The sequence below is a fragment of the Juglans microcarpa x Juglans regia genome, chromosome 3D, assembly GCF_004785595.1.
Source record: "Juglans microcarpa x Juglans regia isolate MS1-56 chromosome 3D, Jm3101_v1.0, whole genome shotgun sequence".
Classification (NCBI taxonomy): domain Eukaryota; kingdom Viridiplantae; phylum Streptophyta; class Magnoliopsida; order Fagales; family Juglandaceae; genus Juglans; species Juglans microcarpa x Juglans regia.
This window is the reverse complement of record NC_054598.1, coordinates 33571677-33642095: the sequence shown is the minus strand read 5'-3', so window position 1 is coordinate 33642095 and position 70419 is coordinate 33571677. Positions and strand designations below refer to the sequence as shown.

At 35.3% G+C, this 70419-nt stretch overlaps 7 protein-coding genes and 1 pseudogene across 17 annotated transcripts; 3 read left to right on the top strand and 5 right to left on the bottom strand.

Moving 5' to 3' along the window:
- The first annotated feature begins 11157 nt into the window (after positions 1–11157).
- LOC121255685 (peptidyl-tRNA hydrolase 2, mitochondrial-like) lies at positions 11158–18159 on the top strand. 5 transcript variants are annotated; one of them, XM_041156163.1, is made up of 9 exons: positions 11158–11312; positions 11683–11761; positions 12034–12303; positions 12422–12480; positions 13811–13870; positions 13946–14015; positions 15559–15628; positions 16833–16859; positions 17846–18159. In XM_041156163.1, exons 3-9 carry the CDS (start codon positions 12094–12096, stop codon positions 17893–17895), a joined length of 546 nt encoding a protein of 181 aa, XP_041012097.1. In that variant the 5' UTR covers positions 11158–11312; positions 11683–11761; positions 12034–12093; the 3' UTR covers positions 17896–18159. The 5 variants fall into 5 exon arrangements, 4 of the variants coding, with proteins under 4 accessions (XP_041012097.1, XP_041012096.1, XP_041012099.1 ...); XM_041156162.1 differs by having other exon boundaries at positions 11995–12303; XM_041156165.1 differs by lacking the exon at positions 11683–11761 and having other exon boundaries at positions 11162–11312.
- A 560-nt stretch (positions 18160–18719) lies between these two features.
- LOC121255684 (bark storage protein A-like) lies at positions 18720–21927 on the top strand. 4 transcript variants are annotated; one of them, XM_041156158.1, is made up of 6 exons: positions 18720–19382; positions 20601–20676; positions 20800–20945; positions 21124–21315; positions 21391–21570; positions 21654–21927. In XM_041156158.1, the coding sequence occupies exons 1-6, from the start codon at positions 19128–19130 to the stop codon at positions 21828–21830; spliced, it is 1026 nt and encodes a 341-aa protein (XP_041012092.1). In that variant the 5' UTR covers positions 18720–19127; the 3' UTR covers positions 21831–21927. The 4 variants fall into 4 exon arrangements, with proteins under 4 accessions (XP_041012092.1, XP_041012091.1, XP_041012093.1 ...); XM_041156157.1 differs by having other exon boundaries at positions 18721–19382; positions 20605–20676; positions 20790–20945; XM_041156159.1 differs by having other exon boundaries at positions 18729–19382; positions 20790–20945.
- Positions 21928–27298: 5371 nt separating this feature from the next.
- On the top strand, positions 27299–30092 carry LOC121254066 (probable inositol oxygenase). Of its 2 annotated transcripts, none has more exons than XM_041154030.1 (12): positions 27299–27523; positions 27708–27811; positions 27947–28064; positions 28213–28291; positions 28394–28598; positions 28769–28828; positions 28931–28983; positions 29089–29211; positions 29303–29372; positions 29475–29553; positions 29725–29788; positions 29888–30092. In XM_041154030.1, the coding sequence occupies exons 2-12, from the start codon at positions 27781–27783 to the stop codon at positions 29912–29914; spliced, it is 909 nt and encodes a 302-aa protein (XP_041009964.1). In that variant the 5' UTR covers positions 27299–27523; positions 27708–27780; the 3' UTR covers positions 29915–30092. The 2 variants fall into 2 exon arrangements, with proteins under 2 accessions (XP_041009964.1, XP_041009962.1); XM_041154028.1 differs by having other exon boundaries at positions 29707–29788.
- A 2078-nt stretch (positions 30093–32170) lies between these two features.
- LOC121255249 lies at positions 32171–33644 on the bottom strand (annotated as a pseudogene).
- Positions 33645–44780: 11136 nt separating this feature from the next.
- On the bottom strand, positions 44781–45410 carry LOC121255248 (pectinesterase inhibitor 4-like). The gene has a single exon (XM_041155523.1). It carries the CDS (start codon positions 45408–45410, stop codon positions 44781–44783), a length of 630 nt encoding a protein of 209 aa, XP_041011457.1.
- Positions 45411–48648: 3238 nt separating this feature from the next.
- Positions 48649–49292, bottom strand: LOC121253833 (pectinesterase inhibitor 4-like). Its single transcript, XM_041153752.1, has one exon. The coding sequence runs from the start codon at positions 49264–49266 to the stop codon at positions 48649–48651; it is 618 nt and encodes a 205-aa protein (XP_041009686.1). The 5' UTR covers positions 49267–49292.
- A 3145-nt stretch (positions 49293–52437) lies between these two features.
- On the bottom strand, positions 52438–57073 carry LOC121256608. 3 transcript variants are annotated; one of them, XM_041157449.1, is made up of 7 exons: positions 57015–57073; positions 56156–56294; positions 55985–56040; positions 55062–55182; positions 54861–54967; positions 52890–52959; positions 52438–52793 (listed from the first exon to the last, which is right to left on the bottom strand). In XM_041157449.1, the coding sequence occupies exons 2-7, from the start codon at positions 56235–56237 to the stop codon at positions 52714–52716; spliced, it is 516 nt and encodes a 171-aa protein (XP_041013383.1). In that variant the 5' UTR covers positions 56238–56294; positions 57015–57073; the 3' UTR covers positions 52438–52713. The 3 variants fall into 3 exon arrangements, with proteins under 3 accessions (XP_041013383.1, XP_041013384.1, XP_041013382.1); XM_041157450.1 differs by lacking the exon at positions 57015–57073 and adding an exon at positions 56700–56994; XM_041157448.1 differs by lacking the exon at positions 57015–57073 and having other exon boundaries at positions 56156–56381.
- Positions 57074–65424: 8351 nt separating this feature from the next.
- Positions 65425–68663, bottom strand: LOC121255247 (lysine-specific demethylase JMJ706-like). The gene is made up of 8 exons (XM_041155522.1): positions 68465–68663; positions 67884–68040; positions 67566–67785; positions 67346–67399; positions 67150–67229; positions 66794–67071; positions 66256–66645; positions 65425–65608 (listed from the first exon to the last, which is right to left on the bottom strand). Exons 1-8 carry the CDS (start codon positions 68661–68663, stop codon positions 65460–65462), a joined length of 1527 nt encoding a protein of 508 aa, XP_041011456.1. The 3' UTR covers positions 65425–65459.
- Between the last annotated feature and the right edge of the window lie 1756 nt (positions 68664–70419).

The following is a 70419-nucleotide window of genomic DNA, read 5'->3' as shown; positions in this document are numbered from 1 at the left end:
AAAAAATAGAATGAGAATGGAGGGTTGCTTCATGGTGGATCCTGTATGAAGGAAAGGGGGTCTAGTGCTATTTTGGAAAAATAAGAATGAGGTGGAATTAATTAGCTATTCGCAATGGCATGTGAGTGCAAAAATTCATGAAGAGGATGGTAAAGTCTGGGGGTTTACTGGGTTTTATGGGCATCCAGAGGTGGGAAAAAGGAGATTGTCATGGGATCTGTTATCTAGACTAAAGCCATCAGAGGGGTTTGCACGGTGTGTAGCAAGGGATTTTAATGAAATTCTGACTCAAAATGAGAAGGTTGGAGGAGGTCTGAGAGCTGAAAGTCAAATGGTGCAATTCAGAGAAGCTTTAGAGCAGAATGGACTGTTTGATGTTGGATGTGTGGGGAATCCTTTCACGTGGAGTAATGGTCACTCTGATCATACATTCACTAAAGAAAGACTTGATAGATATGTAGTAAATGGTGATTGGAGGACTATGTTCCAAGATGTTTAGGTGGAGAGTATGGTTGATAGATGTTTAGATCATAATCCAGTGGTGCTATCTGTAACAAGGCCAAAGAGTTTGAGAAAGAAAAGGAAGCATATGTTCAGATTTGAGGCAAGTTGGCTAAAGGAGGATGAATGTGAAAGGTTAGTGGCACAGGTTTGGTCTGAAAAACAGGTAACTCATGAACCTATGAAGGAGGTGCAGAAGCTTCTAAGGAGGTGTAGTGGCAGGTTGGTAAATGGTTTCAGGAAGATTGATAAGGAAAGAAATGCAAATATAGAGTGGTTGACTGAAAAGATTAAAAAGCTACAAGAGAAGGAAGGGCCACAAAACTCTGCTGAGTTACATGAGCTACGATTAGAAGTAGGAAAGTTGTTGGAGCATGAGGATATAAGATGGAAGCAACGGGCAAAAAGAAACTGGTACTGTTTAGGTGATAAAAATACAAAGTTTTTTTACGCGTGTGCTAGTCAAAGGAAGAAGAAAAATCAGATTTTGTCTATTGTGGATGCCCAAGCTGAAGTAAAAGAAGATCAAGAGGGGATTTCTGAGGCTTTTAGAGGGCATTTTGCTGAAGTATATTTGTCAGGCCAACCTTCTAGAGAAGTGATTGAGGAATGTTTGCACTCAATGGGATCAAGGGTTACAAGTAGCATGGTGGAAGAACTAGAAAAGAGATTCACTAGAGAAGAGGTGGAAGATGCTTTAAAACAGATGGGGCCCTACAAGTCTCCTGGTCCCGATGGGTTCAGTGCATGTTTTTACCAATCTTTTTGGAGCACAGTGGGGGAGGAGGTTTATGAGGCATCTTTGAGTGTTTTAAATGGTGGTAAGATGGTAGAATCTGTTAACTTCATGTATGTGGCATTGATTCCAAAGGTTGAACAACCAATGAAGGTGGGGGATTATACGCCTATAAGCCTCTGCAATGTGTTGTATAAATTGATTGCTAAGACTATTGCAAACAGATTGAAAAAGGTATTGAATGCAGTAATCTCTGAGCATCAAAGTGCTTTTGTACCGGGAAGAATGATTGTTGATAACATAATTGCGGCCTATGAGACCTTACACACTATGAAAGCTAGGCATAAGGGGAAGGAGGGCAGCATGACACTGAAATTAGATATTTCCAAAGCCTATAACAGGGTGGAGTGGCCCTTTCTGAAAAGGGTAATGGAGAAGCTGGGGTTTGGGTTCAGATGGGTTAAGCTGATAATGGAGTGTGTTACCACGGTTTCATATGCTGTATTGGTTAATGGGGAGCCAGGGAAAGTGATTAAACCAACAAGAGGGTTGAGGCAGGGGGATCCCCTCTCCCCTTACCTCTTCCTTTTATGTGCTGAAGGACTGAGTAATCTCATTAATGGGGCTGAAGAAAGTGGTGAGTTAAGGGGAGTAGGAGTGGCTAGAGGGGGTGTTAGACTTACTCACCTCCTTTTTGCAGACGATTGTATTATTTTTGGGAGAGCTTGTTGGGATGAATGGCAAAAAATCAGTGGGATTTTGAACAAATATGAGATGGCTTCTGGGCAATGTCTAAACAAGTAGAAAACTTCTATCATGTTCAGCTCAAATGGGAGGAATGAAGATTGGGACAGAATTATGGAGGAGCTTGGAGGTAGGGTGCAAAATAACTATGAACGTTACTTAGGTCTACCTACTCTAGTGGGAAGATCAAAGTATAATACTTTTCAAGAAATTAAAGATAGGATCTGGCTCAAAATCAGTAATTGGAAGAATTATTTTCTGTCACCTGCTGGAAAGGAGGTTCTTCTAAAGGCAGTAGTCCAGGCTATTCCATCCTATCACATGAATGTCTTTGCTTTATCAAAAAAGTTGTGCAAGGAGATTGTTGTTCTCATGTCTAAATTCTGGTGGGGCTATAAGGACAATGACAAGAAAATTAATTGGATGAAGTGGAGCCGAATAGGAGAGTCAAAGTTCTATGGAGGATTAGGATTTAGAGAGTTGGAGAGCTTTAATAAAGCTCTTCTAGCAAAACAGTATTGGAGAGCCTTGATTAATCCTAATTCTCTGGCTGCTAGAATTTTGAAAGATAAATACCACAAGCATACTAGTGTGCTGGAAGCAAAGCTTGGAACTAACCCCTCACTGATTTGGAGAAGCTTGTGGGGTTCTCTAGAGCTTTTGAGAGATGGATTGGTGTGGAGAGTTGGAAATGGTAAGAAAATAAGAGTGTGGGAGGATAGGTGGATCCCAAAGTTGTCCTCATTTAAAGTACAGTCTCCAATGAGGGTATTAGCAGCAGATGCTCGAGTAGACCAACTGATTGAAGAAAGGGGTGGTGGATGGAAGGAGGGGTTAGTGAGGGAGGTGTTTAATAAAGAAGAGGCTGGTATTATATGCAGTATGCCTTTAAGCTCAATAGGTTTAGATGATAAACAGATTTGGGCTCCATCCAAGAAGAGGTATTTAGTGTTAAATCAGCATACTATTTTGAGATGGAAAGGAAGAGAAGGACAAGTGGGGAGCCTTCATGTGGGTCTGTGAGGGGTGAAGGGTGGAGAGAGTTATGGGGTTTGAATATTCCTGGTGTGATTAAAATGTTTGTTTGGAAAGCTATTAGAAATTGCTTACCAACAAGAGGTAATTTGTTTAAAAGAAGGGTGGTAGACAAGTTTACATGCCCAATCTGTGAGAGAGAGGAAGAGACCCCATGCCATGTTTTATGGAGGTGTCCTGCGGCAGTTGATGTCTGGGCTGAGGAAGGGAGTCCAGTGCAGAAATGGGTGTATGGAGAAGAGGATTTTGGGGAAGTATGGAGGAAGATGGCAGCGAGATTGAATGAAGAAGAGTTGGGACTTGTAGCTACTGTGTTTCGAAACTTGTGGTTGAGGAGAAATAAATTTGTTTTTGAAAATGGTTTTTCTAGCCCAAAAGCTATTTTTATCCAAGCAAGACATAGCATGGAGGAGTATCAAAATGCTCAAGGAATCAAAAGAGAAACCAGTAGCAGCAGAATTGTAAACAACAGTAGAGGAAACAGAGAGCTTGCTAAATGGAAGGCACCAAGGGAAGGAGTAGTGAAAGTGAATTGGGATGCAGCTTATGACAAGAAAAACAAGATAATGGGTGCTGGTGTGGTTATACGAGATGCAGCAGGGGATGTTCTAGTGTCTCTTTGTCTAAAAAAATACATGTAAATTCTGTTGTGGTTGCTGAAACAGAAGCTTTGTGGAGAGCCTTGAAGTTGTGCTCAGAACTCAACATTGGGGATGCTATGTTTGAAGGGGATGCTCTGGAGGTTGTTAAGGCTGTAAACTGTGCAGATGAAAACTGGGAGTGGAATGGTCAAGTGATAGCAGATTGCAGAGAACTGTTAGTACATAGACCTATGTGGTCAATTACACACACGTATAGAGAAGCAAACAAGATAGCACATTTTTTAGCAAATTATGCATACAATGTAAATGAGGAGGTAGTATGGATAGAAGATGGTCCTGAGGGGCTGTTTAGTCTTATACTCCAAGACAAGATTGTATTGTCAACCTTTGATGAATAGAAGAATAAATGTTTTGATTTCAAAAAAAAAAAAAAAAGGAAAGTGACGTAGTTTTCATTTTCCACGTTTTCTTTTAATAAGATTGTTTTAGAATAATTTTAATATCGTCACAGGATTATTTGCTGTTTGTTTGGATAATTGTTGAGATTCAAGACTTCTAAAATTATTGACTGATCTCGATTGGAGTAAGATATATATATATATATATATATATATATATATATATATATTATTGATGTGAATTATTGGTACAAATAATAATTATTAAAATTATTAAATGTGTTCATTTTTCTCATTTTAATTTTAAAATAAAATTTTAAAAAATATTAAATACAGTCTTACCTTATAAAGATTGACTACTCTTACACTCAATTTCAGAAAGATTCAATAATTGGAAGTCAACTTTTTTTTTTTTTTTTATATTTTATTATCATCTCAAGCTAGCATTGAAATGCTTCTAAAGGCCCTGGTGGCCTGGTTCAAGTTATTATAGCAACATGAGCATCTTTCTCCTTCCGAAGCAAGCCCTTATGTTTGTCAGATTAAAAAAGTTATGTAAATAATAATTCTATTTATCATCCCTACATATAATATTTTTTTTATTTTTTCTATAATAAATATGTAGTATATGGATGATAAGTAGAACAATTCAATTAGTTTAACAAGAATAAAATAAAATAAAAAATTAATAAAAATGAAAAATAATAAAATTAAAATTAAAATATATAAAATGAGTGGTGTGGAATGGTGAATAACATGCATCCCTAGTATGTAAAGGCTCTATTGGGATCATAAGGAAACAACTTCAAAATATAGTAGTTGAGTTCAAATTAAGAAAAAATCTACACAACTTCTTACTATTCACACAACTTCCACACACCACACTTTTTTTAATTTTTATTATTCTTTTCTTTTATCAAATATTTAATATATGAATAATATAAATAGAAGAATTGAATTAATTTAAAAAAAATAAACTCAAAAAAATTTTAAAAAAATATTAAAAATTTTAAAAATTTTAAAAAATGTAGTGTGTGGAGGTTGGAGAGGTTGTGTAGGGTTGCTCTTGAATTAAATGGAAGACTTGGGTTTTGAGAATTATGAAGACTAATGACGAGCCATTATTCACTGCAAGAATTCTTTTTTAGAGTTAAAAGTACTTATCTAATATTTCTTTAGTGGATACTCACCTAAATAAAAAACCATCATATACTTGGAGAAACATGTACATGGCACATTATCTATTGTATGAGGAGTTAGAGCATTGGTAATAATTTATGCATTTTCATATTTATTTTTATATTTACATAATATCTCCTCAAATTAGTCTGCATTGAATTATACATTTTCAAAATTTTGCATAGCAATGAACAATGTTTCTTTAAATTTGAAGAAATATTGTTCGCTCTCCAAACATTATTTTACTATTTTTTCCCTCTCCTACCCTTTGATCTCTCTCTCAACAGCAACGCAAACAAAGAAATCAAAGAGGACCGAATGGGATTGATAATTGCTTACTTGAAGTATATCAAGAAAAAATAATTTTAGGGAAAAAAATAAAAAATAAAAAAAATTTATTATTATTTAGTTCAAAAATCCATAATCCAATGTGAGAGTTTTTCTTGATATGCAAAATCAATTTTTAAAAGATGTGATTTTGCATTTGCATATAAAAAAATTAATACTAGTGCTCTTATCACTAAGGGAAGGGAATGGCAAGAGTATTCAATGGCCTCACCCTCTTTGCACTTACATGAGGATGAGGGCCTATGATGCGAAGAATTTTCGTTCCATTAATCTAGTTATTTGGGTTTATAAATTCATTTTTAAAGTCCTTGCCAAATGTTTGAGCATGATTATAGAGATGCTTATATTGAAATCTCTTAAAGTATTTGTTAAAAGCAAGACAAATTCTTAATTCAATTTTAATATTCAATGAATGTTTGGAAATTATACTTAAATGAGGAGAGGTGGATATTTTATGTAAGCTTGATATGGAGAATGCTTACGATCATATTAATTGAGACTTTATTTTTTATCTACTAAGGAGGTGTGGTTTTGGGGGAGGTGGTGAATGGCTCTCCGGTGGACTTCTTTAATAGTTCCTGCAGATTGACACAAGGGGATTCGTTGTCTTCCTTCCTTTTTGTCATAGTTATAGTTGCACTTAGTTGAATGGTGAGGGCTACAATTGGTGGTGGTTGTGAATTTCAGTGGGTGAGTCTTAATGCATCGATTAATGTTTCTCACCTTTTTGTTTGTAGATGATTCGTTACGTTTTTGTGAGTGAATTCAAGTCATATACGAACTCTGAGAGCACTATTGCTTTTTTTGAGGTTGTATTTGGCCTTAAGGTGAATCTTGGAAAACCTAAGATGATCCCAATGGGCCTTGTGCGAGATATTAGCAATTTGACAGACATTCTGAGTTGTCGGGTTTTTCACTACCATAAGATATCTTGACATCCCTTTAGGGACAATTTTTAAGGCAATAGCAGTTTGGGATGAGGTGATAAGGAAGGTAGAAAAAAGGCTGGTGGGATAGAAGAGGTTGTACTTTTCAAAAAATCGGGTAGAATCACCTAATCAAAGCACTCTTTCTAATCTCCCTATATATTTTCTCTCATTATTTCCTCTATCAGTCGGTGTGGTTAATCAAATTGAAAAAGGGCTTCAAGATTTATTGTGGGGATCAGGGAGGAAGCCAAGCTCCATTTGGTTAGTTGGTATAAGATTTGTACTCCACCATCTTGTGGAGGACTTGGGGTTCTCAAGTTGAGGCTCTTCAATGAAGCATTTTTTTACAAAAATGATTGTGAAGGTATCATCCAGAAAGTGAGTCTTTATGAAGGGTTGTGATTGATTCCAAATATGAGAGTGTTTGAAGGGTTGATGCTCTAACGAGGGAGGTACACATTGTGTGGGGGTGTAAAAAAAATATTAGGAGTGGATGGGATGAATTCACCAAACATGTTTGTTTGGCAGATGGTAATGGTTATAGGATTAGATTTTGGTATAATTCATGGTGTGGTAGTAGGCCCTTAGTGTTGCTTTTCTAGGTCTTTTGCATATCACTCAGAATCAAGATGCCTTAGTGGTAGATGTTTTGGGCTGCTCGAGTGGTTTCCCTCAATAAAATGCACACTTTTCTAGAGAAGTGAATGATTGGAAAATGGATGCAATTTTCAATATGTTTAGTTTGTTGTATGATACAAGTTTTATCCAAGCTGAAACATAATAGATGTTTGGATTCATATCGGAATAAGAAGTTTACAGTTTGCTCTATGTACAAGCTGCTGACTAGCTAGAATGTGGTATACTATTTTCCTTGGAAGTGTATTTGGAGGAGTAAGGTGCATTCAAAGGTTGCTTTCTTTAGCTGGACAACTTCTTTTAAAAAATTCTAACATTGGATAATCTTAAGAAATGGGATTAATTGTTATAAATTAATGCTAAATGTATAAGAAATGTGGGAAGGGTGTTATGGGTGTTATGGTACGAAGATTTTAGTAGAATTGGATTGGTGTGGATGATGCCTAGGAAGGTGGTAGATCTTTTCATTTGTTAGAGAGGTCTGGGGGGTAACTCTCAAATTGATATCGTTTGAAGTACGATCCCTTCATGTTGTGTAGTGTATCTGATTCGAGAAGGATAACTGATGTTTTGAAGACAAGGAAAGCTCAGTAGATCAATTTAAATGTTTCTTTTTTAACACCTTATTTCTTTAGGTTCTGGCCATTGTATTTAATAGAATTAGTGTTCGTATTTTTTTTTTGTTTGTTTTGTTTCATTTTCTAATTCCTAACTTGTAACTAGGTTTTGTATTTGTGTACAATCTGTGTATTTGTTTCATATTTTTTTTTTGTTTCATGTGTGTTATGTCTCTCTTCTAATTAAAGTGCATATTTACACAAATAGAACATCTCTCTCAATCTCTATTCAACGATCCCACGACTAGCTATGGGATGCGGAGCTTTTACCCTTCTTAAGAAGAGTCCTCATAATTTAATACTAGAAAATATAAATTTTAAAGAAAAATGTTATTTGTAATTAAGAAAAATTTACAAAAAACTTACTTTTTCACGTGTCAGTTATTGATATGTTGAAAATTATGAAATTTAAAATTCAAAATTTAAATTTAAAAATAAAACTGACAAATTGAGTATTGTAAGTAAAAATTGTAAGTATATGTAACACTACTCAATTTTAAATAGGACGCTTTTATGCCCACCGCTCCCATCTCCCACCATTAGTCGTAATTGGCATTTGTTTTTTCGTTTTTTCTTATATGTATTTTTTAACACTTTTAAATAATTTTTAAAAAATAAAAAATTACAATATTATTAAAAAATATTTTCTTAATCACTAAGTAAAAAGAAAAATTAAAAATTAACACAATTAGTAAAAGTATCATTTTCCTTTTAAATATCATTAGTAAATATATATTTTTTATTTTATGTTAAAACATTTTTAAATGATAAAATTAAAAAATGTCACTTCCACGCACCTTTTTTAGTGGGTGCAATAGTTGGATTTTTATTTTATTTTATATATTTTTATAAAGGTTTATTTATACTTGAGAAATTACCAAAACCGTTGCATCCAATAGGACTAATATAGGGTAAAAACTAGTGGTAAGAGTATTATTTTCTTTTTAAATATTATTAGTAGATATATATTTTTTATTTTATGTTAAAACATTTTTTAAATGATAAAATTAAAAAATGTTACTTCCACGCACATTTTTTAGTAGGTGCAATAGTTGGATTTTTATTTTATTTTATATATTTTATAAAGGTTTATTTATACTTGAGAAATTACCAAAACCTTTGCATCCAATAGGACTAACGTAGCTTCCCACTGTCTCTCTCCATTCTCACTACTGGTATTCCAATAAGAAATGATTTGTGTAAGGTCTAAATAGATAAACCGTATACAAGTCTTTATAAAAACAATAGATCACACCTCAAAAAATGTAAAAAAATTATTCTTTATTAGTGGGATCAATTTTTTTACAAAAAACTTGTATGAGACTTGTCGATTTGAGATTTGTACATAGTATTACTCATTCGCCTCAACTTACCTCTCATACTCGTATTTTTACTCACATGAGGCTTAGGGCAAGCTAGGCTCTGACTCTGATGGAGTTGGAAATGCCAACTTTAAGGTGTGTGTGGATGTTGAAGTGAGTTGAGTTGAGTTGAGTTGAGTTGTGATGATAAAATATTGTTAGAATATTATTTTTTAATATTATTATTATTTTGAAATTTGAAAAAGTTGAATTGTTTATTATATTTTGTATTGAAATTTAAAAAAGTTGTAATGATGAGTTGAGATGAGTTGAGGTGAGTTTGGTAACCAAACGCACCCTAAAAGGATTCTGTTTGGATACAAAAACAGTTTCGTTTCATCTCATCTCATCGTTATAACTTTATTAAATTTTCATATAAAATATAATAAACAATTCAACTTTTCAAATTCTAAAACAATAATAATATTAAAAAATAATATTCTAACAATATTTTATTCAATTTTCATTTAAAACTATCTCATCTTACTATCCAAACGGTGCCGGAATTTGACAAAAATTGGAGACGAAATTGGGCTCCAACTCTGAACGGAGTTGTCGGAGTGGAACCGGAGGTCAGAGGGCCTAAGCTTCCTCCCCCCTCTCTAAATTTTCTTACCACTTTACCGGCATCCAAAGGTACCAAACAACACAAAAGATTAAAAAAACTAAATCAAAAGACTTTACTCTCGAATCGATGCCATTATTGGATTTTGCAAAGCATATGAAAAAAATAAACAAATCAAAAGAATCCCACTACATGATCTTCGAGTAGTTGTAATGTGGCTTCAAAAAGTTGAAACAGGGGATTGTGGAAGGGAGTGATCGAAAAGGAAGCTTCGCTGCAGAGACGAGATCTAGATTAGGTGGAGAGCGAGTGTGTCAAGAGATGAGTAGGTAGTAGAAGAGAGAGAGAGAGAGTAGTGGTTCGGGTTGTGAGTAAAATTTTAATGAAATGATTTCATGATTGACGAAGGCAAAGAAAGAGAGAAAATGCATTTAGAACAAATAGAAAAAACAAAGGAAGAGTTCAAGAGAGAAAACAAAACTGTTGTCGAGTGTCGGTTGAGGAAATGTGTGGGGTTTAGTTGAAAGAAGAGATGAGTATAAAGGAAGTGTAAGAGTGCGTTTGGATATTGAACTGAGTTGAGTTGAGATAATAAAATATTATTAAAATATTCTTTTTTAAATTATTATTATTTTAAAATTTAAAAAAATTAAATTGTTTAGTATATTTTGTATTGAAATTTTAAAAAAATTATAATGATGAGATGAAATGAGTTGAAATAGGTTAAGGTTCCAAACGAAGCTTATCTCGTATGTCAGTGGAGTCTCGAACATGGGTAAACATGTTGCATAATGCATGCCTGCATCATTAGGCCACTCAAGTGGCTATTATTTATATAACAACATTAAATATATTTACTCTAAACATCGGAGTCGAAGTTTGGATGTCGGAGTTTAGGGTACGTTTGGTTTTTAAATCAAACTCAACTCATTTCAACTCATCATTATAATTTTTTCAAATTTTAATATAAAATATAATAAACAATTCAACTTTTTCAAATCTTAAAATAATAATAATATTAAAAAATAATATTCAAATAATATTTTATCAACTCAACTCAATTTAATTCACTTTAACATCCAAACGCACTCTAATTCAGCTCCACTCCAACTCTAATTCCAACTTCAAGTTTTGAATTTTCAAACTTCATTGCTTTTGAAGTTGGAGCAAACGTAAGATCGAATCGGAGCCGCCGAAAGTTTTGCACAATCCTAAGAAAGCTTTCCATTTTGGGCCTTCAACTCATTCGTAATTTTTAGAGATGGACAATTTAGGCTTATTAAATTAAATCTCACAAGTGTTATTTGTAATTGATATTTGAAAAATTATATAATCAATTCAATGGGTAGAACATATTTAGTAAAATATTTATATGAAATAATTTAATTTAAATCTTACAAGTGATATGCGATATTCATTCCCAATCCGTACAATATTTCTTTATCTTAATATTCTTAAGTAATTTGAGATGTGAGATCAAGTCTAGCATTTGAACGGTTGAGATTGGACGCATTTCTACAGACTCTACACGATTCTTTAGGTGAAAACAATCACTATCCCTCTCTACTCTTTCCCGTCCCCTTGAAGTTACTCCTTCCAGTGGCTAACGCTTAGGGTTTTGACCCTACGATCAATGCAGCTTCAGCATCATCACTCGACAGGTTCCTCTTTTACCGATAAGCCAAGATTATTCTATCCTATTCCTGTTTGCTCTGAAGGAAAACTTTTCTAATATCAAACAAGTGAAAATTTCTTTTTGTTGAAAGATTCTTTTTATTTGATTTCTACTTTTATTTTTGTAATTTATTGCATGAATGTTAACAAGATGGAGCATCAAATATGCATTTCGATCGTTTTCTGATTATGTCGGATTAGGTTTGTTGAAATTGTACAATTTCAGAATCTATATGTCGGGTGTCTCGCTTGTATGAAAGACCCCATATTCGTAGTTGGTTGAACCTTCGTCTGGAAATGAACATATGTTGAATTCAATTTGCACGTCCACAGTCTGATATTATGTCTATGAATTAGGTAATATAAAGTGGAAAGGACTTGTATTCCACTACTTTACGGCACATAAATGATCAGAATCAGAGCAAGTGAGCTCGTGGTATTATTCGTATCTCAGAGTCTTTGAATTATTTTAATCCGTATCTAAATGACTTACCAAAGTGAAAAACATATAGAACCTTCATAAGGTTGTTTGTATGTATTATGCGGAATGGGTGCTTTCTATTTTTTTTCCTGTTTCTAAATGTCAAATATTTTATTTTCTGGGTGTGATTCTATTTGTCATCCAATGACAAGATTCGGTTCTTTTATGGTCTGCATTTTTCTTGGTAGATTTTGGACTATTTGCTCTCAATATTTGCTTATTCCCAGCTTGATTCTTGCTGGGACTTGAGAGAAGATTGAAGGGCCACTGTTTGGGTGCAATAGAGGATGGACCTAGCGTTGCTGAGTGCCGTTCTAGTTGGGGCAGGTTGCCTTGCCCTGGGATACTACATTGGGGCACGATATCCTGCTCGCATCTTCATCTCAGCAAGATTAAATAAAGATAGTGCAGTTGCTGGTAACAGGAAGAAGAAGGATAAGCCCAAAGAGCCCCTTGAGATTGAACAACTCGCTGACATTCTTGAAGATTTCAAAATGGTAGCTCTCTCTCTCTCTCTCTCACACACACACACACAAATACACACAAAGCGAATTTAAGAATAAAAAATTTATATGATATATCTATTTTATTTTCTCTATTTTTTTTTTTCTGCAGGTTTTGGTTGTGAGGAATGATCTAAAGATGGGAAAAGGGAAAATTGCAGCCCAATGCAGGTAGCCTTTAATTTATGATTAAATATAAATTTTTATGTGCCTTTATACTTTGTAGCCTTAAAATCTACTTCTCTGCTTTGTGTTCATATGTCTTCTCATTGATGCCATTCAAAAATTGTTTAGACACAGATGTCAGTGTGTGATCTGTTGGTTTTATGTTGATTGAGTGACTAATTATCCTTTTATTGAGAACTTATTTGATAAATGATTGTCTGCCTGATAGCATGTTTCTTTTTGAAATCAATGGATGATTTTCTTCATAATCAAGACGAACTTACAGTTGATCCCCAAAAAAGAAAAAAGCAACAGCCAAATAAAATTATGATTATCATTGATGCAGGTCAAACATATTAGTGTGTTTTGGCATCATTTAGCAGAGGTTGGTGGAGCTAATGATGCTGCAATGCGTCAGTAAAATTATATCATTGCGGTCTAGTCATACAAGGCATATTAAGAATGAAATTGAGTAATTTATAGTAGCATATGAAGGCTTGAAGGAGTTGTCAATCAGGATTTTTGGCGGAGTAAGTTGTTTGTATTTGTTTTAGAAATTTGTAAGCACAGAGGTTACGGTACAGGTCTGTAAGCACAGAGGAGTTGTCAATCATGTTTTTTTTTATTCACACATGCATAATACTCCTCATGTAGAGGTTATGGTTAGCGGAAATAGGAAAGAGAGAATTTCTTGGTTTTTGCGACCAGCCAATGGATATAGTGACTTTGACTGAGTATGGGGCTAATTTTGAAGAAATTTCTACTATACTGGTGTTGTCTTTTTTTTCCCCAGTTGTGCATTTAAGGTATTTCCCTTGTTGAATATGGCACTCTGTTGGATGTAATTGTTTGGAAACCAATCCTAAACCTTAGTATTAAAAAAAGTTTTACTTGTTGCTAGGTGTATTCGGTGTATACTTCTTGTGTATTTGGACTATGCCTCTTTTCTATTAATAATATTTTGTCTTACTTATAAGAAAACCTTAGTATTAAAAAACATATAAACTTATTTATATTGACCACTTCTGTCTTCATATTATCTTATGGCCTGCTGATAACATTATGTTTTACTTATTATCGATAAAAAAAAAACATTATGGTTTACTTATCACTTTCTATCCATGTACATCATACATGTGATGTGCTTGAGGTTGGGTTGACATGATTGATGTTATAATCTTTTCTCTGTCCTCTACATTGGTTTGGTCCACCTATTCAACAACACGTTGATGATCCATTGATCCCTATTTAGTTGTTACATGTTTGCTATTCGTTTCTTAGAATTAAATGTGCTTAGATCAAATTTATGATCCAAATATTTGCCTTATTTGGTCAGTCATGCAACTTTGGGTCTCTATAAAAAGGTTCTTCATCGGGCACCAAAAACATTAAATAGGTATGACCTCACACTAATCTACTACTTTATTCCTTATTCTTGCTGTTTCTTGTGACTAAGCTTGCCAATAAACAGGTGGGAGATGTGTGCACAACCTAAAGTGGTTGTAAAAATTGAAAGTGAGGAAGATATGCTAGTACTGCAAGTAAGTTTGTTATTATTATTTTGAAAATGCTATATGGTGTAATATAGGCCTATTTCATTCTTTCTTGTTTCGAAATTAATATAAAAAAATCCAAATTGCTACCCTCATAAATTCATATTTCTGATTGATTAGCTATGGTAATAGCTACAGTAGAAGTGAAAGTCATAGTTTTTTTTTTTTTTTTTTAATAAGGAAAGTCAGTTTCTAACTTAAGAAAACGTGGGATTATTGTAATTGGTTGGTGCTGTAAGCCTGCATGTGCAAAAGTAGTGGTGAAACAGTGGATACTTATTCCTCCATTGTGAGTTTGTCAGGGCCTTGTGGAATGATTTTTTAGCAGAGTTGGATTAACACAGGTTATGCCGGGGAAGGTGGCTGATCTTTTAGCTAATTGGAGAGGTCTTAAGGGCGTCTCCCATATTGCAGCTGTGTGGAAAAGGTTACATATTAGTGTGGTGCATTTGGATGGAAAGGAATGATAGGAACTTCAAGGATTGGGAGCGCTCTTTGGAAGAGCTTAAAAGTTTCTTCAGACCTTATTTTTGTGGGCCATAGCTATAGATTTTACTGGTCCCAATTTCCATGATTTCCTTGTATCTATTTCTTGATCTTAATTAGGTGTATTCTCTTGTATACTTCCTGTGTATGGCTATGCCTATTTTTGTATCAATAAAATTGCTTTTACTTATATAAAAAGTCTGAGTTTCTTATTTTTTTGATGATGAGGAAACCTAGAGACCATGCAAACACAATGTATTTTACCCGGTTAAACCCCGGACCCATATAATGCGTCCTCGTTTATTATTAAGGAAAGAAGTCATTCGGTTCAAAACTTGGGGCATATCTTTTTATAGGTAAAAACTGAGGGTAGTTAAAAGGAACACTCCTTTGATTGAACTGCTTCCCTGAATGTGCTACTGCTAACAGCTTAATATTAAGCAGTGGGGCGTAAATTTAATTGATGTCACTCTAATAAGGATGCAAATTCTTTTAGTATCCTGCATGTCATTGCTTTTATTTATTTATTTTATTTCTCTGAGTTAACTTAATGATAGAAGAGCTCTTAGATTCCTCTTTTTGTCAATTGTACATATATATATCATATATATTTGTATGTGTATATTTTTTAACCTAAATTGCTGATGTCCCCACCCAGTGTTCTGCTCGTCTCTTTTATTCTCTATGGTTTATCATGTTTATAAGCTGTTTTTCTATGTTTATAAGCTTCAATATTTCTCTGAAGGTAAATTGGAAAGCTCATGAACTCAGTAGATGAAGCCTTATCGATTTATTCTTAGTCCTTTTTGAGCCATTGGTAAAACTTTTTTGTATGAAATTTCTTTGTACTTCTAATGTTTTTCACTCTTCATTGGCTGATATAATTTCCATTTTCTAATCTGATGTTTTTACTTTTCCTGCTCTCCCTTCCCCATTAAAGAAAAAAAGTAAAATATAATGTTTGTACTTTGTTCTCTTCTCCCTCTATGTTCTCTTGTTCCAATTTTTTTATAGTTCACGTAGTGTACACTATCTACATTTGCAGGAGCGGGCAAAATCATTAAAGTTGCCAACCCACATTACAATTGATGCAGGGAGAACACAGATTGCACCAAGTAAGTTGCAAAAGTTCGATTATGGTTTTGGTAGTTGGTAAATCATTCAGTTGATTGGTTTTTCTGTTGCCACTTGCCAGCTTAAGTGAATATTTGGATGTTATCTGGGAGTATTTATGGCTTTGACATTTTTTTCAATAATGGAAGTTGGCTAGAGCCATTAATAGATATATTATTTGTAATGACTTTGGTTTCTTGGTGTGAGGTTCCGCTGACCTCGGCCCATGGAGTGTGATACAGGATTTTGATAGATTAAATGATCGATCCTATCTGATTTATCTTATGCACAGATCTTTTTACCATCACAAGATGCTCACAAACACCTCCCAAGTTCTATGTGAAAAAAATACGGAGTTTTTTTTTTTGCCTTATAAAAAACAAGTTTTGATGATCAAGTGTAATTTCTTGAGGGTTTAATTTATTTTGAAGATACAAATCAAAAAATAGAACTTGAAGTGAATTTCATAGGTATAGTTGATGGTAAATGATGTCATGGAGACAAACAGTTAGAATTGAGTCTAAGACATTTGATATGACTTTTGTGTATACTAGTGTAGAAAACAGTTAAAAATGCTTCATTCCCTTGGACACTTTATTTTAAGGGCATATGAACTGAAATTGAGCCTCTGATGATTAACAATTCAATTATATGTACTGGAAGCATGTTTTCCAGTACTGAGCCTCTGATGATTAACAATTCATTCCCTTGGACACTTCATTCTCTTACTTAAAAGAAAAAAAAAAAACAATTCAATTATATGTACTGGAAGCATGTTTTCCTGTATCTCTAGATAGGCATTTCTCTTGTATATTTGGGTTGTGCCCCTTACGCTTTTATAATGAAATTTATTACTCTGGAAAAAATATACTGGAAGCATGTAAATTTTGGTAAGTAACATCTCTCAGATTGGGAGGTTTGGACATCAAGAGATGAGAAAGCTTGAACGAAGTAGACAACATCTTTTTCCTTTAAAATCTATTCCAATTTAGTGTTTTGCTTATGGTCTGTCCATTAGTTGCGGTTTGAATATTTTAAGTGATCATTGTACTAAAAATGGTTTTTTTGCTATTTTTTATACATTGTTCCGAACAGTTCAATTAGTTCACTAAATCTTATCTGGTTCTATTTTCTGCCACATAAGTTTTCATGCTTCAGAGACTGCTTAAATACTTTATCTTATAACTCATTCCTCTGATTTCCCAGATTCTAGGACGGTGATGGCCATTCTTGGTAAGTCTCTTCTCAATACCTGCATGGGAAATGATTTATATAGTCCTAGAATATGCAAGTTTGACGCACTCCCTTTGAAAAAAGTAGGGGAAATATGGGACCAAATAAAAAAATCACATTTTTCGACTCTATTTTTTTTAAAGGGAGTGCGTGAGGCTTGCACATCCTAGGATTGTATCAAGCGATACTCATACCTACATATGTTGCAAATTTTTTGTTAACTTGGTAAGTCATGTAGGTCATATCAATCGTGGTATAGGGTTCCAATTCGAGCAGTAAAATAAAACAAAAAAGGAAAGACCATAAGTCAGTTGGTATGAGAAAACCTTAATGGGCTACTAAGTTTAATGTATCTTTTTTTTTCAATTCGAGGTATTATTTTGTACAAGTCCTGTTGGGACGTTTTGCTTCTTTTCATCATAAAAATTTCTTTTACCCATAAAAAAGTTGGTAAGATAGTATACTTTGGGCTTCAACTTGACTTTTGTCTTTGGCTGGGAGTTAATTTCTTGTTTTATGAGGCGTTTCCTTCTTGCTTTTAATTTCACACATGGGTGTATATAGAGTTATTTTATTCTTAAGCTGGTGTGTAGAGCATATCATCCATATCACGTAAATGCTAAGATTTGATTTGTAAGATTCAAATTTAAAAATTTATCTTCCAAATCAAATTATGTCAAGTAAACACGTTATTAGGTGTGCTTTACAAACACCGGTTTGAGAATAAAATTTTTTGTGTATATAATATGGGAACCACTTTACACCCTGTTAAGATCCGGCCATTCAGATAATCTTATATAAACTATTTTGATCAATTTATGTCCATCTTAACCAAGAATTGAAAAATATACTATTAGTCAGTTTATGATAATAAAAGGGTGTAGAGTGTAAAATGCTTGTTAGTTATAAATTGAAAAGTATATTTCGCCTACACATACATCGTTTCTAGTTTATTGTTCAATCGTGTAATTCTAATACACGTGCAGGACCTGTTGAAGTGGTTGATGATGTAACTGGTGGACTCAAACTTCTATAGTTTGTTTTCTTCGTTCAAGTGCATGCATGGACACGCCTCATGACAGAGCAGTGGAGCATTTGGACAACGGTTGTAGATCGAAAGCCTCCGGAAAGTTGCTGCATTTACATATTATGAAGGTCCATGCTATGCGGTGCCTTAACCAGATGTTCACATTTAACCTCTCATATTTACCATTTTTGATGATTATGATGATGATAAATGAAGATGACAATATTTTTGTTGGATTGTGATGCCTGTGGCAGTGGAACTGTAATTACTGAACACCTGAATTTTCAATGAGATGTGGAAACTAGCAATTAGCTGGCTTACAAGCGTTGTTAAGAGTATTCAATCTTGTCTTAACTATTTGTCCATGTTAACGTCATGCCATCACTAATCCCTCACCTCTTAAGAAAGTTGAGATGCCAACTACCAAATACCAAGAATTGCTACCGGAGATCCTTAGAACGACTGAGATTACAGGTCCCATGTGGTTGCAAGATTCAGTTGAGATCAATTCAATTCAGTCTAATTTTAAGCTGAGTTTAACATTTAAACATCTAACTCTTAAATTATTAAATTCATCTCAACTCAAAATCTCTTTATACTTGAGACTCATAATTTTTTTCAATTTAATACATCTTTATACGTGGTATACATAATATTTTTTATTTTTTTATAAATAATATTAAATTTATCTTAACATTTAAATACATCTAAATTCATTTTAGATAGGTCTTATATAACTCACTTCACCTATTTAACTCATTACTATTTATAAAGAATTTAACTTAACTCTACTTATTCAACTCATTACTATTTATAAAAATTGGGCTATTCTTTATTCAGTTTCATTTGGGTGTGTATAAATGTTGGGAAATGAAGATGACGGCAGATTTTAAACTACTATTAAAAGATGATAAACAAAATATTGATTAAGAAAGTAATAAATAAGATTATTATTAAGAAGAGACGGGACATGTGATTTAGCCACCAGCTAACCCAATTATTGGAGAGATGCTCCCACGTGCGCTAAAACACTTTGTACAGTTGTACCACTCCTTCTTAACTACTATTTTATTTATTTATACGTATGTGCCCCATGCTTCTCTTTTCTTATACTAATCTTCATTCTTCACTACACACGTTGGCTCTTGCTCACTCTCCCACTTTCCAGGGGAGTCCGGCTACCACAGTTGCCCGATCAACTCCCATTCTCGACTGAAAGGAATAAGATCCGACGGAGCTGGATGCGTGTGGTGGTTCCACGAAGAATGTGGGCCGTTCATTGGGAAGTGATGTTGGTGGGATTAATGGTGTTGGTGCAAGTAGAGCGGTGTATGCAGCTGAGGGCTACACACCCAATGCATGGGGTTGTGGACAGCATCAATGAGAATGGAGGACCTTATATTGGACTCGTCATGGCTTATCCTACTGAAGAACTTGCACTTCAATCCTCTGCTTTCTTCGTTCCCAGCTCTCAGATCCCCGGGTTGACCTTGCTGGTAATAGCGCTCTCTCTCTCTCTCTCTCTCTCAGCTTGGTCGTGTGTTTTCTTGCATTTTCCCAGTAATGTTCTACGAAATGGGCTTATTTTAACGGTTCTAATTTGGGCTAAAGTGGCCCCCACCTAGGCTAATGTTTAATGCAAAAGTTTGGTGGGATTAAAGCAAAAGTTAGGTGGGTTGACCGTCTTGGAAAAAATTCATCCATTTCTTGTCAAATTTAGAAGTTCTTGGGCATCAGTATCCGTCTCATCAAAGTAATCTTTATAATTTGATGAAAAATATATATTTTATATAAATCTAAAATCTTTCTAATCATAACTTTACATTAAATTAGTCAAAATAATAATATAATATTATTTTTTTAATAATAATATTTTTATTTATATTTTACAATTATACTAACTATATATTAATTAATAATAATATTTCTTCCTTCATATATTTCAAAATTGAACACAAAAATTAAAGTACAATAGTGTTCGAGGGAAGTGAAAACGTGAAAAATAAAAACTGAAAATCAAAGCAATTGGAGTAATTTTTACAATAAAATATTACTTTTGAAAACGAACATTACATATTCAAATTTGAAGATATATTTAAAATTACTGTAGCTCATTACATATTCAAATTTGAAGATATATTTAAAATTACTGTAGCTCATTACATATTCAAAATATATCAGTATAGCTCATAGTTCAAACTTTTACTTTTTGAAGAAGTTAATATAGATTATTTTATCTACATTTCTTCAAATTTTGAATATGCATTGACTTTTGAAGAAGTCAATACTAGTGCTATTACATAAAACTCAGCTTTACAACTTTAGGTAGTATTAAATGTTTTATAAATATTATCTGAATTACTTTTTATTAAATATTGCAAGAACTACTTTCATACGTCTTCCACTTCAAATCTGAAGTGAAGTTTGGATAAAATTACTTGGACTCTTAATCTGACCGCCTTCTAGGTTGAGTTAAGCTAAGGCTCTGTGCTTAAAGTGGCAAAGGCATGGACTGCACTAGCTCTTTTCTTTTTTATTATTTTTTTGGGCTGCGTTTGCTTTCTTCTTGAAGTACACTCACAAGATCCTGCAATAAAATAGGAGACAATTAGGAATGCGTTGAGGAGAAAATGAAAGAGCTTCTTGTTATTTCAAATTCCTGTGCACATAATAAAGAACTTGTTTTGAATATGTCTAATTTGTCGAGTGCTTAGGAAGAAGGTTCAACATTGGGACAATGGGACGATCGATGGTGTAGATGTTATTTATGTGATGACTGGAGAGCAAACGGTAAGATCCCTTTTTTCATCTATTTCAACAACACCATTCTACATATTCCCTATGATCTTGCAATGAAACATTGTCGATGAGTTGTAAACTTAACATTTTTGTGGCATTCTTAGCTAAATGCAGGTATAACTGTGCAAATCCTTCTTGACACGTTTGAAATTAAAGCAATTGTTCACTATGGGACTTCCGGAAGTGCTAATGATTCATTAAACCTTGGTGATGTTAGTATCCCAAATTATGTTGCTTTCACAGGATCATGGAAATGGAAGGTACAGATTTCAGCTTATATTAAAGCCATAAAACACTTCATTAAATAAAACAATTGATGTTTACTTGGTTTGGTTTTACTAATCTTTCATGACTTAAGCCTTTTTTAAGACAACTTTAACAGAAAGAAAGCTCTAAACTTCTATTTGAGTTCATATTTATCCCCTATTTGCACTGAAGGAGTTCAAGTCAGCAGAAGGGATCTTGACAGAACTGAAGTTTGGGGCTTTCAATCTACCTGAGAAGGGAGAGAATTTGTTGGCAACGATAGAGTTTACACCACAGCAGTTATACTCAGTAGAAAAACCAATGGAAGAGATTTTTTGGCTTCCAATAGAACCGAAGTTGTTCAACATTTCTACTAAGCTTCAGGTTTTCATTACTATTTTTTTCCATTTTTCTCTTTTCAAAGCTTAAATGTGTGGATTAATGTGTTATTGATTGCAGGATATACAGCTACAACAATGTGTCAATGAGACATATTGTCTACCTGAAGCACCAAAAGTTGTATATGGATTGAGAGGTTCCACTGCTGATATATACCTTGACAATGCAGCTTATAGAGAATTTCTGTTCAAAGAATTTAACGTCTCAACTGTTGATGAAGAAAGTGCTGCTATTGTAATGGTAAGTGAAAAAATATCCACTAATTCCATGGAAAATTGTTTATTTGCAAGTTATAGTGTTTGCCATTCTTGGTCTTTCTGCAGACATCCCTATCAAATGGAGTGCCTTGTATTGTATTTCGTGGTGTGTCGGATCTGGCAGGCGGAGACGAGAAATTGTCATCGACGAGCCTGAGTTCTTTGGCGGCTGTGAATGCTCTCAGTGTCGCAGTTGACTTTATTGGATTATTTGGTGAGGAAGCTGTGATCAATGACCAGTGAAAGTGGGCACCCTGTTTTGAGGGTAGATGAAGACATTAGATGTGTAAACAAATTGTTTTTCTGTTAGAGAGAATGTCCAAAATAAGGATTCCACTTAAGTTGTGCGGTTTTAACTGATCATCCTATAATAACTTGTTTTTTGTGGTCTTGTCCTGCATACAATTGTGGATTACTGCAATTTGTGAAAGTTGGTGCAGTTGGCTTTGTGCAGAGAAACATTCAATTTTCCTTATTCCAATGAAGAAGCATTTAAACTGGGTTCAGGCAACGGTAAAACTAGGGAAATGAAGAATAAGATTAACATACTGGATTATGAGGTTCTTATATGCTAACATTCTCATTTTAATCGTGGATCAAACTCATTCTCTATTAGGGGTGGGCTACGACTCTGACGGAGTCGGATCGAGTTCGACTCCGATTGGAGTGAAGTGGGCTTCCCAACTACTAGGACCCAGTTGCCCTACTCAGATTGGGTCTGGGCCTTGGGCCCAATATCCAAGGCCCAGTCTGAAATTCAGATTGGCCCACCATTGTTTAAAAATATTTAAAAAAATAAATAAAAATTTTAAATACTATAAAAAATAAGTTAAAAAGCTAAAATTTAAATACAATGACTAAATCAAACTACAAATCGCAAACAATAAAACTTAATTTAAAACTATAAATGGCAATAAATTTAAATTTACAGCACCAAAATAAATTCAAATATGAAATAGCCACAATCCCCCACATCAGTTTTGAGTCTGTTGACAGTCCATGCATTTGAGTCGATGACTCGATAGTGATTTCCAATTTTTCTGCGAAGGGCTTTATTGATCAGATGAACTATCCTTTTTTTAGTCATTTAATTGTAGACTTCTAAACCATCAACCACGTGATATATGATATAAAATAGGATACATTATAAACTCACCTCCACCTCTAACTCTAATGAGTTTTGCATGATGGTAATCATGGTATTGAGTTTCTCACCAATAAAGGGGTCATCCTATGGTGTGTCTGTCTCAATCATCTACAATTAGTTTGAGGTTCATAGCTAGGTCTACAAAATCATATAAATTAAAAATTAAATAATGAAAACATTAAAATTATGTAAAAAATAATTTAAAATCATAAAGTTACCTAATTCAAGCCTATAAGTCTTGGTATCAACGGTATGTACTCCAATGAGCGTTGAACTTAACCAGTTCTGTGTACAAACAAGAGCCTTGACGGTGGTCGGAGACAATGAACTCCGATAAGCATCCAAGACATGACCTCTTATACTAAACACCGGCTTAGAGGCAACCTTAGTGATAGGAATGGCTACTCATCCCTGGCTATTCGGAAAAAGACTAGAAACTTGCCAGAATTCACTTTCTACTAAGTTAATATATGGAATGTATCACTAGGTGTCTCAACATTTTCCATAAAGTAATACTCAACCTCAGACTTACACTGCATAATATTCCTTGATGTACAGTTTTGATGATACTGTTGTAGTCACAAGAAATTTGAACTTTGTGCATGTGTGTCATTCTAGGAAGATGTCGAGTCGGTCCGACGTGAGGAGTTACCACCTTCGGTTGAAGACTGACCACTGCTGTTGTACTGACTATATAAATAATCAATATCATATATAAGCGATCTAATAAGCTGATCAGCGTCATCATCATCGAGGACGTTCCTAATCCAATCTTCTACAATCGCCAACTTATATTGGGGATTAAGGATCGCTGCCACAAATAATAATCTATTTATCTTCTCCACACCCTATTTATTAAATTTTTATTTCATCCTCATAGTCATTTCATTCAACAAACCTACACTGTCAGCACAACTCGCTTGCAAGTGGCTATAAAGCCTCGAGAGTTCCTCGAAGTACATGTTCATAGTAGGATATTTTGTCTCAGATATTTGCATAGTTATGTCATAAAATAACTTAAAAAATTGAACAAAATACCTGACATTGGCCCAATCAACTGTGTCCGGCGCACCAAACCTCATTCTCCCCCCAGGTGACTCCAGGAAAGCATACTTCATACCCCCTTCCTCGACCTCCATATACTCAAACACTGTTTGGTACTTCTGTGCTACATTCAACATCATGTATGTAGAGTTCTGTCGAGTTGCAACGTCCAGTTGCAACGTACTGGAAGATGAAATCTTAAGTTGTTCGGCTATTACCGTAAACTGGCGGAGCCGTTGGGGGAAGCCCTCACATATCTCACAAGGTTCCGGACTTTAATAATTGAATCATCAACCACCTTGAACCCCTTAGAAACTATGAGGTTGATGATATGAGCCCAATATCGAACATGAATAAATTGGTTCTTACGAATAATATTCGCATTCACCGTCGTATTCTGCCTAAACCAATCAATGACAGTGTCATTTGCACTGGCATTGTCAACCATGATACAAAACACTTTTCTGATCTCCCAATTCTTCATACAGTCATTCATCTCCTTGCTAATGGATGAACCATTGTAATTAACAATTTCTTTGTATGGAGGTCCATGTGTCAGTTGTAAGTGACACTCTCTAACTAGTGGTGACAAACATTTCCTTTATCTCTGCCTTATCCTTGACATGCCTCTTCAAACAATTGCGCATTACAGTATACCATGAAGACATGAAAAATCGTGGCTCTAAAGTGTACACAAATTTGTGGAAGCCTGCCTTGTCAACTATGGTAAAAGGCACATCAGTGATAATTATATTCGTAAGAAAATCCCTCAACATATTCTCACTATATTGAGGGATTAATAGCTTCTTAATCTGCGTGCCACTAGTGGCCGTATAAGTCTCGTAACTCAGCTTTGTTTGATCACTTGCTACTAGCCATAAGATGTGCTATTAATACTGACATGCCTTGTTTCTTCAAATGACGACCGCATAGTTGCCCACAATAGTGGCATCGAGCCTATGGGTTCTCACGATCATCGGGAACTTTGGTGAAATGTTCCCATGTCCATGACCTTTTTTACTCAGTCGTGCTAGTGGATTGGTCTCAACATTCATCAACTCCTCATTCTCATTAAGCATATCAACATTTTCTAGATCTATTGGGACTTGACTACTTGCACAGGAGGTAACTACTCTAGATGAGGGTCTACGACCTAAAGTACCTATCGGTGACACCAACAATTGTGTGTCATCCTTTTGTGAAGAATTGCGGTGAGATGGTGTAGCATCCATAATTTGAGCAAATAATCTGAAACAATTAACAAACAACCGTCATTTAATATGTTATGAAAATTATCTACAAATTGAAAAGGACAAACATATGTGTCTAGTCGTGTTTGTCATTTTAAAAATAAATAAAACACAAAAAAATAAACGTATGCTCGAGCCACACTCGAGCGAAGGTTTGAGCGAACAATTTGTGTGATGTTCGCTCGAGCCACACTCCAGCAAAGACTCGATTGATTCGTCAAACAATTTATGTGATGTTCGCTCGAGCTATACTTGAGTGAAGGTTCGATCGAACAATCTGTGTGATTTTGCTCGAGTGTAGGCTCGATCAAACAATTTGTGTGACATTCGTTCGAGTGTCGGTGACACTTGAGCGAACGTCACTTGGAACAAAAGTACCCGATTTTTTCAAAACCTAAATCCCTTAATTTTTAAATTTTACAGCCAAAAAACCGAAATCATTAAAATGCAAACCACAAATAATTGAAATGAACAACAAATCATAAACATTTCACAAAGGGAGGAGAAACAACAAATCACATTTCTCATTTTTACAATTTGAGGAGGAACAACAAATCTATTGGAGGAGGAACAACAAATCATTTTTATAATTTGTGATGAACTTCGGAATGTACCTCGTAGCGGCTTCAGGTGACGGCAGACGGCGGGGGAGGTGAACTCGTGTGGAGACAAAGGGGATGTTGTGCAAAAGTGAGGGGGAAGAAGAGGGTCTTGCATTTTGGACCCCCTTCTTCATGAAACAATGTCGTTCCGACGTCATTTAGTTACACTTACTTGACCTACAGTATGAACAGTGCTACATGAATAGTATAAACAGTGCTACGTGCATTCGCGTCCCTCTCTACATCCTCATCGCAAAATCACCACACAAATAACAAAATCACCACAAAAATCACAAAATTACCACACAAATTACCATACAAATCACAAAATTACCATACAAATCACAAAATCACCACATAAATCACAAAATCACCACGCACGGGGAGAAACCCGCGTGTAGAGGAAGATAGGGCTACGGGCTTCGGCTTGTTGTGGGGGGAGAAAGAGAGGTCTGTCGGGATGAGATCGGCGTGGGAAAGGTTGCCGGTGACTGGGCTTGGTGGTGGTGTGGTAGCGGCGACCGGTGGCGCTTGGAGGAGCCGAGGAGAAGAGAGATCGAGAGGGAGAGGGGCATGCGGCTGGAGGGAGGCAGGAGAGAGAGAGAGGAGGGAAAAATGAGGGGAAAAGTTAGGGTTTGAGATTTTAAATCTCAACCCTTCATCTTCAATCTTCAGATTTAATCCAACAGCAGATGTTAAACTAACTTAAAATAGATAATTAAAATATAAATTTAACTTTAATTTATAAAATATTAATCTTTTATCATTAAATAAATGATAGAGTTTTGTTAAATATTTTTACGAGAGTAAAATCATATAAATAATTAGAGTTTTTAATATAATTTAAATCTCATAATATTCTTAATTAACTAAAATCATTTAGATAAAATGATTTTCTACCATTATAATATTTTTGGAGTTTTCAAAATAGAAAAGACTTACTTTAATGATGACAAAATGTGAGAGCAATATAGAAATAAAAGATTCTGTATTTTTTCAGTGCTTTATGGGTCATTGAGTATTGTGGTTGAATTCTACACAATTCATATCTTTTGCTAAGAAAACTATTGTTAAAATATCCAAAATCTTTTAATTTTCATATTACTCATATTATTGTAACGTTTTGTTATCATTATAATACTTGTTAAAATTTATTTTCCTGTTTCTGTGCATTAAATTATTAACTAATTATTTTTCTTTAAAAAAATATATTATTTTTATATATCATATTATTTTTTTGAACACATCATTTTCAATTAGACAAATGCGCAAACGTGCTTTGCACGTTATATAACTGCTAGTATATATATATATATATATATATATATCTATATATATATAATATAATATAATATATATATATATATATAATATAATATTTACTAAGCGTTCTATTTATACTTCATTATTTGTTGTATTCTACATCTTGACTTTTGCTCTTTTTCGATCTAGGTTTATGATCTTTTCAGCATCGGTTCCAATGGAGGCGGCTTATTCACCTAAAAGTTCTTTCTCCATGTTCAATAGATTAAAGTGATGCCTGAACATGAATAAAGGGCTGCGAAACCAACGGATGAAGAACATGAAGGACAGATAGAACCGACCAAAATAGATGCCTTGTTTCTGTAGCCGTGTTGACTACCCAAGTCACGCACAAATTCGAAGAGCTTTTGGTGGTTAATTAAGCTAGCTAGAGACTTCTGAAAAATATATGTAAAATATATAACTAAAAAATATACAAAGGTGATTCTCGTGGCTACGGTTATTTTGTTTTTTGTTTTTATGTGGCATCCTAATCATCTTCTCCCAAAATCATAGCTCAGCAGTTGATTTTAAGCCTCATCCTCACAACAGAACCGAGAATACGAGTAATTAAAATCAGCTCTAATTTGGGTAAATTATCTCAATTTGTTCTTTCTTTTGCATGCAGATTACGATTGCCATGAATTTTTTGGACAATCCAACCACAAAAACACCATCCTTTTTGACCAGCCTTACCTAATATCAGTGAGTAACCTTTCATGCATGCAACTATAAATAATGTGTAAAAGCACATTTTCTGCATACGACCTTTCAGGAAATCCTTTATTCTCTGCTTTGCTTCCCCTGCTTCGAGTCGCACGTGGTCTTCTTCTCGGTTTTAAGGGAAAATGACGATTGCCGTCGAGAATCCAGGGCTCGGTATCACTTTGATTCCCATGATCTCCTTCTGCTTCTTTCGTCCATGAAGTTTGTTTTTTTTGTTTTCTTTTTGGGTTATAAACATTTTGCAGTCTGAATGTTGTTTTTGATCTCTTGTTTGGAAATTAATATCGGGGTTACAAGTAGAGGATAAGAAGCAGTCTTCAGACTTGGCACAAAATGGTGGACATACAACACCAGATGCTGCTGGATTTGCCATGCCGGACTCCAACGCTTTTGGCCAATCTTTTAGGTTTCAATACTTTTCTTCCTCGTGTCTCAGGGTTACTCAGGACTCCAACCATTCATGCACCTTTATGACACGTGATAACTCATCACCTCATCACAGGATTCAAATTTCCTTTTTTGTTTCCTAACCATTATTATGAAATGGGTGGCAGGGATTATGAAGGAAGCGTAAGGCAAAACACAGTGGAGGAATGCTACCGGTTGAACCATGTTAACCAAACATATGATTTTGTAATTAGCACAGTTTCTCCAAGTTGATGCTTAAAACTGTAAACTAACTGGACTGCATTGATTCAAGTAATTGATATATGAAACTTGGAAATCAAATTGCAGGTAAAGAGAATGAGGGAAGAGTACGGAAAACTGAACAGAGCAGAGATGAGCATTTGGGACTGCGCTGAACTGCTCAACAGTTTTGTGGATGAAAGCGACCCTGATTTGGATGAGCCTCAGATTGAGCACTTGCTGCAGACTGCTGAAGCCATAAGAAAAGACTTTCCTGATGAAGATTGGCTGCACCTGACTGCCCTTATTCATGGTAAATACCCCCATGCATGCAAGTTCCTAGTTTTGTTCTAAGGAAAGGCTAACATGCACACTATCTATTCCTTGAATTTGTATGTTTATTTATTTTATTTATTTATTATTAATATTTTATTATTTTATATATCAATTGTATGTAACTGATTCTTGCATGGGTTTTTTCAGATCTTGGAAAGGTTCTTCTTCATGAGAAATTTGGAGAGCTTCCTCAGTGGGCTGTTGTTGGTAAGAAATGTGTTTATTACCAAATAAATTTGAAGCACATTATTACCATTTTTTTTCTCTTGTCATTTCAATTCAATCTGAAGGTGAATTTTAATGTTGCAGGAGATACATTTCCTCTTGGTTGTGCTTTCGATGAGTCGATTGTTCACCACAAGGTCTTTCTCTTCTCGAGAACATCATTAGATAATTTTTGTTTGATATGAATATTTATGGCCAGACAAGTGAAAGGGATCATTGCTTCAAATCTTGTTGTGTTGCAGCACTTCAAGGGCAATCCCGATCACAACAATCCTGCTTACAACACCAAACTTGGAGTCTACTCCGAAGGATGTGGACTAGAAAATGTGGTCGTGTCATGGGGACATGATGACTACATGTACTTGGTATATACCCTCTGAACCTTCCAACAATTGATTAAACCTCTAATATAATTTCAATAAGACAATCATAATAAGGATGTTTCCAAATCTCCAGGTGGCCAAGAAAAATGGAACAACTCTACCATCAGCTGGATTGTTTATTATCCGATATCACTCATTTTACCGTAAGCATAGTGTTAGTTCTCCAAAATTTCCTGTAAATTTGAAGGATGGACAATATCCTGAGATTCTCAAAAAATATTTTTTCTTGTCTGTCCATGTTGCAGCATTGCACAAAGCAGGAGCATATCAATTCCTGATGAATGAAGAGGATAAAGAGAACTTGAAGTGGCTCCAAACATTCAAGTAGGCTTAATCTGTTTCTATTTACATAAATCTGCAGACATTCCTTTCTTGATAACAAGTGTTGATCTTGGCCCTCAAGTATTCATTTCTTATTGACTTGATTGCTAAAACCAGACTCATTTTGTTTTATTCTAAAAAAACATGTAAATACAGCAAATATGATCTCTATAGCAAGAGCAAAGTACGAGTTGATGTTGAAAAGGTTAAGCCATACTATATATCCCTCATTGCAAAGGTGTGTACCCTTTCATAATTATGTGCTTTGGAGATTTTCAACACTTCTTTTTTTTTTTAAAAAAAAAATTGGGTTTTTTTTTTTTTTTTTTCCTTGCAGTATTTTCCAGCAACACTCAGATGGTAAGCTATTCCTTGGATGCCGCCTTTTTGGCTGTGCTTCAGTTCATTTAGACATATATATATATATATATATATATATATATATATATAACGATGCATGTATGTATAAAGAAGTTCTATGATCAGCATCAAGAAGTTCTTGTAATATTATTACTATACAAAAATGAATAAATTAAAGAGAACCTGGCGTTCAGTTTGTACTTTTGAATTACTTGTTGAGTTGTTTTTGGAAAAGGGAATTGAGTCCCAACAGTCAAAAAACAGTAATTCTTACATATAATAAGACGTACTCATGAATATCCACATCATAATTTCTTTCTTCCTGCTTTTTCAATGGTTACATATCCCCTTTTTCTATATTTTTTCTTTTTTAAAGTTTCAATTGTGAAGTTTTTGGCCTCGATCGGATCCAATTAGTAATTATTGGCATACAACATATACGTAACTCAACAGGCCAGGTGACTGTATCATAAAACAGAAAATAGATCATATATATATAGTATGTCCAAGTTGTATAGTACGAAGTATTGGTATAAAATTAAAATTTTTATCGAGCTAATTGCATCGCATGTGAATCATGAAAAACTTATCGAGCAAATTACATGCTATCCGGAAGATCTTTATGGACATGTACAAAAGTAAATGCTGGATGATCCACATGATGATCTTTATGTCTCTCTCAATATTCTAGATCCTAAAATTCAAACATATGTAAATTCTAAGGAATTATATATACTCCGATATATATATATATTATAAATATAATCATTTCACAAATTAATGAAGCTTGAAAAAGACTGATGTAACGTCCCAATGAAAGACCCAAATCACACGGTGGCCTATATTTCAAAAGGACTAATCAATGATATAATTAGAGTTTCATTAGAACTTTATAAAGAGCAATAACTTCTCATTCCCAATCAATGTGAGAATATCTCATATACCATATTATCCTTATCTCATATTTTTGGTTGGGATAGACTCTGATATGTGGATATGTGTGGTTAAATGAATTTGAGGTATCTATGTTTGCTTAAGAGCCTTTGAAAGTATATATATTGGATTTGGAAAATTTATTAGTATTGTGAAAGTTGATTATCAGGTGACAGGAGTTAACTTTCTGGACTTCCGGGGTCGGGATGTTACAATTGATATCTCTCTTTTTAGAAAGATGATTTACTAGTGCTCTCATTTATGGTAGATAAATACCATGGAGTTATGTCTATATTTGCTAAATAAATCTGATCACTCCATCATGTAACTTACCGAGTTTTAAGGGAAAAAAAAAAAAAAAAAACAAAGAGAAGTTTCTTTCTCTTCCTATGCGTTAGTGTTAAAATAATATTCTGGCATAACTTATGTAATGGTCCTGTTGTGAATGTAGTGGTGATGACCGGGTGTAACTAGGAAATGGATGTATGTTACAGTATGCTAGTAACTTGAACAAGAAAAAAGAGAGAAAGAACACTTCTAATTATTCAAGGGATCAGAACCTCCAAGAAATGAATTCTGTATAATACTTCAGATGATTTCCTCATAGCATTCCATAGGTTTTTATACAAGAACTCATGTGAAAATGAGTTAGTTATTTCTGTTACAACAAGGGTAATATTGTAACTTCCTATTTGTAAGTAAGGCTAAAACAGACTTATCAACTATTAATGAACCCGTGCACAACAAATGATTCTAGTTATACGATGCCGTATTTACTTCTGCTTCCTAACTCGATTATTCTCAACACTGTAATACATTTTTCTTCATAACATGCCAACCTTCCACTCTCAATCTCATGCACTGAACCATCCTAACAATGTAATTGCAGAAATGGTATGGCATCAATGAAATAGAAGAAGGATGCAAGCTGTTTGTGAAAAGGCTTCAAAGAGCCATACGTTCATTGATAAGGGAATCCTTTGAGGGATTCCAACCTCCTTACAGAATTCTAAAGAAACTTTGACAATATTACAGATGATTTCGCACTCTTCCCCCCTCCTAGATATAAACTATTAGCAACCATTAAGGAAAATATAAAGGCCATAGGCCAGACCAAACACTAAGGTTATGGGCCATGCCAACTCTAACTAATTAAAAAGAGTCCAATTAAGTCCTATAGTAATGAAACTATTATTGTAAATGAACTAGGCCCAAGGAATATTAGGATGCCCATCAAGCTCAGTCCAATTTAGTTGGGTTCATAACAAATTCTCTCCCTTTAAATAACCTTGTCTGGTTCAGATATTGAAACAACTCCACAAAATAGTTACCAAGGAGCATCATATAGCTTGCCCAAACAGTGAATGCATTTTCCTAGCAGCCACACCAATATGTTGTCATGTAAATCAAGTTTCTTCAGATGGGGGCAAGACCCTAGTGCTTCAGGTAAGGATACTCCCATTTCAGAGCCAACCCTTGTGGAAGAACACCGAAAATCCTCCAAAATGCAGGATAATGCTTCAATATCTCAGATATTGCAAATGCCCATTCATCTCCTGTCATGTTGCTGTGAAACTGAAGAATCCTCAGCTTCTCAGTGGAAGGAATAAGCTCACAAAATGCTCTTGCAGCTTCCTTTGAGATACCATCATTCATAAGATAAAGTTCCTCCAAATTCTTCTGTGACCTTAGTAGGGAACCAAATTCGCTAACACCCCTGAGAAAAGATATTTGCAATCGTGAATTGTACAACCACTGCGGTAAAAAAATTAATTTTTTAATACCCGGCCCCTTTTTTTTTTAAAGCGATTACGCGACGTTTACGCACTTTACGATTGTATGTAAAATTACTCTTTCACCCATGACATTGTTGGAAATGTCCAGATATCTCAAAACACAACCTTCCAAGGCTGACGAAAAGATATTCATAACCTCAAGAGCTTCTTCCGTTGGCCTTCTAGCCATAAAATTTGATAGGTCTACTTCTATCAATTGATCCTTAATGGATAATAAAATGGGTTCAGCAACACGAGCAGCACCCAAGCCAAAACTTCTATTGCTGAAACAAATCTTAGTGTATGAGTTTTGTTCCCTAAGTGGTTTTAAAAGCTCTTCAGCCTCCTCTACTTCAATAAAAGCCCTACGACCTCCAGTTTTGTTTCATTAGTAGCAGTAACTTTCTCAGCTATCATAACCTCTCCATCCTCCTTTGTTTTAGGGCCTCTTTTAAGAACTTCCAGCATAAGCTTACTTGATTCTTTGACATAAATTTGCACAACAGAACTCCTATCACCATATGGCTCCTGCACAACTTGTTGGTTTGCAGTACCATTTGTTGAAGAATCCATGCCAAAGAAACCTCTAAGTGACATTTTATCGAGCAACTCAGACGCAATTTCTGCCTCTTTCACGCGAAGCACCCAAAAAACTATAGATTCTCCATCCGGTCCTCTCAAAGTTTGTGGAGAGACTCCCATGGCCCTGCGTCCGTGAATAACAACATAATCAAAGGCAAATGCAATTCCAAAAGAAATAATTCCCTGCATGGTCTCAATATTTCCGCTATAAAAAATGTCGTGATATGCAATGAGCCTTTTCTTTGCCCAACCCAAAATCGAAAATTTCATCATAATAGGGTCCACGTTGTTTGAGCTACATTCAAGCCCATTAACAAGCAACAAGCAAACACTAGGTACATCAATAGCTGAATTGACACCTTGCCTAGTGTCAAGCACTTGATATTCTACCATATTTCCATCAGAGACTATGACTTGCTCTTCCTCTGCAGTTGTAGGAGCCATTTTTACCCTTGATACTTGTAACACTCCGTATTTTAGTGTATTTTCACAGAAGGATTATTTTTAATAATTTAAAAAATTATTCTCTTATTTTATAATTATCGGATATTTTAAATGGGTTATTTTATGATCTTTAAATTGTGAAAATTAAATTGTTATGTTTTCTTAATATTTATTTACTGCTGTACATTTAAATTGTTCTTCTTTTAATTTAATTGATTGTGGGATTTAATTATTTTATTTTTATTGTATCATTACGTTTAATTTAATTTAATTGATTTGCTGTTTTAAAATCATTTTCGTTGGATCATTTTCTGTGATCCAAGATATGAGGATTGGACCTCATTTCTTTCCCTTCATTTTTCTTTTTCTCCTTTTCTTTTCTTTCTTTTCTTTTTCTTTCCCAGTTTCCCCCCATCCCGCACGACTCACTCACTCTCTCTCTCTCTCCATCCGATTTTGCCTTCCGTCCAGCCCGCCTCCGTGAGCCGCCGGTGACCGACATCGCCCCTCTGTCCAACTCCCCACCGGCCGGCGACCCTCCCCCTTAAATCTCAGCTCCCCCATCGCCGGCGTTCTCCTCCACGCACGGAAACCGCGGCCTTTTCTTCCTTCGCGCGCCGCCGTCGCGCCACCTCTAGCCACCATCTCTTCATCACTTCATCCCCGACCTCTTGGCAACCCAATGGACCCAACCTCGGCTCCGATCCGTCACCGGTGAAGCACAACCAAGCTCATCTCCGATTTCGACTTTTTGGCCTTAAAACCGTCCTTTGCGCCGCCACCCACGGCAAACCACCACCACCATTGGCTTCACTGACCTCTCTAGGCCCTATCCTATCAATTTCGGATCTTAGTTTGTCCCCATTCAAAAGTGGGTATTTGAGACCCACGACCACAATGTATTTTACACTGTTACGTTGCTGAGTCACCACTTCTTGCACCTCCGTGATCGTTCGAAAATCATATTATAGCGCTGTAAGTATTTTTTCAAAGAACTATTGTGATTTAAATATATTTTTGCACTAACTCATATTATTGTGATTTGGTTGGTTGGACATGCCGGACTGAGTCCGAGGAGTTCGGGGGTCGGATGGACTATGGACGGAGTTGTGTGATTGATTGGTATTGTGAATTATTGGTTGTTGGTTTTGGTGTTCATGTACATAGCATATTGCACGCATGATCATGTTTGTAAAGGAAATTGGGTTTTCGTGTACATGCATCATGTTCATGTGTTTTATGAAAACTGAGTTTTCATGTGTTAAAGGATTTTGGGTGCGTGTGTATCACGACCCCAAGCCGAGATGAGATATGATCTCGGTAGAGCTCCTCTGGTCACTCGGGAGCGGAATATACTGAGTGACGTCCCCTGGATTGTCATTGGGCGACAATGGGATCGGACGAGATGGTCTCGTGCCGACTCCGTGGCCCCTTTGCTGGTGGGAGCTAGAGGATGCTTGGCCACGTACGCGCTGGGCGCGGAACTGGGTATCGCTCGTTGCGTAGTGGGTGCTTGGCCATGAACGCATTGGGCGCGGAACTGAGCATCGCTACGAAGCCAGGACGTGCGGATGATCCCTAGGGGAGATCATGGTGCATTGGTTAATGGAATATTGGGTTATTTTCTGGAAAAATGACAGAGTATTGTTTTTGGGCCAAAATGAGATTTTGGCGTGTGTTGGAAAATATCTATTTTCGAAAAAAATACTATTTTTTGGATTTAATGCATATCTCATCATATGCATGCATGTTAGTAGCATTAATGTATTTTTTATCTCGTGGTTATTTGGGTTATACTTACCTGCGGTACCATTTTGTGGTAACGCAGATTTTGATGCAGAGGAGGATGAGGGTGAGCCTGAGGAGTCGGCTTCGCCCTTTGAGTGATTGGATCACTCGTATTTTGGTTGGGACTTGTAAACATTTATTATGGATGACTGTATAATTTTTAAACCTTTTAACTGATTGTTTAAATTGTATTAATAATTCTGGTACTTAGTTGTATTAATTATCCGCTGCGTTGTTTTTGTACACCGCTGCGTTGTTTTTGTACACCGTTGCATGTATACACACTTGGCCCTAACGTTGGGATGTGTGACCTTGTTGTCATCATCCTGGTATCTCGATTCCCGTGTCTCCTTACATGGGGTCGTGGGCGCCAAAATACTACCCATTCTTTCTCGAGATAGTTCTATACTTCTATGAGTTCACTAACTTGTAACTCTAAACAAGTTGGTTCATCAGGTTTTTGGTTTTTTAAATCTACCTGGCTTCCATTTACGATTCACCTATTTACCTATTTTCCTCATGTTCTTCGGTTCGAACAACTTTCAGTAGATAATCACAAGCTCCATTGTCAAGGTTTATGCGAATGGAATCTGCAAGAAATTGAAGGCAAACTGAATGGTGGTTCATATCTTCAAGGTTTATGCGAGCATAATTCTGGAAGAACCAAACACCAATAAGATTCACCAATAAATTTGTCACCGCTGAAACAATTAAGTAATGCTTGTGCTCAGACTCATCTTGGATGAAAGCATGAAGACCTTCCACAACTGGATTCATGTAGATCGAGTTAAGAGATGTATGATCATCGCCCCTAAGCATTAGATGAGCACCGAGCTCTGGATCGGTCTCCAACAGAGAAGGAAAAGGAGCTTCCTCCATGTATTGCTGCACCACGGTTAAGGAAGTGCCTTCCCTTGAAGACCCAATCCATAAATCAACATTAGTAGCTCTGTAAGTATGGAGATGACTCTGAGCTTCCCTCATAGGCCCGAAAATTGGTTGAGGGAAAAAACAGAGAGACAATGGAAATAAATTCTGCCTGGGTCAATCTCCCACTTGGTGTCACCATCCATCCCAAATGTTGGCTTTCCTCCTATCAGATTTTCAGCCTGTTGTAGGTCAGCGGTGAGCTTGACCCCCATCTCGAACCCAAGGAAGGCATCACCGAAGAGATTTTTGGAACATGAAGAGGGTTGGCTTGTATTTTTTGGGAGGTGGGGTATCTAAGATGCGAGTGAATTTTGGGGATGGTGAGGTTTCTGAGACGTGAGTATTTTTGGGATGGCCATGAGTTTCATTTTTCTCTTTCTTGTTTCCTCTCTCTCCAAATCTCTTCTCCACTTCGACTGCCTCTTCTTTTCCTTCCTCTACAAGTTCATCTTCATCTGTCGATTCATTTGCCATCTGCAGCAGGGAGTATTGTATTTCTTTGGTTGAATCCGTGGCTTCCTTTTCTATTCCCTCCTCCTCTAATTTTTTTGAGCTGAATTCTTCTGTCCTCATATCTTGAAGAAGATATCTAGTACTCAGTATTTTTATGCCTGTTAACTCAACCTCATCTTCTAGAAGAACATCTCCATCCTTCAATATTTGTTGTTCCAATGGATAGATATGTCTTCTATGTACGTATTCAATGTTCAGTTTCACATAATAAATCGTAAAGGAAGGTTCAACTAAGATTTTTAAATTTTTTTCATTTGAACATTTCACTAGAAGGACCATTTCTCCAAGATCTCTATACAATTCATCATAGAGTGCACAACTCCATGGCAAGATCGTGGGCTCTAGATACCACTTATAATGATCTTGCTATGATTGTAGTGGTGATGATGGGGTGTAACTAGGAAAAGGATGTAATAGCAAAAATGGTATGGCAGCAATGAAATAGAAGAAAGATGTAAGCTATTTGTGAAAAGGCTTCAAAGAGCCATACGTTCATTGATAAGGAAATACTTCGAGAGATTCCAACCTCCTTACAAGATTCTAAAGAAACTTTGACAATATTCCAGATGATTTCGCACTCTTCCCCCTCTTAGATATATACTATTAGAGTAATGCTATGTGCATTAGTGGAGTGCGCAAGCGTAGTGCAGTCGTTTTGAAAAAGAGTGGAGTCCACTATTAAAAAATTATTATTTTTTCATGTGGGTCCTGTATATATTCACGTTTTTCAAAGTGATTGCGCGACGATTGCATACTCACGACTGCAATGATCATTTCTCATACTATCAGCAATCATTAAGGAAAATATGAAGGCCATAGGCCCGACCAAATACTAAGGTCATGGGCCAGGCCAACTCTAAGTAATTAAAAAGAGTCCAATTAAGTCTTATAGTAGAGAAACTATTATTGTAAATGAACTAGCCCCAAGGAATAGCCCCAAGGAATATTAGGAGGCCCATCAAGCCTGGCCCAATTTAGTTGGGTTCATAACACCTTATAACAAAACTTTGTACAATTGAGTTGTAAATATGTTGGGAAGAGTCTAAATTGCAACTCTATCAGCCACAACCACTACAACAAATATTAGTTTTTGAGACAGAAATCTTTTCTACAAATACCATTTGGTAACAAATAATTATTTTTTGCCACCAAATTCACGTCGTTATAAAATTCTTGCCGCAAATAACTATATTGGACCGTTTTATTTGTCACGAGTCACAATTTGTGAAAATTAAAGACTTTTTCCCACAAAATTACCTCTAAAGATGGAAAATTGACAAAATGGGAGAATGATGTTTGATAAAAACCCTGACTTAAATTTTGCAGAAAATCCGCTTATTCAATCCAAAAAATTGTAAAATGTGCCTAGCTGTTCAAGTATCAGGCTTGTATAAAAAAGCGGCCAACCTCACTTCAACAGTACTTACTAAAAAATAAACTTTCATCAAGAATAAGGAGGCCCTTGTATGAAATTTATCCATACTGCCTATGATACCACTAATCACCTCATGTCATTCCTTAGAACTATTTGATTTAATGGCTAACGTATAAATGATTTTCAAGAATCTCTAGAAATTCATATATATTAAGGGTCAGTATGTGTAAAACATATCAAAAGACCAATAATTTTATTATGTCCCGACCAACTCGAGGTTTCCAACAACCACCACATTGGCACAGACCTTATCTGTTGAACACTATTGAATGATGAGTAATTAAGGGCTCATTGATCGTACTAGCAAATTGAATTGAAAAAAGCAGGCAATATATTTTCATATGTTTCTTTATTTTCCTGCATCTCAATAATTAATCAATTTAATATATATATATATATATATATATTGTGCTTAACTTCTCCAGTCATTATACTTTTCATCTACAATCAATATCTACCTTGGTACGTCTTCTTCCATTGATTCTATATGCAATAAATGTATATTATAGTCAGTATATTTATGGCACACATGGGAGCTAGATTTGGAATCGGGTTTATTATTCTGAGAATTAGACAACACTCACTAACAAAGCACTCCCAGATTTGAACTGTTTCTAGCATGTGAATGGAGGTGGAAACTCCCAGATTTGTACTGATTTCAGCCTGTGAATGCTTGCTGGAGTTTCTCACAATTGAAGTATTTTCAGTCTATGAATGCTTGCTGGAGTTTCCCACATTTATGTTCTTTTCAGTATGTGAAAGCTGGTTAATTGGAATTTTCCACATTTCTAGTTCATGTTTTACTCTTGATATAATCGTTTATATGGTTAGCAATGTTGCATTTAGCTATTTTCAGAACAAATAAGTTTTTTTGTGGTAAGTTTAACTTTATTGATCAAATAACAATTGGTGCACATATTTGTTTTTTCTTTTTCCTTTTTTATTCATTTAGTGCATTTTTCCATGTTTAGTATCTGTGCTTATTTTTTCCATTTCTTTTCAAACTATTTAGAAATTTGTATTTGTATTCCAATATTTTCTTTTTTGTAATATATTGTTCACATTCTTTTATGTATTTTAGGTATAAGGTTGTCAGTATGTGATACTGTTTTATTCGTATTTTTATATTTTATAAAAGACTATTTCCAGCGATCATAAATTGCCAAAAATATTTTTTTGGTTGCAAATGCGTATTTTCCACTATTTCCACCGCGGCAGAAAAGTATTTCCAACCTCAGTTAACCATGGTTGGCACACTTTTTGCTATGAAAGTTTGTACATTTTGCAAGGAAAAAAATCGTAGAAAATAAGAGTATTTCTGACATATATTTCATTTGTAGCTTTAAGTATTATAAGTTGCCGCGTATTTCTGAGGAGTCAGCTATGATTTGAAATGGCAGGAAAAAGTTATTTTGACAAAAATATAGATTAATTGCTACAAAATCACTCATAAAAAAAGGCTCATTTGTTGTAATGAACTTTTGGGATTGTGGGGATCTTAATTAATGGCATTGGAAAGCTAACTCAATTGTCTACAAATTCACGTTCTATAATGATCTTCATCAACAATGTCACTGTAACATCAAAGCCCATTCTTGCGTTAGGCCCACAGAGAAGCCAGTAGCTGAGAAAAATGGGGCCATTTCATATAAGTGGGTTTTATTTTTCGCCCTTCTTTTCTCTTCCACCCTGGACGGTTTTCTTTTTTCCCCAGATTTTTCTCCCTCATTTTCTATTCTCCTTGATACTTCCTCTCCCATTCACATTACTTTTCAACTCTCCCTCTATCTTCTCGTGCCCCATCTTCTCACACCATCTCAGTTTATATTCCACACGCCTTACCTCCACTCAATTCACGGCAACACCCACGTCCAACAATCAAACCAAGAGCCAATAACCACAGACCATTGCAATCCACCCCAGCAATAACTCAACCAGTTTAACCATCTGTAAACCTTAATCACAGTAACACCACTATGAGCCTCACCACCACCCCATGTCGAGCAAGCCACTAGCCCTTCCAAGTCACTATTTTACATTAAAAACAACCAAATCAGCCGAGAGAATCAGAGATCACCACGAAACCGATGGGAACAACAAGAGTAACTCCAACATTGAGAACCACAAAGCACCGAACCTCAGTCGTGCCCAACCACCCTCACCCAACACCAAATAGAAACCACCGTACAAAGCCCCAAACAATGCACGGAAGCCCCTATTTCCCGTCACCAAAAAAAAAAAAAAACAAACACCCAATGTTGTAACCAAGCACCATTGTCCACCGCCACCACTCAGTTATTCTAGTACGCAACCACCTCCTTTCAAGCCTCCTATACAATGCAATAGCCACGTCCAACCCTTCATGTCACCCACTGCATAGTGCCACGAGAAGACTAAGGCCTTGTTTGCATTCAAAACCCACCTCAACTCATCTCATCTCATTATTACAACTTTTCTAAATTCTCACACAAAACATAATAAACAATTCAACTTTTTCAAATCCCAAAACAACTTTCCCAAATTCCTATACAAAATATAATAAATAATTCAACTTTTATTTTACTATTTACAACCCATCTCAACTCATTTCTGAATCCAAACCACTCCTAAGAGACACGCTGCCATAGGACTGTTACAAGCCTCAGCTGGAAGCAACTGAGTCGACTAGCTTCAAACCGCTCCAATGGAAACAAGCAAACGGACTGAGGAAACACCAGCCGACGTGATCCTCTGTTTTACACAACAAAAACAAAGCAGTCTTGGGAATAACTGCCTCCCCGTCTCAGCGGAGAGCCACCGTTTAAGGCCAGCCCCTAGTCATGCACGGGCGCCACTATAGCTTCACCGTCTTACCACGTTGCAGCCACCACGAGCCGCTACAAACCTAAGCCGAAAGCTAATTGACTGGCTCTAGCCCATGTACGCCACCGTTGAAGCGCCCATGGTTGCACCGCTGTTGTTGAGGAATAATCCTATATTACATGCGGACAAGGTCTTGGGCATGTTTATAATGAATGAGCAATCCTCTTTTATAAAATTAGTTTTATGAGATGACTTAGGTCCATGAATTTCTTCATGGTATCAGAGCCTGCCACAGGATGAATGTGGGCCCACACTACTTACCATGTGACAAGAACTAGGAAAATTACTGGCCTGCACGTGAGAAAGGGTGTTGAGAAATAATCCTACATTACCTATGTACAAGGTCTTGGGCATGTTTATAAGGAATGAGTAATCCTCTCTTATAGAACTAGTTTTATGAGATGAATTAGGCTCCTAAATTTCTTTAGTCGTGAACAACTTTCACCCAGTCTTGGCCTTCCTCTCTCCGTTAGTTTCTCTTTCTCTCTCTCTCATGTTTGTTCTCGCTCTAGCTCACTGATATCCCTCTCTCACAAGCCCATAATTACCATTTTTTAGGTAGATATTGAGGGTGGTGTCACATGTTATGATATAATTAGCGTAGAACTTGTTTGTTATGGCTTATATGAATTTGTGAGAGATTGGCCTATGAAAGATTAGATTATTTTTGAAAAATGACGAAATGTCAGGAAATTGAAGTTGGGTTACAACCATTTTTGTGTGACATCACATGTTTGATGATGAAAATTGAGAGAAATTAGATGTTGGGCTTGCTGATATTTTTAGAGTTTAATCATATAATTATTCGCAGAAAATATGTGAAAATCAAAGTATTTTGTGAAGAGTCGATATTTTAGGGTTCTAAAGATTTTAATACATTAAGGAATATAGATTTGAAGTTAAAAAGTTCAGGTAAGCGGGGTTCCTATGATAGACTTTGTTTAAAATAAATAGATTGATGTTGATTTTGGAAAAAAATGCATGTTTTGTTATGAAAATAAATTTGAAATAACCTCAGTTATTTGTTCTGCATTACTCATGAAATCTGTATAAAAATAAAAGTATTTCTGTCATGATTGATGTAGACATGAGCTATATTTTTGATATTCTATTTCTGAATTGTGCAAAGAGCGAATATGAAATCTGAAAATTTGTGCGTGGTTATGTGAAGATGCTCTGAATTTGTTTTGATTAAGTGAAAATGATATGATTTTGTTCAGTACTCTGTTTTGATATGATGTAACATCTGAAAACCTTTGGTATGACATTCTGACTCTGTATCTGGCACTATTTCTGCTCTGCTTTGTTCTGACCTTACCAGTGTAAAAATTTGGCATCTGTTTGTGTTGGCACCGACTTCTCTATCTTTAAGTGCACCCACTTTGGAAACAATGTGATTTTCTATGTTATCTTTCTTGTGTGCACACTCAGAATTTCGAGAATGATAGGAGAAATATTCACTTCTGTCTCTGTCTACTTTGACCACTAGGGATAGTACAACTCTACCGATGGGGTTAAACACGGCATTTGTTTTGATATGATGCTCTGATATGATATGATATGAGATGATATGATAATGATATTCAGTTATGCCATGTCAAATGACTTTTGAATATGAACGTTTTGAGTTGTCGCTCTAATATTCTGATAACATGTCTTGGATTTGCATTTTGAAACCAAGATGTTTTGTTTTTCATTCCAAACTCTGTGAAAAGACTCATGTTTACATACTAGTATATGCTCTATGCTTACTGAGTTGTTAAAAACACCCCTTATCTCCACAATATTTTTTTAGATAATTTGAATGTTTTAGTTGATGATCAAGATTAGGGAGTATGGGCGAGATTATTTAAGTATAGTGGATTAAGCACAAAAAGGATGCCATGGTGATTGGAGAATGTTATTCAGAAAATTTTTCATGCTCTGATGACGTGGTATATTGAGAGGTTAGTGTTTATATTAAGACTTTGTGGTGTTCCTAGTTAATTATTTTGGAGTAGTTGGTTTAAAACAATGAGATCTATGTGTAATTGATAATTTGAAGCTTATATATGTATTGTGAGATATGATTTTAAGTGACAGGTAGTAACTGATATTTGACCCATCCAAGATTGGGGCATTACAGTTATGACAGAAAAACTAGACAGAAAATTCGCTCGACAGTTGCTCGACATTTGGCTTAAGTGAAATTTTCGAGAAACACTTTTCACTAGGGCTTGGACTCTTTGAGTGGCCTACACAATCCTTAAGTATATAGAATAATATGCATGACTTCTAGGGTGTGGAGAAAGACCAAAGCTGTCGTATTCATTGTATTCTTGAGAGGAAAAACCCTAAGAAGATCTATTGAGTATTCAAGACTGATTCTCTCTTGATAAACAGATCTCCATCATATTGTGCTCGTGTTCGATTATTATTGATTCCATTGGTGTGAACATGTTCGTTGGTCGGAAGGATTTCTGGAACTGCCTAAGTGCAAAGATTGAGTTGGTGCTTATAGTGAAACTATAGAATGGCCGGTTGTCCGAAAGTGCTAGGGTGCAGATATTAAGTGGGATATTTGGGGTCTTGCAAGTTAGATTTAGTTATTTCAAGGCCGGTCTTGTAAATGTTTCTAAATTGATTGTAACAAACTTAATTTTTATAATGATTTCTAGAGTACTGGTTTTTGGATTTTGAATATGTTTTCAAATGAGTTTCCATTTCGTTACTAAAATTGATGTATTGATTATCACTTGTTATTTGATTGATTGATTTTTAATTTTAATAGTTTAATAAAGCTTGGAAACACGTATTCCCCTCTCTAGATGTATTTGAAGTCAGAATCACTAATTTTTCGTTATGTATTTGATGGTATATTACCTGCTATGTTTTCAAATTTTGCACGACAACCACTTGATCAGGATTAGTCAAGGACTTGCATGAGCGTTTCATACAAAGAGATCCAAGAGGTACAAATTAAATACAAATTATGTTTTTTTTGGGGGTAAGAAATATAAATTATGTTAAATCGCATTGATTTTCAGTCAAATGGGGCTGTTAATAGATGGGTAGTGATAGGCTTATTACCCTATTACTACCTATCTACTACTCAAGTGTATTTTAAGTTTATTTTTTTTATTTTTTTATCATTTTCTCTTAAATAGTTTTTGACATCCTTAATTATTAAGAAAAAATTAAAAAAATATATAACTTTACTAATACTCATTTCCTTAATCATTAAGTAAAATAAAAAATTAAAAAAAAATCAAATACAAAAAAAATAATAGATAAATAGTAATAGACTAATAACCTTATCATTATTCGTTAATAGATAGGTCATATATGTTACGTATAAGGCTCAGTACGGCCTCAGGTTATCCAAAAAAAAATTACTTTATATATATAACATTGACGAACCGGGAAAAGGGTAATAAAAAGGAAGGAATTGAAACGCGCATTACATTCAAAAACTATAAAACAGATATTTCCTTTGGCTTTCGCACTTTACAAAAACCATATTAATTTAGAAGCTCTCTTCGATCTTATTCATGGCTTTCTGAAAGAAGAAAATTAAAGTAGTAGCTCTAGCCAGTGGCCGGCCGGCCGGGGTCGCATGCATTGATCAACTAATGTTTGAGGTTGTTGATGAGACACAAAGCATTGCTAGTCAGCCAAGCAATTTTCACTAAACTATTCCTGATCTTGTTCTTCACCGGTGCACTCACCCACCCTCCTTCCTCAAACCCGTCCATGCACGTATGCTCATCGATTAAGGCTGCACTCACCCATGTCTTTATGTTCTCCAGCTGCACTTCCTTATTCGAATCGTTTAAATGTTTCATGGCATTCAGGGATTGCTTGAGCTCGTCGAGGGAGTTTTCCATGTTCACGATGCAGTCCTTAATGACTGCAGCTTCTAAACGCGCCAATCCGGCAATCTTTCTCGATAGCATTTTCACTGTGGAAGATGCATTCCGCGCGGCTTTTAGTGTTGTGGAGAGGGCGGTTTTGCAAAGGTGGTGGGGATTTTCTTTGATTTTGAAGGCGTAAGGGGAGAGGGATTTGTAGCATAATGCTGGGTATGTGGTTGAATTGCAAGCTGTTTTGATGTAGTTTTCGTAGGTGTGAATATTATTACTTGGAGAAGTACTGGAGGCAGCTAAGGCTGTGTGAAGCGTTGAGATCATAAATAGAAGAGAGAGAAGCCCCATGAGACAATGCCTTGAGAGTGGATTTCTAAGAGGATTTGCAGCCATCTCTCTTTTCCTCTATCTTTTCTTGCAGTATTGATGTGTTTGCAGTGGAAGAGCCCAACATATATAGGAGACTGTCGGCTGGATGTATGATTGTATTCTGCACTGGTTTGAAATTCTAAGCCACGTAACACCGAAAAAGTGATGACACTACTGTATAAAGATAAGAAACAAAAATCATGAGGATATAGAATATTAAACAAGAACATAAAAAATGAGAAAAAGCTAAGGATTTTGGCTATATCAGGATTGAGAATCTCACATTATATGTGTTATTTATGTTGCAGGTCGGCTCAGATTAATGATGAGAATACATTAATTCGATCGTGCCCTGCATATACTACAATAATACTTATATATATGTATAATATATATATATATATATATATATATATATATGCTCAGATTGTTATATAATTTAATCGAGGACAAGCAAGCTTTGTGTTTGGTATAATTTTATCAATGCACTCAGCATGCATGCATGTTTTTTTTTTTTTTTTTCCTTCTTCTTTCTCAGCAAGTAGCGGATTCATTCCAAAAACTTAAAATGTTCTTACAGCACAAAAGCAAATCAGATTATTACAACACAGGAGCATAAAGCACAAAAACTGAAAGCTAATAATTTACAATTGGTGGGTCTTTACCACTTGGAAATTCCAGCAAATAGGTGGGTATTTAGATGAGTGAGATATTTCCAAACTTTAAATTGGAATGAGCCCATTGCGCAATGGAATGCATGCATGTAGAATAACCATGCATGGGTTCTCATATATAAAGCAATTTCTTATTTTTTTACTTTTTTCGGCTGAAATAAACTATTATTCTTCGCTGTAATTTCTTAATAGATGACTAATTATCTTTGCGTGGGGGTCATTTGTAGTTTCTTCAATATTTAATAAGAAAACTAGAGCTAGCAAATGTGGTATTTTCATATATTTTCTTTCTAAATATCATTTAAATATAAAATATTTTTCAATTTCAAATCTTCAACTTTTTAATCTAATCAATACAACTTTTTTAAACTTAAAAAGAAAACACAAAAAATAATAAAAATAATATCACAAAATTATATTTAAATAATTTTTTAACTTTATAATATTTTTATTCAATTTTTTTCTCTCTATTCTTAAAACCTAATAAAACATATTAATTCAAACTATTTAATATTATTTATAAACTATTTTTCTAATTATTCACATATATTTTAAATGTCTAATTAAGTACAGTCTTCTCACATGGCATGCTATAAAGCACATCCACTTGTAAACTTGTTAACATCCAGATGTTAACAAGTCAATGATTCATCTCTCTATGGTAACGGCCAGACTCTATCGTAAGTGATCAGGTTTTTGGGAGGTAGAATTTTATTAATCCTCCTCACATCATTTCATTATCTTCTAATACCACATTAATTAAATGATTGATAAATCAATAAAAATTAAAATAAAATTTTCAATTATTCGATTCCATATAAAATTAATAATAAATGATATATTGACAAGTAGCTTTTCTACGTGCATGCAGTTATCATACAAATGAAAGTGTAACAAACCCGCTTGAAGAGTTCAGCTCATCTGGCTCATAGGCTGCAGGTATCTTTTAATTCTTTTTTTTATTTTTATTTTTTATTTTATCTTCTACTTCAGCCTTTAGTAGAATATTAGTTGTATTAATTAGTGGGCTTAGGCCCATAGCCTTAATTAGTTTGTAGATTGTTGTTTTATTATCTTCTTTGTTGTTTTCTCGCGCAGCCCCATTACGTGGGTCACATGTACTGAGTACCTTTTGTTTCGAGAAATCATCCAAACAGTAAAAAAAAGAAGCATAATTTTCTAGCTTTTTCTATCTTCTTCTTTTTGAAGGTCCTCACCCCCAAAGTGAGATTATGCTTTCAATCCTTTGGAGTGTGTTGCAGAAAGATAAAATCATGGAAGTGAGCAACATAATACTATTCATATCGCTCCCCCTCCCATGCATGGCTCCGACGAGCGAAAACCTCTCGACCGGAGGAGCTAGGTATAATAGGTATTTGAACCGGCCAGTGAAAAATGAATAGAGAAAAGGGAGCAAATTAAGGAGACCCATGGGGAGAACAAATGACGAAAGGTTAGGATAGGGTGAGACAGAATAGATCAAACGGGCAGGTAGGGTTTCTGTGGAAAAGCCTTTGTATGTAAGCAAATAGCACTTGGGTTGACCCTCAATAATCGCTAAATGAAGGATCTTGGTGTACCTGGATTTAGATTAATTTAGGGACTTGATGTTTGAATTCAATAAAACTGATCAATGAATAGAATAAAAGCATTGTTAATCATTTTATATTCATTAATCTAAATAGACAGTTTAATTTAATAAACATACATGCATACATATATATATATATATAAAACTAATTAATACAACTATATATATATATATATATATATATATATATATACACTCCTGATCACCAAATGCATGCCTTAAGAATTCCATGGGTTGGCAACAAAGTAATTAATTAATTAATGACGGTAATATGCCCGGCAACTCTATCCCTGGGATAGGGTTGATCGCGATCATGGAGTTGCTGGATTATTAATCATGTATGCCAACCTACTCCCTCTCTCTCTCTCTCTCTCTCTCTCTCTCTCTTTTGTCCTAGCGTTTGCCTAGCTTATACCAACATCGAAAGTACTAAACAAAAAGACTTTGCTTGGACGTGGTTCATGTTGTTTATGAACTGATCAGACATTGCTTAATTAATTTGAATGCGAAAGTACTGTATATATGTACATAATGCAATTAGATGTTAATGGATATTGGGGGTGGTTCGCAAATTCTGAACACAATATATAGCTAGATAACTAAAAAAAAAAAAAAGGAAAATAAAGTTATAAATGCAGTTAATCCTGCTCTGGAAAAAGCTATTATTGCAAAAATTGGTAAATACAACCATCATTAAGAATTTCATCTCGAAGTTTCTAATTTTTATCTCTAGAGGAGATCTACTCAACATGTAAGATTTTTCATTTTCCTTTTTCGACAGTACTAACAGGTCATTTTCCTTGCAAAATAACTATATATGGCTGACATTTTATACACATATATGACTCACATAGAGTATCTTATTTTCAATCGAAGTCTCAGAATTCGTACAGAAACTGATCTAAGCATTTCGAGCGTGCATTACATATATATGCGCTCTCGTTATTATTCCGTGACAGTACTATGCATGCAAGAGTACTACTAGGGTTACTTTGAACTAGTAATTAAGGTTGTTGATGAGATACAAGGCATTGCTTGTCAGCCTGGCAACTTCCAAGATACGTTTTCTGACCTTGTTCTTCACCTTTTCGCTTATTTCTTGGCCTTCCTCAAACACATCCAAGCACGTATTCTCATCCGTTAAGGCCGCGCTCACCCAAGTCTTAATGTTGGACATCTGGAATTCCTTATCCCAACCGCTTAATTTGTCCATGGCATCCAGGGATTCTCGGAGCTCATCAATGGAGCTTTTAATGTTCACAACGCAGTCCTTAATCACTGCAGTTTCAGAACTCGTCAATGATCCCTTCTGCTTCAGTTGATTCGATACTATGGAGGATACATTCTGTGCAGCTTCTAGGCCTACGGAAAGGCTGGTTTTGCAAAGCTTTTTGGGATTTGCTTTGATTTTGGAGGCATAGGGGGAGAGGGACATGTAGCATAATTGTGGGTATGTGGTTGAATTGCAGGATGTGATGATGTAATTTTCGTAGGTTTGGCTGGTATTGGTGGTGGCTAAGACTGCTTGAAGCGTCGACATGAATAGAAGAATGAGAAGCATCATGAAAACATGGTATGAGATCAGTGGATGTCTAGGAGTGGTGTTGGCTGCCATCTCTCTTTAATTCTCTCTTTTTTCTATGCACTCATGCTTTTGTGGAGGAGCCCAATATATATAGGATGGAGATCTAGAGCTGTAGGCCATGCAGGTGGCCGCTACGGTGATCATGATCATGCTGTAGAAAAGATCAATAAGAAATGATCAAAATGATACTCTAGAAGAATATAAGTGAATAATAGAAAGTTTAGGTACGTAATTTCAGAATTAGGCCGGCGTCCAAGGAATAAATCGATCACATGTTGGTATATGCATACCAAAAGGAATATTTGTAGGTCAGCACGACACGATGATGTCAACCAGCTAGCTAGCTTTGTACGTACGTCTTCATGATCATCCATTTCGCATTGATCATCGTGCTCTGCACATTACTGAAATTAATGGTATTAATAATATTATAATTATGTTCTGTAGTTGAAAATATTATGCATAGATTGATTATATAATCTTATAATTCAAGTCAACCATAATTTTATGTAAGTCAATTACCATGGCTAGCTGTTTGTATAATTGATATTTATATGGTTTGATAACCAGAGATGGTACTTGCCGACATTAATCTCGGCCGGCCCCGGCCACCTCCCTTTCCCGAGGTTGAAATTTGTAAAGAGATCATAGTACATAGGCATGCATGCAGTTGGAAACTTGGAATAAGTAAAAGAAATTTGAAACATAGAACTAAACATTGGAGGCCAGCCAGGGCCAAAAAGAAACAAAGCGGGTTTTAGGGATATTGAGTTTAGCTAATTCAGTCCATGACCTGCATGCAATGAGAAAAGCTGAAATGATTTTAAAAAGTCAGACGCAGATCCATTGAAGAGGATCGGAGATCATCAGGAACTTGCAAAATAACTAAGGTTTGATGGAAAACGGGTGTGGAAATAAAGAGTACTGGGTTTGTAGTACATTAGTTCACGGGAGTTACGGATTTTCTTCCACTTGATTTCTTAAATTAATACCTACATATTTAATTGACAATTGTTAATTACTAACAAGAATTATTCTCTATCATGTCTTAAGAATCTGTCGTCGTTCAATATTGACAATGGGACATGAGTAGCAAATGTCCAACTTTGGGCTTGTTTATTTTTGCAGATGAGATGAGATGAGATGAGTTGAGATTAAAATAAAAAAATTTAATAAAGTATTGTTAGAATATATTTTTTAATATTATTTTTATTTTGAAATTTGAAAAAATTGAATTGGTTATTTTATTTTATATTGAAAATTAAAAAAATTGTAATAATTAGATGAGATGAGATGTTTTTTAAAAATAAGCGAGTTAGTTGACTAGTTATACTACTCCCACCGATAAGTTTTAATCATTTGGAAATGCATTTGTTATTGAATAATTACAACCGTGGTCTTCAAACGTGCATTTCCATGTTAAAAAAAAAACATGCATTTCCAAATTATTAAACTTAAAAAAAGAGGTTTTATACTTGAATTTGAAGGTGCGTGAGAAGCCGGCCATTGAAATATTATTGGACCGTTGGTTAAATAATGGCCGTCCATTGGCCCAATGTGACATCCTATAAAGTCCATGCACGTGTCTACGTACCTTGATAACATCTTTTTTTATTTTTTATTTTTTTTATAGATTATTTACAATTTCTCTAGCATGAACTTAGGGGTGCTGGTGTGCACCCTTCCCACACCCCGTCCCTGGCATGGGCAGTCGGGAGCCGGTTTGCCTCTCGGAATCCAACCCCGCACTCATTGGGTGGAGACCCCCGTTTGTACATGTCCACCCTCTTGTCTGTCCACCCAGGGCAAATAGACAACTATCACATTTGAAAACACTAAAAAATCCAAATTACAAATTACAACAAATCCGGAAAAAAAAAAAAAATCCTAAACTAGTAAACTTAAACTTCCCATAAAATCAACTTAGCTTATCTCAAATTAATTATTGATGTGATCTACTATTTTTTTAACTTCTCATAAAAAGTTAAAACTAATCTCAACTGGCCATTTCATACATTCAATCACATCTTAATAAGATTTACAGAATACTACTATTCATAGATCAACTTAGATAATTTGAAATCACTTTAGCATCCAAATGCAGCCTAACATATATGAGTTCAAACTCTACAAAGAACCACAACCATGGCCATGGTTCCCTTTGCAAACCCATGGCCATTTGTGACCATGGGTTTCCACGACCATTTGTCCTTCTAGAAGGAGAAGCTAAGAGGAGGATGAGAAGAGGAGAAGGAGGAGGAGAAGAGGAAGTGGCAATGTGAGAGAGAGAGAGAGAGAGATAACCTGAGAGAAAGAGAAGGGAAAGAAAAAAAGAATGCGTAGGGAAAGACTTAGGTTTAATTATATAAATATATGATTATAAATATTTTGGGCTGGACTATAGGGGGGCCGGGATGCGGGTATGGGGGCGCAGACTTTGGCCCAGCCAGCCCCCCACCCTCACTGCCTTTCAAGGATGCAAATAAGACACCTTACCCCGCATTTGACCGGGCGGGATTTGGGGGGGGGGGGAGCTGAGAAAGAGTAGAGCGGTGGAAGGTGGGCGGATGGGGTGCCGTGCCCACCGCCCACCCATGCATGAACTATTACTTCATCCGAATAAATACTAGTTTTTGAGACTTGGGAAAATAAGGAACTGATATAGAAAGTCCAAAATGAAGTCCAAGATTATAGGGAATTTAAGTTTATAAGTAAAATGGACAAAAATATGGTAATTCACGGAAGAAAAATTCAATTACATTTTATCCCATTTTTGGTACGTACCACTCCCTTTCCTTATCTATCCAGGCAAAACATATTTTCTATGGCGCCCAATTTGTCGTGTAGTACTTTTTTCAAAATAAATTTTTATAAAAGACTTAAATTAGTGAGATTATATTAATATATATTAGTTGTACGGACGTGCATTAACTCATAAGAAAAATAGTGTGTGGATGCTTCTGCGGCATCATATATATCTGTTGTCGTTCTCTCTATGGCATGGAATCGATCTGTATATACAGCGCTGGTTGTGATCGATCTGTGCTAGCTACTGCATATACTGTGGCTCTTCATTTAGGATGAGGCTAAGCTCTCCATGAGATTATTTTTGTCGCAATGAGTTGCAGTCTCGTACAAACGGATGTCACAACCATATATAACTACACTTAGCCCCACAAAAAATAAAGAAACGACATCATTAAGAAATATAAGAGGACTGATTCTTATTTTTACTACCAACTTAACCATAATATTCTATTTTAAATTTTAATAATTGTTATAATGATATGCTGTTTTACAGAGCGCGAGTGTGGAAAATGGAAATACTACATTCTTTCTCAAGGATGGATCTAAGCCAGTTAATCAATGAACTAAAACTACAAAATCAAATCTTTCGTGATTTGTGTGGATTATGACGCACCCAAAAAACTTCAGCCGTTGACATGGAGAGTCATGACTTGTAGTTACAAGCATCATTTAAGAGGCCCTTTTGGGAGGGGACATGTTACTGATAAGAGATGTTGCTGTGCCAATTGTAAATACTTGTACCAGAAACCCTGGAAAAGTTCAACAGAGGAGATTAAACTTGCAGTTCAGATGTAAAGTAACCATTACTTATGATTATATAATCAGCATTAAAGATTTGAACTCACCAAACAGAACAAGAGCAGTCTCCAGAAGTTCCAACTTCTTTGTTTCCCATTTACTTGGATCTCGGATAAGCTACTCAGAAATCACAAACAAAATCAGGGCATTTCAACAACAATAACAATTGTAAGTTCCACAGTAACTAACTGTTTACACCAAGCATAGATATATATTCATTTTTAGAGATTGTGCTCTATAACTGCGTATAAGTGATTTTATAGATGCCTGGACAGATGAGACGATCTTACCACATGATAGAAGTGATAAATCACAAGTTTGATTATATTATTTACTATTACTAATTGCAATCATCTTAGCAACTTCACAGTATGCAGCAAATCTCTTTTTTTATATACACATGTATATTATGGCCCATATTTAATCAGAGTATAACTACTGCCATTTATACATACTATCACAATGACATCACAAAGCTACAACGTGCACATTTGAAACAGATATTCAGAAACATACAAAGCTGTACCCATTGGTAATTTTTTCAAATGCTTGTTGAGTAACAGATGTTCATGGGGTTACAAAATTAAAGGCATTATGAAGAAATGATCTTTTCAAGTACTGTTGTTCAGTTGGATCATCTGCAAAAGACTTTCGGTTCTCTACTTGGACCCCATGAAAAATTTGGACTTGTGGAAAATGATTCTGATCTAGTACTTCATGGCCTAGTAGAAATAGAAGGTGCATCCACATGGACAAAAAAGGATTGCAATCATTTTGATAATAATCGAGTGCCATTGCTTCTTTCATCCAAAGCTGTAACCCCTTCGATATGATCCAATATAGATCTTATTTTACCTTGATCAAAGATATTTCTATCAAGACATGAATCAAAGTAGGAAGATCAGCTGAAATGTGTATTCGAAAGATAATTATGATAAGATTCCACAGGCATAGAATTTCTCTAAGGAGAGGAAGGAAGGCTTTTTTTCGTAATATTTTATTCTATTATTTTTTTCTAAAACTGTATGTCTGATGATCTAATAGAGACAAACTAATTCATGCTTCCTTAAGTTTCTACTCCAATGCATTGATAGGTACACCAATGAAACCCTGCTGCTAAGAAGCTCTCTTTGAGTACTGACTTGGAAACAGTTAATTGAGTTGCAGCAGTTTTTAGTTTCTTGCATAAAGAATGTGAAACTTTGGGAGTAGATCAAGAGCCAAAGAAATCTATTAAGCCAAGAGAGACTTGGCTTGCTCATGTTATTATGGCGTTTGTATGGCATGATATGGATAACTACAAAATAACTGATTTCAATTTAACTACTTCCATTTAAAGGCCAATCAAACTAGAACATTGTGGTTGAGGGGTTTTGTTTTAGTGAACATTGAGGTTAAGTTGACTGAGCAAAAGTACAAATTCAGTTTACGTTGCATCCAATGACTGGTGAATCCAATGACTGGTGATGCTTCAACTACTTTATTTACCCCCAAATTCAGATAATGAGATGTTTTCTAATACTAACAAGAAGTATATTTGAAAAAAAAAAAAACAAATGCCATGAGCAAGCCAAGTCTCCCTTGGCTTAATAGATTTCTTTGGCTCTTATCTACTCCCAAAGTTTCACATTCTTTAAAGCAGTATAGTTAAACATCATAATTTTTCGTACTAAATCTCCCAAGTAAAAGAGTTCAAGACCTACACAGCATTAGTGCATTGCTAACAACTAAATTAGGACACTGTTTATGGGATGCAATATTCATAATGAGCTCAGATATGTATACAAATGATAGGACCTCTTAACTATTTTATATATTACTCCAGGTCCTGACTTAATTACTCCATCCTGTCATATAAAAGAAAAACTTTGCAATTTTTGAAGGTCACTCTCTATCTTGTTGCTCTTACCTTTTTTTGCTCAATTCTTTTTTCTTTATACTTTCAACGTTCAACATTCTTGATTGCTTTTTAAAGTTCTCGATAATAACCAACATTGGTGAGAAAAAACCCTTCTTACCTCTAACATAAAATTGCTCTTAGAAAGACAAGCAAGCCAGATAAGTATCGTGGTAGAAGATCCAACCATATAGATTTTTAACAAGCCCACTCGACTACGTCTTTGACCTACAACACAACAGGAATAAATATCTAACAATTGAAAACAGACGTGTAAGTATGTAGTAGCTTGAAAAAAGATATTTAGAATATGGTCAGCTACCTAATTCCCCTAGTATCAGAGAAACAAACCCAACAGCAATAGCGAAAATAGCAATTCTATCAGGATCCTCCTTTGAGATTGACAGAACTGTGCATACAGTTCCAATTAATTGAATCACAGCCTGCAGTAAAAATGCAAATCCAATCAATAGAAAATCCAAAGGTAGCCATTTGACATAAATGATATGATTAATCCCTGCATGTAACACCACTACTATTGTTTGCAATATCATAGAATTAAAGCAAAGAACCATAACACCTCCATTGAATAGCCAAAATTTCTCACCTAAGGTTTTAAAGCATAGTATACCTGAAATGGTCTAGTCTATATCCAATCTTACACAAGCCAGAACAATTTCCAAGTCAAATTTAGTGTATCTTGGGTACCACCATTCAAGTTTCCGTGGGTACAACAAACCTTTTTTATAATCTTATGCAACTATTGTTACAATATGAATCCAATCATCAATCCATCTGTTGACCTAGATCAACCTGTATCCTGTTTAGACAAAGCAACAATCTTTTCTCGTCCGTGGAATATGGGTATTAACTTGTTGGCCGCATCAAGCAGGAAAGAAAGAAAGAAAAATAGTTTAAAATAAAGATTTAACCATCTAACCGAATAACTGGCCATCGATACAACGCAGGTAACAGAGTTACATACTATTTCTACTTAAAAAAACAAAAAACGCCCAGAGAAATAAAGTCGATAACTCTAAAAAAAATTTAAACAATTTTGCTCCTGCATCCACCACTTAAAAAATCAGACACACAATTAAAAAAAAAAAAAGGTTCAAAGTTTCTTTGGAATTTAGGAGCTACTATCTATCACGTGCATAAGCCCTTAATGCATACAGAAAAATAAAACGTTATTACAATTGGTAATGGGATGTAGAAAACAAACATTAAGAGGGAGTACTGAACCTGGGTGAAAATCAGAGAGGAGAGACGAGACTTCCCTGAAGCTACCTTCTGATACCCTAAGATCCAAAGAAGATTAAATCTAGTTCATTCTTTATTTACACAGAAAAGCCATAGTGAAGAACAATAATGCTCCTTGTTAGAAGCCTTAAGGAAGGTTTGTGCAGGATTTACGTGAATCGACGACCATCCGATAGGAGAAATCAGAGCCATCTGTCCCAGAAGGTCTCCCAGATGCTGATTTTCTCTGCTGCATCGTCTACTTCGATTTTCTGTCTAGGTTTCAGACTTTCAGTTGGTTCCGCTTTGAAACCTTTGAAATGAGTGGGGTCAGAGTAGAATTTTTTGTAAGATGGAAGCAAAGGATTGGTTTTATAAAACCGAATCGTGATAGTTGTAAACGAAACTTTGACCCTATAATTCTCGGAATTTTACCTTTTACAGTGGCCTCTGGCTCTAATAGATTATTAAAGTGCGTAAGATAAACATTGGGCCGAAACAAAAATTCATTGAATCAAACAATTAACATATACAACTGCATGTATAATACCATCGACAATCTAATAAGGGAGGGTTAGATGAATCGAACATTTAAGACATAGCTCTGTAAAAAATTTACATTTTTTTTGGAGAACAAAAGAATAAATTTGACATATACCCTATTCCTCAGATAATATTCAACTAGCAATGTGTGCAACAGAGGGTTGAAAAATATAACCTGGTGTGTGCTAGAAGACAACAAAACTTTGTGCGCACAATCTGTCAAACAGGTGAAGTGCAGTAAAACTTCACAACTTAGGAACTCTAGAAGAATCAATGATTTTGGCCGAGTATAGCCACAAAATCTGCCAAACAAGGACCTAATTACTCGACAAAGACCATCAACTCCTGTATCAAAGTTTCACTTAATTTGCCTTAGCAATAAAAAAAAAATACTGTATTTTGATCTGTGTTAGGGGTTAACTCAGAGAAAACAGATGAAATGGAAAATAAGATAGAACAAGAAGAACCAATAATCGAGGCAAAATCCTACCTCCACAATGAATCAACCATGCACTTCTGATGACTTTCCCTTCCCGAGTTCTTCCTTTTATACTTCTGTACATTTCCAAACAAAATGCCCCGTATTACATTTACACTCATTATGCTAAAATTCGAATTACACCAAAACGCACCGTTCTATTTATTTACGAAGACTCAAACGCAATGTTTCCTTTCCTTACCAACACCTCCCAAAATGTAGCGCTTCATCAAACTCAACGCAACTTTTCTTCTACTTCAAAAGTCTGTTACTCCTCCTGTACCCATGAAGACCTCCCCTGCTTAAAAGAGTCTTGACCTCAAGGCAACAGTTGTTTTTCCCCTTTGCATTTTCTCCTTCATATCCCTCCTCCTTGCCGATCCTCTCTTTGGCTTCCTAATTCTCTCCCCCCTTAAAGAAACTTGCCCATATACTATCTTGGTAATGTGTCCACCCATTTAACCAGTACCTCAATTACTGTTTGGTTACCCATTTTCCTCATTCATCTGTCCAAAATCACTTAAGGGTCAGATACTACCTTCGCGATTAACTGGTGGCAATGTTGGCAGTGGAGTGATATGCTGACCAAGTTTATTCTCAAGGCAAGGAACATGGAATACAGGATGCATTCTAGCTGCAGTTGGTAAATCCAACTTATAAGCCGTTGTTCCTATTTTGGCCAACACTTGAAATGGTCCATAATAACATGGAGCCAGTTCAAGGTTGTGCCTCAAGGAAACAAATTTATGTCTGTAAGGCTGTAGCCTTAGGAAAACCCAATCCCCCACTTGAAAATTACTCTCAGTTCTCTTCTTATCTGCAAAAAACTTCATTCTCTCTTGTGCCTTCTTCAAATTCTCTATAAGCAGACTCAATACTTCTTCCCTTGACTTCAGTTGTTCATCAACAACTGCATTCATTGTTGTGCCAAGTACACAGGACAATGGTCTTGGAGGTAAGTAACCATACAACGCCTTAAATGGAATCATTCAAGAGGAAGAATGAGAAGTGGTATTATAACACCACTTAGCCAAAGGAAGCCAACTACTCCACCCTTTAGGCTTTGGAAGACAAGTGACATTTGTTTTAGCAATTCTAAGTTTTTATTAATGTCACCGTTCTTCATTAAATTTTGACTTGATCTTTCCTTGCCAGTGGCACTTTGTGCAAAAAATGGTAGGCCGTTTAGGCAGCCCCTTGTTCATCACTTCATTGTATTTGTTTTATCGGCACATAGAGAATTGAATCCTGATCCCCCCATGACAAACAATATTCGAAGGTTGTAATCAGGACTTGGAAATCTGGTTCTCAGATATATAAACCTTTCTTTGCCTGAAATAAATTCAATACACAAAAATCTCATGGAATACATTCAATACACAACAAAGTGCCTAAAAAATATTCAATACACAAAAAAGTCCCTAGAAAACATTCAATACACAAAAATTCCTTAGAATACATTCAATACACAAAAAAATATTCAATACGGACAAAATGTCCCTAAAATACATTCAATACATAAATTGAATCATATCATTACAAGGTTATGATCCATCCAATCCAAAGTGCACCGGTTGTGATCCATCCAACCCAAATTGCATATATAAAGAATAAAATGTACATATTAATTTCAGCTCGATATTAATATTAAAATGTCGAAAAGTTGGGTTCCACTTACACTTTCTTGACTCTCAATAATTGTTTCTCGGAGCTGGGTTCCACTAATGTCAAAATCTACGCTTTCTGGAACAACCTAGTGATAAATACTCGTTAAAAAATAGCCAAATATTGTAATTCAAATATCAATATATAACTATTAATATATCTGCACGTGTCCAACATTGGATATATCCATCTTTGAAGGGCCAAATAAATTCCTGCAAGTGGCAACCACTGGTGTATCTCCTCCATCTCGCTAATAATCAAGTAATAAATAACAATACAAATTTGTCATATTTGCATTAATAAAATATAAATAAACATGTAATACGGCCAAAATATGTACCTATTTGCGTTTCTCCTTTACTGGTGCTTTGTTTGTCTTCACTTTAACTTTCTGCATGTCTTTTTCCATCCTGGATACTTTTCTCAGATATGGGGGTCTGCCTTTCTCCCTCACAACAGGTGGACTGAGTACTTGCTTTGAACTACCAACTATAGTTGTGTCCTTTGTCATACAACCAATATTAGAACTCGTTAGGGTCATCAATGGGGGTTCTTAGTTGTCACGATATAAGTCAATCATTGTATATAACTTATTAGTTGCATCCTCAGTATGCTCTTTTGAACCAGCTGCATGAGTAATCATCTGATAACAGATATTCAATAGACTTGTATATCTGTTAGCATTTGCCCGCTGATCCCTGCGTCATAGCTGCTGCGGATTAACGTGTATTTCTTTTTGATGTTCTTCATCCATCGATCTAAAATGTACCTATCTGACAAAAATTTTATCCCGTTACATTTGAATATGGCCAAAATGTACCTATGCAATATCCCCTTCATCTGAAATAATCCACAAGAACACATTGCAGGTACATCTTCCTCACTAAAGTCCACAGAATGTGTAACCAGTTTAGTGAACTCTTCCACACGAATTTCATCCTCTACCAGATAGGTGTTTACTGCACCATCACTTTTAAGTAAAGCTAGATCCATATCGATAATGCCGGTAAGTTGCTGTTGAACTTCCCTGAATATAACATTTGTGTACAAATCTTGAGATCTTTTTTCAATTGGAGATCTAGATATGCAGGGAATTGTGATGTTAAATGAGTAGAAGTTCGCACTATTTTCATTTTCATTTTCATTCTCAATTTTCTTTTTCAACGCGTTGTCAAACTGGTCGACAGACTCTTTCAAGTTTGTCTTAGCATGAACATAATTGTCAAAAAAGGCATTCATGCTCTTGCTCCGTTGTGCTGTACTCATTCAAGTCCAAAAAAATGATTTCAAGAATGCCAGTACCTAATGCTCACGCTCAGCGTATAAACTTTGCAACCGGACATTCTCATGCAAGTCGTATGTGGTGATTAACTAATCCTAACGTTTCTCAAACTCTTCAACACTTTGGGAGTCATACACACATTTTATCAATGTATTTTTCAGCCCACTTTTGTAAGAACCATGGGAGCCAAACTTTTCAGAGACTTTCGTCAGTATATGCCATAGGCAAAATCTACATCGACTTTTTGAAAGACAATAGCAATTGCATTTTTCGTCGCTCTATCTTGATCAATGATAATAGCTTTCGGAGCTATACCATTCATACACTACAACTAGGTCTGGAATAACCACACAAAGGTCTTCGTATCCTCATTAGAAATCAATCCTGCTCCCAACAAATCTGATTACACACATCACCGAAATATTGGTAGGCTGCTTTATTACGAGGATCTGCCCAGAAGACATTTTTTAACTTCCTGTCATCATTTAAATCCATCAATGCAAAAAACTCAAGATTTTCGTACTGCATCCTACAAAAATACTCTCGAAGAGCTCCAGCAACACCTTTTTCAAGTCGTAGATGTCTTGCATTGTCGATGTAATTATGACAATCCTTTTCCAAAAAGGGGAGGTTCTCGATTCCAACCGCGCCAACGACAAGAGATCTGAATTTCTTATTCATTCGGATGCCAACTAAATCGTTTGTATCGATGACTCTTTTTACGAAGTCACTCACTTCTCTATTACACTAAATCCAATTATAAAAATTGGCTCTTTTTGGAGTTGATGGGTTGTGAACAAAAGGGACTTGGCTTTGTGTCATCAGAAAAATAATATTTGTAGTTTTATAGTATACAAGTTATGCAGATTTTTTTTTCATGATGTTGAGAATCAGATGAACTCTTGAATCTGTACTTGGTGAGGGCAAAAGTATCAAAAACAGAGAAGGCAAATGAACTTGGTAAAAATACTGAACTAAATGAATTGAATTATTTACATCAGACTTGAGTCCTATTTATAATACATGAACAACATAATAACAGAATAAACTGAAATAACTAACTCTTCTTTAATTATTCTCTTCTGACTTTCTATCTATTTTAAGTCTTTCTTCTTTCCTTTTTAATTCCATGCTTTCAATGTGAAATGTAACACTCCAACACCCCCCCTCAAGATGAACATGGATGTTAATGATGTTCATCTTGCGAAGATTATGATGAAAAGGTAGAGATCCGAGGGGCTTTGTGAACATGTCTGCTAGTTGTAATCTTGATGGAATATAGAAGAGTTCAATAACATGCTGCTGTAATTTTTCTCTAATCAGATGACAATCAATCTGGATATGCTTTGTTCTCTCATGTTGAACTGGATTTGTGGCTATGGACATTGCTGATTTACTGTCAGTATATAGCAAAGCTGATTGTGAATGATTGATGTCCAGGTCCTGCAAGGCATACACAAGCCCTTGAATTTCACATGTTGTTGTTGCAAGGGCTCGGTACTCTGCCTCTGCAGATGATTGACTGATTGTAACTTGTTTATTTGGTTTCCATGAAATCAATGAGTTGCCAAGAAAAATTGCAAAACCAGTGACACTCCTTCGAGTATGTACACAACCTGCCCAATCACTGTCTGAAAAACCCTTTAATTGAAAATTTGATGAGGATGGAAAAAAGAGACCTTGCCTTGGTGTGGCCTTTAGATACCTCAATACTCGAGTGGCTGCTTGATGGTGACTGACAATAGGTTTTGCTAAAAACTAGCTAAGTACTTGTACAGAATAGGCTAGGTCAGGCCTAGTGATAGTTAAGTAAAGTAATCTACCAATAAGTCTTCGGTAACCTGATGGATCTTCATATAAATTGGTATCATTTGCTGACAACTTGAGGGTAGATTCCATAGGAAAGGCAGCAGGTTTTGATCCAGTGAAACTAGTGTCTTCAAGTGTGTCAAGTACATACTTTAATTGCCATAATGAGATACCAGTTTTGGACCTTGCAACTTCCAAGCCAAGGAAGTATTTCAGCTATCCTAAGTCTTTAATGGTGAACTTTTCATGTAAAAAGGTCTTCAACCTTTCAATTTCCAGAATGCTATCACTTGCCAATAACACATCATCCACATAGACTAATAAAACCATAAAGGAACTTTCAGATTTCTTAATGAACATAGAGGAGTCAGAATTACCTTGAACAAATCTATAGGTAATAAGCGCATTGGATAGCTTGGAAAACCATTGCCTAGAGGCCTGTTTTAAGCCATAGAGGCTCTTTAAAAGTCGACAAACTTTCTGTTCTCCTTGGGCAGCTAATCCAGGAGGCAATTCCATGTATACCTCTTCATGTAAATCTCCATGCAAAAATGCATTATTTACATCTAGTTGATGGAGATGCCATTGTTTGATTTTAGCTACAACAAGTATTAATCGAATGGATGTAATCTTGACCACATGAGAGAAAGTATCAAAGAAATCTAGGCCTTCTTGCTGAGTGTACCCTTTTGCCACCAATCTAGCTTTATGCCTCTCTATAGTTTCATTAGCTTTATATTTCACTTTGAATACCGATTTACAGCCGATAGTCTTTTTATTTTTAGGAAGAGTAACAAGCTCCCAGGTTTTATTTAATTCCAAAGCATTAATTTCATTTTTTATGGTAGCTTGCCATTCAGGTAGTTTATAAGCTTGTTTGTATGTTTGGGGTTCTGGAAAATTTGTGATAGAGGCTAAAAAGGCTTTATGTGATGTAGATAGTCTGCTGGTAGAAAGGAAATGGTAAATGGAATAGAAATTACCTTTAGCTGGAGAGCAGTCAGTTGAAGTAGATGCCTAAGTTGCACTTTGAGATGAAGAGACATTACCACAATAATAGTCCTGTAGATAAGAAGGTTTTTGTTTAATTTTGGATGATTTTTTGAGCTGTAGAACTTCTGGGTGAGTTGAATCAGATGTTGGATCCATATTTGAATAAGAGGGAAGTGTAGGTGAATCTGATTCAATATGTGTATAAGGTTCAGAAAAAAGAGTAGGATTATTATGTGGTGATTCTGATTCCACATTTTAATATGGGTTGAAGTATGAGTTGTTGGAAGGTGAATCTGAAAGGATTTGTGAAATAGGAAACAAGAAAGAATGGATTTCAGGACTTTGTGGTAGCACTTTGAAAGGAAAACTTGTTTCATGGAATATTACATTCCGAGAAACAAATATCTTATTTGTGTTTAGATCCATGAGTTTATAACCCTTAATATAAGAAGGATATCCTAGGAATATGCACTTTGTGGCACTTGAGTCAAATTCCTGTCTGTGACTAGTTAATGTTGATGCAAAGCAAAGGCAACCAAAAACTTTTAGATGAGAAAGGTTGGGTGTTTTGATAAAAAGTTTTTCAAAAGGTGTTTTGTTTTGAAGAAGAGGAGTAGGAATTCTATTAATTAAGTGTGTTGCAGTAAGCACACAGTCACTCCAAAAAATTAATGGTAGATTTGCTTGAAACATTAATGCTCTAGTAGTGCTCAATAGATGTTGATGTTTTCTCTCAACAACACTATTTTGTTGTAGAGTTTCTACACAACTTCTCTGATGCAAAATACCATATTTATGATAAAATTTTGTGAGTAAGAATTTTTGTCCATTATCAGACCTTATAGCTTTGACAGAAGAAGAAAACTGATTTGCTATCATTTTACAGAAAGTTTTGATTAAAGATGACACTTCTGATTTAGCTTTAATCATGTATACCCAAGTACACCTTGTGAAGTCATCGACTATAGTTAAGAAATATCTAAAACTAGAATAAGAAACAGTGCCAAAAGGATCCCATATGTTGCAATGGATCAAATCAAAACCTTTTGTAGAATTACTTTGTGATACAGAAAAAGGAAGCCTTCTTTGCTTTGCTAAAGGACATATGTCACAAACATTTGTACAATCAAGAGTGATAGTAGATTCAATCTGTTTGAGGGAATGTAATCTTGAATTAGATACATGTCCTAATCTACAATGCCATATATCTAATTGTTTGTGAATAGAGGATAAGGCAAGAGGTACATAATTAAACTGAAATGAATTGTAGGTTTTAGCTTTTGATGGAGCTTGAGTCAGATGGTAAAGTCCTTCTTTCTCAAGAGCAATCCCAATCATCTTCTCCATTGATTGGTCCTGTAAAAGACAACGGGAAGCAGTAAAGGTAAGAGAAAGATTAGATTGTTTAGTGAGTTTGGAAATAGATAATAGATTGAATGAAAAATTAGAAACACACAAGACATTATGTAAAAGTAAGGAATCTGAGAGACATACAGTACCAATATGTGTAGCTGGAACTGTAATACCATTAGGAAGATTTATGGATGCATTAACTGGTTTAGGTGTAGAATGGTATAAAAGTGGTGAACAGATCATATGATCTGTTGCACCCGTGTCAAAAATCCAATGCAAATTGGAATCTTATTTAGAAGTAACAGAATTACATGAAAATAGAGTTTAGGTGCAGGTTGCACTTTACCAGAGAAATGAGAGGTGGTGACAAGGTTAACAGCTGGTTGTAGATGATTCTGGTTGGAAGAATTGGGTTGTATTGAATTTGCAAGTGCCATTAATGGACCATATGAAAATAGATAAATTTAGACCCATATGAAAAAATTATTTTTTTAATAATGGACCATATTATTTTAATATGCAAGCCTTACCCTAATAAAACAATTCTAACATGCAAGGTAATCTCAAAGGCTCGTTTTGTGCCATTTAATGAACGAAGGAAAATTACGAAGGAAATTTTGATCGGTGGTCACCCTATGGCCTATCTTGTGCAAAGTACATTTTTATCATTTTATTTTTATTTTTATTTTTATTTTTATCTATCACAACAAACAAGCTAGTGGATAATCAATCAAAGACATGAGGAGTTAGTTTTTTTAAAATAATTTTAATTAAATGTCGTTTTAAAAATTAAAAAACATATTTTTGTAAGAAAAATGATTTTTAAATTTTTAAAAAACTTGAAAAAAAAAAAAAAATCAAGACCACCCGCAGTGGCTAGTGCCCAATATATGATTGGTCCGACTGTTTTCTGTTAACCATGGCATTTCTTCCTTGGGTGGCTCTACAGCGACAGCTGGGGCTTCCGCTAGATCATTTTGTATTTTTTTACTTGTAATTTTTTAACATTTTTAAATATTTTTTTTAAAAAAATTCACAATATTATTAAAAAATACTTATTTAATTAGTAAGAAAAAAAAAACCAGCAATAGCCTCCAGCGGGTGCTATTAGTGGGAAGAACAGTATTTTCCTTTCTTCCTTTTCACGCTGGTGGTGGTTCTGCTTTTAATTTCCACACCAATAAAAACACAGCCACACAATAAAATGATACATTTATTTTTCTTTACAATAAAATGGTACATATTATATGTATGTGTGTATGTATATATATATATATATATATATATATTTATATGGAAATGGAATAAGAATATGAGTACTACTGCATTGAACAAAAGTTAGATCAGATCCATCCTCAATAATACAACAAACTTGAATTTTGAAGACCCGAAAATATTCCTTCTTCTTGCTCAAATTTTTTGGCTGCATCTTCCATTGCTGATACGTCCGACCTCAGAAAAATAGTACGTTCGTGTCCACATGAACAATGAAGCAAATCAATCTCTGCAATGAATAGGGAGGCATTAGCACAACAATCTCATGTATAAAGTTCTTAAAACACTTGATTGAATAAATGATTTAAACACAGTTGAATAATAAATGAGAAGATTGAATAATGCTAGATACAATACTAGGGCATGCAAGTCCCGCATATTCCATTTTAAAAAAAGTGTGGTCTATTATTAAAAAAAAAGAAAATACTAGTTTGCTGTCTGAGTTTGCCTTCTCACTTTGATTGCTTGTGTATTTAAATTTTATTTTTTAAATTTTTTTTCTTAATGGTTAAGGAAGTGACTTTTAATGTATTGATGTATTTTTTTAAAAATATTTAAATATATTAAAAAAACATGAAAAGAAAAAGAAGAAAAAAATAAAAATAAAAATTTGTGATAGGTGGCACGCCCAACAGTTATTGTTGGGCAGCAGCCTAGCATGACTCTTTAAAAAATGACTTTTTTATTTTTTATTTTTATTTTTAAATTGATCTTAAATTATGCACTGTTTTCAAATAGAGATGCAAGATTTGCATGCATAAGACTTCAAATAACATTTCTCATAATTTTTCAGGTCTCAATTCTCATTTTCAGTAATTTTCCAGCAAACTTTCTAATCATTTTAGACTTAAATTTTTAGTAACACTGTTGTCATACCATGAAAGAGGCATAAAGGAACAGAGTTGCAGAAGTTGCACATATTGAATGCCAAGTAACAGTCGCGCTTGCAAAGGCCGCATAAGAGAGTTCCTTGAGCATGTGGGGAAGAAGCAGATGATGGTTTTATGCGATGAAGCGCCTGCTTATGCTGCCTTATGAGGCGTACAAAAGAAATCTTGACAGCACGCTGTGAGACTACATCTGTGGATGAGTCACCAGAATTGTCTTGTTTCGAAGACATGAGTAAAAGCATTGCTTCATTACAGAGGAGTTCCTCGTATGATATTATTGGAATCTTCTTAAGAAGGGCATATCGTTGACTGGCCAATTCCCCCATTGGAAACCAATCTGCAGTTGCAAAGTTTACTGCCTCTCCACAATTAAAACCTGAAATTTAACAGAAAAGTGATTAAGGTGACAACTACTGGCAAGCAAGTACACAGAGAGAGAGAGAGAGAGAGAGAGAGAGAGAGAGAGAGAGAGAGAGAGAGAGACAGAGAGAGACAGAGAGACAGAGAGACAGAGAGAGGTTTACCATGGCTAAATCCTGCATGATATGCTCTAGGAAAGGTAATGACAAACTCCCCTGGCACCTGCACAGCCTTGTAGACAGGTACATGATGTTGTAGCAAAATACTTGGAAGAAACATTGTGGTTTTTTCGGAAAGCAGTTCAAAAGCACCATCCTCTCCATTGGATGATATGATATCTCGAGAGTAAACATGATCATGGACTACCCTTTCAAACTGCGGAGCTGCATGACCAGGAACTCCATACCAAGTTTTGGGTGCACCAGAGTGATGATAGTTAATGCTGAGAAGGAAAGTTTTGGTTAGGACATATATAATATATGAACACAGTTTTGAAAACAGTTGAAGTATGGTTTTTTACCTGTACAGATAGTGATCTTCCACGTGCCATGCAAACATACCAAATTTCATTCCAATGTAAAGCATTGGATCCGTAATTCCCTGGATTCATGTCCATATATTAAAAAAAAAAAAAAAGGCTCTAACAACATATATTGAAAAAAATCTGATGATGTAGCTTGAAGATTTTAGTAAGGTATGGACAATGGTCAGCATACCGGAATAACTCTTCCAACCAAACGCAAAACGGACTTGTGAAGCCTTGACAGATTCTTCAATCAAAGAATCAAATTATAATATGAAACATAAAATAGATGACAGAATACAATAGAGAGCAGAATTCAAAGGATAACATTTTAAGTATCAAATCAGTCATCATATTGATCTAAGTTTTGGTAAAGAATATAGGCATTTTGTTTAAAATGAGGAGTGTAAAACCTTCAAGTTCCATTTGCTCTTCCCAAGCTGATCCCTAGGATCACATGAAAAGGCACTGCCATCAACATTGACTCCATATTCAACGGTTTCTTTCTTTCCACGAACCAATCGATGCCAGAACTCTTTCTCCATGTATGCAGGAGAATCACATGAAGAGCAAGAAACTTGACAAGCAGATTCCTTGTTTGCCATCTTCTCGAACTCACGGTAGGTATATTGCCTGAAAATGAAAAAAGAACGCCATATTGCTCATACAAAATGAATAGTACTACCATATAATATCTCACTATATGCTCGTCAGTATCATGTGGAAGTCACCTTCCTCTTCTATAAAATGAGATCTTATCATTCACATCCCATTTAGCAAGCCGAAAAGGTTGCACTACAGTTTCGAACTTGAAGTTCCTATGTTCTTTCATCAGTACCACACTGGCTGGAACAGAAGCATCTATTGGGGGAATAATCTTGCAGATTCCTGAAATATTGTAATGCAAGGAATTGACTCAGGGATATTTAAAAAATTTCCATTGAAAAACTTAAACCATTAGTAAAGGTAAACAAAAAACTAGACCCCGTTTGGATACAGAAACGGTTTCATTTCATTTCATCTTATCTCATCTCATCATAACAACTAATTTTTCAAATTCTCACACAAAATATAATGAACAATTCAATTTTTTAAAATCTCAAAACAATAATAATATTAAAAAATAATATTCTAATAATATTTTATTTAATTTTTAATTTTCATCTAAAATCATTTCATCTCGTCTCACTATCCAAATGGCACGGCTTTAACTTCCAACAAGAAAATGTGAGCACAGAAAATTAAAATTTAATACAAAAATTGATGGGCTAAACAGTAAGCAAAAAAATTGTATCTTTTCATTATCTCATACCATATTTAGAAGCTTCAGGAGCAATATTTTGAAGATAAGTTAGAGGATCCTCGAACTCTATCTTCGATGGATGGTATACAGGACACTCTAAAATGTCATCTATCCATTCTAATTCTGCGAAGTGAGACTCATCAATCGCAACATTCGCTGCACGCGATGTAAAAGCTTTTGCAGCCTTCAATGGACTTTGTTTTTTCATGTTAGTAGAATTCGTCCCTCTCCCTGAGAAGAAGATGACCAATGCAAATTATAAAGCATTCCCACCAAATTAGGCACGAATCTTCATAATTTCAAAACTTTACCCGGCAGAAACACTTCCAGACACGAATCCGAGAAAATTAGACAGTCAAAAGAAACACAGAGAAAAAAAGAAGCCCTGGAGAAACCGAACCTAGTAAAAACCAAAAATCTTTGAAACCTATACTTATAACTTCAGTTTGGTCCCCAACAAAACAGAGAACAAATGAGGGGAAAAAAGGAAGAAGAAAAGTTGCATCGTTTCGTTTTCGTCTTCTTATTTCAGTAGTAGGATTGATTTTCTTCTGTAAATCCTGATAAAACGGAACAAGAAGAATCATGTTCTACTAGTTCTACTAATTTACTTTCCTTCTAATATTCTTCATGGAATTTTTAGAAACCAAACAGGGGTAGATCAGTAAAAGAAAAGGGTAGAGAAAGAAAAAAGTATACCGGAGAAAGAAAGGATATACAGGCGAGAGAAAGAAGAGATCTTTGTGGGGAGGTTGCAAGAGTAAGAACAGAAAAAACCAGACAGACAATCTCTGAAAGATTTCAAAGAAGATCTCTCAAAAGATTTGCAAAACTCTCAAAGGGTTGCAGTTGGCTCTGTATAGGCAACCGTTGGTAGTTAAAAAGAAGTATCCGTCTAATTAGTACTCATTTCAGTTGTCTACGAAGGTGTGAGCGAGTTCCTGTCCGCCACGTCAGATAAAGAAGATTCTCTTCGGGTTCATGAGAATTTTTGGGGACACGTGGAAGCATCTTAAAAGATTTTACGAAAGTTTACATGCAGAAGCGAAACAGCTTACACTTTGCCCCCATATCATGAATTAAATTTATTCTTTTAATTCTTTTAATTCTTCTTTGTATCTAAATACTTGCTTTGGTCACTGTACACAAATAGTATTAATTCAATTGAGATATTTTTTCTCCAGAAGCTTCTCTCGACCTATTCTCTGCTAGGGTTTCATCCCTTTGCTATGCTAGGATTTCGCCTCTTTGTATTCTCTTAGGGTTTACACTTTATATGATATCAGACGTCTTTTTTTGATTGCTTCCATGGCGCCATCTCACAAATCCATCTTTTGAGGATTCTACTTTTCCTTACTTTCTTCATCCTTGTGATAGTCCTGGTGTCCTTTTGGTCACTTAGCCTTTTCTCGGTGAGAACCATCATGCTTGGTCTCGTTCGATGTCCATAGCTCTCTCGGCGAAGAACAAGCTTGGATTCGTTGATAGATCTATTCCTAAACCTTCGAATTCGACGGATTCTGATCTCCTTTCTCAATTGCTCCGATGTAACAATATGGTGATATCTTGGATTTTAAACTCTGTTTCTCCTAAAATTTCTTCTAGTATATTGTAAATTACAACTGCTTGTGAGATTTGGTCAGATCTTAAGGAACGATTTTATCAGAAAAATAGACCTCACATTTTTCAATTGCAAAAATCAATTTCCTCTCTTTTTTAGGGTTCTCTTTGGGTGAGTAATTATTTTACTCGTCTTAAAGGCCTTCGGGATGAACTTACTAATTACAAGACTGTTCCTGCTTGTTCTTGTGGAGCTTTATGAACGTTGAACTCCTATGTTCAATAAGAACGTGTTTTACAATTTTTGATGGGATTGAATGAATCTTTTGCACCTGCTTGTGCACAAATTTTGCTTATGGAGCCTTTGCCTCCTCTTAATAAAGTCTTTTCTCTTGTTTTACAAG

Coding starts and splice junctions, on each gene's coding strand:
- LOC121253833 (XM_041153752.1), bottom strand. CDS start 49,266: ATGGCAGCCAACACCACTCCTAGACATCCACTGATCTCATACCATGTT.
- LOC121255248 (XM_041155523.1), bottom strand. CDS start 45,410: ATGGCTGCAAATCCTCTTAGAAATCCACTCTCAAGGCATTGTCTCATG.
- LOC121255684 (XM_041156157.1), top strand. CDS start 19,128: ATGCGTGTGGTGGTTCCACGAAGAATGTGGGCCGTTCATTGGGAAGTG. Junction 20,677..20,789: donor TGATGACTGGAGAGCAAACG/GTAAGATCCCTT, acceptor TGGCATTCTTAG/CTAAATGCAGGTATAACTGT. Junction 21,316..21,390: donor ACATTTCTACTAAGCTTCAG/GTTTTCATTACT, acceptor TATTGATTGCAG/GATATACAGCTACAACAATG.
- LOC121256608 (XM_041157449.1), bottom strand. CDS start 56,237: ATGCAGCAGAGAAAATCAGCATCTGGGAGACCTTCTGGGACAGATGGC. Junction 56,041..56,155: donor TCGGATGGTCGTCGATTCAC/GTAAATCCTGCA, acceptor TTTGGATCTTAG/GGTATCAGAAGGTAGCTTCA. Junction 52,794..52,889: donor GACTGCTCTTGTTCTGTTTG/GTGAGTTCAAAT, acceptor GAACTTTTCCAG/GGTTTCTGGTACAAGTATTT.
- LOC121254066 (XM_041154028.1), top strand. CDS start 27,781: ATGACGATTGCCGTCGAGAATCCAGGGCTCG. Junction 28,292..28,393: donor TTAACCAAACATATGATTTT/GTAATTAGCACA, acceptor ATCAAATTGCAG/GTAAAGAGAATGAGGGAAGA. Junction 28,829..28,930: donor TCCTCAGTGGGCTGTTGTTG/GTAAGAAATGTG, acceptor TTAATGTTGCAG/GAGATACATTTCCTCTTGGT.
- LOC121255685 (XM_041156163.1), top strand. CDS start 12,094: ATGGACCTAGCGTTGCTGAGTGCCGTTCTAGTTGGGGCAGGTTGCCTT. Junction 13,871..13,945: donor GCACCAAAAACATTAAATAG/GTATGACCTCAC, acceptor GCCAATAAACAG/GTGGGAGATGTGTGCACAAC. Junction 15,629..16,832: donor GAGAACACAGATTGCACCAA/GTAAGTTGCAAA, acceptor CTGATTTCCCAG/ATTCTAGGACGGTGATGGCC.
- LOC121255247 (XM_041155522.1), bottom strand. CDS start 68,663: ATGAAAAAACAAAGTCCATTGAAGGCTGCAAAAGCTTTTACATCGCGT. Junction 67,072..67,149: donor GAAGATCACTATCTGTACAG/GTAAAAAACCAT, acceptor TTTCCTTCTCAG/CATTAACTATCATCACTCTG. Junction 66,646..66,793: donor TCATGCAGGATTTAGCCATG/GTAAACCTCTCT, acceptor GTTAAATTTCAG/GTTTTAATTGTGGAGAGGCA.